Source organism: Phocoena phocoena, chromosome 14 (assembly GCF_963924675.1).
Source record: "Phocoena phocoena chromosome 14, mPhoPho1.1, whole genome shotgun sequence".
Taxonomy (NCBI): Eukaryota; Metazoa; Chordata; class Mammalia; order Artiodactyla; family Phocoenidae; genus Phocoena; species Phocoena phocoena.
In genome coordinates this window covers 30,588,335-30,660,167 of record NC_089232.1, presented here as the reverse complement: position 1 = coordinate 30,660,167, position 71,833 = coordinate 30,588,335, and the positions used below count along the sequence as shown (strand labels likewise).

Sequence of the window (71,833 nt, the reverse complement as noted above, 5' to 3'; positions counted from 1 at the left end):
CTAGCACAATTCTACCTCAAGAAACAAGAAACATCTCAAATAAACAATCTAAACTTACACCTAGAGCAATTAGAGAAAGAAAAACAAAAACAAAAAAAAAAACAAATGAAGGAAACAATAGCAAAGATCAATAAAACTAAAAGTTCTTTACTTTTTGGTTCTTTGAGAAGATATACAAAATTGATAAACCATTAGCCAGACACATCAAGAAAAAAAGGGAGAAGACTCAAATCAACAGAATTAGAAATGACAAATGAGAAGTAACAACTGACACTGCAGAAATACAAAGGATCATGAGAGATTACTACAAGGAACTATATGCCAATAAATTGGACAACCTGGAAAAAATGGACAAATTCTTAGAAAAGCACAACGTTCTGAGACTGAACCAGAAAGAAATATAAAATATAAACAGACCAATCACAAGCACTGAAATTGAGACTGTGATTAAAAATCTTCCAACAAACAAAAGCCAAGGACCAGATGGCTTCACAGGCGAATTCTATCAAACACTTAGAGAAGAGCTAACACCTATCCTTCTCAAACTCTTCCAAAATATAGCAGAGGAAGGAACACTCCCAAACTCATTCTATGAGGCCACCATCTCCCTCATACCAAAACCAGACAAAGATGTGACAAAGAAAGAAAACTATAGACCAATATCACTGATGAATATAGATGCAAAAATCCTCAACAAAATACTAGCAAACAGAATCCAACAGCACATTAAAAGGACCATACACCATGATCCAGTGGGATTTATCCCAGGAATGCAAGGATTCTTCAATATATGCAAATCAACAAATCAACCATATTAACAAATTGAAGGAGAAAAACCATATGATCATCACAATAGATGCAGAAAAATCTTTTGAAAAAATTCAACACCCACTTATGATAAAAACCCTCCACAAAGTAGGCATAGAGGGAACTTACCTGAACATAATAAAGGACATATATGACAAACCCACAGCCAACATCAGCCCCAATAGTGAAACACTGAAACCGTTTCCTCTAAGATCAGGAACAAGACAAGGTTGTCCACTCTCACCATTATTATTCAACATAGTTTTGGAAGTTTTAGCCACAGCAATCAGAGAAGAAAAAGAAATAAAAGAAATCCAAGTCGGAAAAGAAGTAAAGCTGTCACTGTCTGCAGATGACATGATACTGTACATAGAGAATCCTAAAGATGTTACCAGAAAACTACTAGAGCTAATCAATGAATTTGGTAAAGTAGCAGGATCCAAAATTAATGCACAGAAATCTTGCCTTCCTATACACTAATGATGAACATTCTGAAAGAGAAATTAAGGAAACACTCCCGTTTACCATTGCAGCAAAAAGAATAAAATACCTAGGAATAAACCTACCTAAGGGGACAAAAGACCAGCAAAAAACTATACGACATTGATGAAAGAAATTAAAGATGATACAAACAGATGTACAGATATACCATGTTCTTGGATTGGAAGAATCAACATTGTGAAAATGACTATACTACCCAAAGCAATCTACAGATTCAGTGCAATCCCTATCAAACTACCAATGGCATTTTTCACAGAACTAGAACAAAAAATTTCATAGTTTGTATGGAAACACAAAGCACCCCGAATAGCCAAAGCAATCTTGAGAAAGAAAAACAGAGCTGGAGGAATCAGGCTCCCAGACTTCAGACTATAGTACAAAGCTACAGTAATCAAGACAGTATGGTACTGGCACAAAAACAGAAGTATAGATCAATGGAACAGGATAGAAAGCCCAGAGATAAACCCACACACATATGGTCACCGTATTTTTGATAAAGGAGGCAAGAATATATAATGGAGAAAAGACAGTCTCTTCAATAAGTGGTGCTGGGAAAACTGGACAACTACATTTAAAAGAATGAAATTAGAACACTCCCTAACACCATACACAAAAATAAACTCAAAATGGATTAGAGACCTAAATGTAAGACTGGACACTATAAAACTCCTAGAGGAAAACATAGGAAGAACACTCTTTGACATAAATCACAGCAAGATCTTTTTTGATCCACCTCCTAGAGTAATGGAAATAAAACCAAAAAATAATGGGTCCTAATGAAACTTCAAAGCTTTTGCACAGCAAAGGAAACCATAAACAAGATGAAAAGACAACCCTCAGAATGGGAGAAAATATTTGCAAATGAAGCAACTGATAAAGGATTAATCTCCAAAATTTACAAGCAGCTCATGCAGCTCAATATCAAAAAAACAAACAACCCAATCCAAAAAAGGGCAGAAGACTTAAAAAGACATTTCTCCGAAGAAGATATATAGATTGCCAACAAACACATGAAAGAATGCTCAACATCATTATTCATTAGAGAAATGCAAATCAAAACTACAATGAGGCAACACCACATACCAGTCAGAATGGCCACCATCAAAAGATCTACAAACAATAAATGCTGGAGAGGGTGTGGAGAAAAGGGAACCCTCTTGCACTGTTGGTGGGAATGTAAACTGATATAGCCACTATGGAGAACAGTATGGAGGTTCCTTTAAAAACTAAAAATAGAACTACCATACGACCCAGCAATCCCACTACTGGGCATATACCCTGAGAAAAACATAATTCAAAAAGAGTCATGTACCACAATGTTCATTGCAGCTCTATTTACAATAGCCAGGACATGGAAGCAACCTAAGTGTCCATTGACAGATGAATGGATAAAGACGATGTGACACATATATAAAATGGAATATTATTCAGCCATAAAGAGAAATAAAATTCTTTGTAGTGAGGTGGATGGACCTAGAGTCTGTCTTACAGAGTGAAGTAAGTCAGAAAGAGAAAAACAAATACTGTATGCTAACACATATGTATGGAATCTAAAAACAAGGCTCTTAAGAACCTAGGCACAGGATAGGAGTAAAGATGCAGACATAGAGAATGGACTTGAGGACACAGGGAATGGGAATGTTAAGCTGGGATGAAGTGAGAGAGTGGCATAGACATATATACACTACCAAATGTAAAATAGATAGCTAGTGGGAAGCAGCTGCATAGCACAGGGAGATCAGCTTGGTGCTTTGTGACCACCTAGAGGAGTGGGTTAGGGAGGGTGGGCGGGAGATGCAAGAGGGAGGAGATATGGGGATATACATATATGTATAGCTGATTCACTTTGTTACACAGCAGAAACTAACACCCCACTGTAAAGCAATTATACTCCAATAAAGATATTTTTAAAAATAAATAAATTAATTAAATTATTCATCAGGATAAAAAAAAATATTGTATCATTATTGTTACATAATCTTGTAAAATGTATTAATCATAATTCTTATATATGTTATGTGTTACATATTATGTAGACGTGTATTATATTTTATGTATATAAACACATTCATATGTACTATATACTGTCTACTAATAAAATAGGACATAGTATATATACTATTATTATGTATTATTTAATAAATAATAACATACTATGTTATTTTATATATGATATTTAACCTTTAATATAAAATATATTATTATATATGATGATAATTAATAAAATTAAGTAGAAACACCGACACCCCTTAGCCCTCACACCACTCCAGCTGTCACTGTTCTTTTTTCTTCCCTTTCTGTTGAAGGTCTTCCCAGTGTTGTCCATCCTCCCATCTTCATTTCCTTATCTTGGACCTTCCTCCTCCTCCCATCCCATCCTGACTTCTGCCCCATCGTCCCTCCAGAGGTCACCAGCAGCCTCTGGGTTACTGAGTTTAGTGGGAGGTCTCGGTCTTCAGCTCGCCTGCCTGTCCGCGGCCTCTGCTGCTGCTGAGATGCCCTCTTTCTTGGCCCCCTCCTCGCCTGGTCTCCATGGGCCACACTCTTTCTTTCCCCCTACTTCTCTAGCTGCTCCTTCTCAGCCTCCTTTAGCAGGCTATCTCCTCTGCTGTGGCTTGGAGGTTCCTCAAAATCCCATCCAAGGCTCTTTTCTTGTTCTCTTCCTTCATCCATTTCCTTGGCCTCATCTGTACCCTAAGCTGGGCATCAGTTATTGGTGGCCTCTCCAGCCAGACATCTCCCTGGAACTCTAGATTCATCCCTCTGATTGCTGTGCTGGGATGTCAGCACCTCCAAACTAAACTCCTGACCTTCTCTAGGCCAACCCTTCTCCAGGGCTCCCTGTCTCAGGATGGGCTAAAGACCCTACTGGGTTTGTCCCGGCTGCCCCCCAGCTCTGGTAAGTGGCCCCGGAATGAGCATGGGCCTCAGCCAGGACAACTGGAGGCTTCCCCTGGGATTTTTCTAAGTGGCTCTAATGGAGAAAACTCCCTGGCCTCTTGCATACGAAAGCCGCAGGCGTGTGAGATGGGGGTCCTAGAGAAAACCTGTCTGCCACCAAGAAAATGACGAGTCCAGGCAAAATCGAGGGTCCTGGGGCTGCAAGCTCATTCCAGTCCCCCAGGCCCCTGCCTGCCTTCCTGCATTGCTGCCCTTGGTTTGTTGAGCACTTATACATCTACCCAGTAACCCCTCTTTTTTGCTTAAGCTAGTTTCAGTTAGGTTCTGGTCACTGGCCGCTAGAGGGTACTGACCACCACGGCCCCTCCCCCAAACTATCACAGCCACTGCCCATCAGGCTCCTGCCCAGCCCTCGATCCACCCACTCCTCTCCACCCTGGTGCGCTGTCACCTCTCACCAAGACTCCTGCACCAGTCGCCTTTCTGTCATCCCAGTCGCTCTCTCCCATTCCAATTTGGTCACCACACAGCAGCTCAGCCCAGATAAAGAGAAGCATGACACCTTCTTCTATGTCTAGAAGCGCAGAAGGCAAGTCACAGCAAGACTGATTTTTGTTATTTGGAGGAAACTCACTTTCCGGTGGTCCCTCCAGCCATATACATGGGGGGCAGAGTGCACCTCTTGCCCTGGGAAGAGAACACAACACAGACCCAGGGACTAGCAGTGTAGCCCATGATATGCAGAACATGTCAGGGGTGCAGAGAACCAGGGGCTGTTGGCATCAAGACCCAGGGCACCTGGAGAGTGAAGAAGCCAAGACACACCAGTTCTCCCTGCCTCTTGAAGTGAGGAAAGCACCCGTAGGGGGATTAAAGTGTGACCTAGGTCTGTTGGCTGGAAAGGACAACCAGACCCCTAATGAGAGTGTGGCTGGTGTTCCAGGCCCCATGAGAGCCCAGTGGGCTGGTGGCGGCCGAGGCTGGATGCTCCATGGATCCAGCTCCCCAGCCTGGGGTAGAGCCTTTAGGGACAAGCAGAAAGCCCTTGACCTCTGTGGGGACTGGGCCAGTGTGGGAGCATCACTGCAACTGTAGTAAAGTGACATCAGAGCCAAGTCGAGCCTCTGTGAAAGTCACAATGGCAGAAGTAGATTCATGTCTCTCCAGTTGTCTTCCTCGTGTTTCAGTGCCAGGCTTCAAACCCAGTCTGCTCTGGGCGCTAGGACAATTCTAGATAGAGGCAGCTGGTGTGGGGTTGGGTCCTGAAGAGGGCAATGCTGGCCTTTCTGCCAACACGATTATGTGTAGACTAAATAATCAATGGAAAGAAAATAAGAGACATGGTCACATCTGTGCCCCAAGCTTAGTTATGGCTCATGGGTGACATTTATAGACAATCCAGTGAGGCTTTAGGCCCAGAGCTAGAGGCCAGGGCAGCAAATGCCGCTGCCAGGAGTGGCACTAACGAGCCTCATCATACGGAAGCTGGGATTAGAGGCCTCCAGTCTCCTCCCAGAAGGAGCCTCGGTGTTAGGAGATGGCTAAAAGATAAGATGAAGGTGCCTCCCTACGCGTCACCGAGGAAGTAGCCACCCAAAAACGCCACCTGTGGATAATAGGCTGTAATCCTGGGCCGGATCGCCCCTGGCTGATCTGACAAAAGCAGTGTTCTGGCCCTACAAGGGGGAGCACCAGATGGGCAGTGAACCAACCACCAGGCCAGCGCAGTCTCCTGCCTGTATTATCATGCTTCAGTAACCAAGAACGAGAGGGAGAGAATTGAAATGCTCACCATTAAGATTTTAACGCCATGAGAGGCTTCCAAGTCTCACTGCATTTCAGTATCACCGAAAGAAACTCAGGTGGTATTTAGACCCCAGGGAAAGCAAAGGTCCCCTGGTTCCTCAACAACCCGGCAAATCCACCAGTCCTCTTAGACCAGACCTTGACAAGTGTCTGTCTTCTCTGTTACAACAAAACACTTCCCACCAAGGCCATTGTGGGCTTTTGTTTTGTTAATTAATGGAACTGAGGATACCTTACAGCCTTCTCAGGAGCTTTGCAGAGGGCAGTGCTACTTCCCAGCCCCTCCTTAGGGCTTCTGCCCTTAGACCCCAACAAGGGGTCCGCTGCCCTGGGTCCCCCCCCTACGGAGGAGGATCCTGCACTGACACTTTCTCTGGCCACGCCCTCCATGGGGGTGGAGTCAGCAGGGTCAAAGGAACATGCCCTTTGGTGAATGTTCTTGCCCCATGCTCTGGAAATCCAGCACGCCAGAATTCCATGCCCCAGCAGCCCCTGACCCACTAATGGTGTCTGCACAGTTTCTTTCCAGAGCTCATGCTCATATTCCCAAGGACTTACAGCGTGGCCAAAGGGCAGCTGTTTGTACGGAGGGTATGGACAGAGCCTGGACGTGAGGTCTAGGTGTCCACACGTATGCACACAAGGCCACCTGTGGCATGGGATGGACCCCACATTGGGAAGAAAAGGCTCAGGCTAGTAGTTAGAGACTGGGGATCAGCTCTCCCCACACTGTCATTTTTTTTGTGGGGGACTCCAGTGAGTCTGAGAAGTCTAAATCTGACCCTGGCCTTCCATCCTATTATTAACATATATTTACAAAGGCAGGAATTTAGAACCTATTTAACTTAAAATGTTTAGCTATATAGGATGTGAGCTTCTGGAGTATTCTAGCCCTGCACTCCCAAAGGTCCAGAGCAGTTATGTTGGCCAGGTGCGCCCCTTGTTGGCCCTGCCGAGATTGTTGGAGGCAAAGACCACCTCTAGAGAGGAGGGGCTCCTGTTGCATGCTCTGCAGTCAGGATCTTCTGAATGGATAAAACGATGGAAACTGAGATCATCAAGCTTATATTTATTTATACACTACCAAATGTAAAATAGATAGCTAGTGGGAAGCAGCCGCGTAGCACAGGGGGATCAGCTCAGTGCTTTGTCCAACTAGAAGGGTGGGATAGGGAAGGTGGGAGGGAGACGCAAGAGGGAGGGGATATGGGGATATATGTACAAATATAGCTGATTCACTTTGTTATACAGCAGAAACTAACACATCATTGTAAAGCAATTATACTCCAATAAAGATGTTAAAAAAAAGTTTAAATTTATTTAAAATGATGTTAACGATGCGTGTGTGTGTGTGTGTGTGTCTGTGGATGTGTGTGGTTGTGCTCATGTTTATGTGTGGGGGGTGCATGGTGGGGGGGTGTCTGCATGTGTGTGTGTATGTCCATGCATTAGTTTTAAGAATAGTAGAAGCTGTCCTTTAGAAGTCTGAAGTAGTGAAAGTTTTATGGTGTCCCTCACTGTATAATTCAAAATTAATCTTCAATTACCAAAAATTAGTCCCCCCAAATTCTGTTCCACCCCCCCGATATTGATTATTTCTTCATTTTACAGATGAGGAAACTGTAGCTTAGGGATGTTGAGTGACTTGCCCAAGGGCACAGAGCTCATGAGCACAGGACCAGGATTCAGTCCAAGCAGGGTGGCTCCAGAGCTCTGGAACACTGCTCACTATTGTGCGTGGCCTCTTGGCTGGGAGAACAGATTCCAATGAGCTGGGCCATCGTGCAGGCTGCTCAAAAGTTGGGGACTCTGGAAGCCAGGCAGTGAATACTGGATATTAGATAAGTGTTAAGGGCTACTCAGAAATCAGATAGGTTCTTAGGTCTTGGATGAGTAAGAAGGCTCTCTGATCATCCTTGATCCCTTTGCTGGTGACTAAAAGGGACTAAGGGCCATGATAGCACTGCTGGGGGTTGCCTGCCAAAACATGGAACAGTACCGTACTGCTTAGGGCTGTTTCTGCATTGGAAGTGGAGAAAGGAAATGTTGCCACCTGGTGGACATCTTTGGTAGTGTCAGTAGGAGGCCCACCAGCCTTAGCAGGTATGGGGCAAGGAAGCTTTCTTGTGTCCTAGTGGATGATCATTTTCAAGTGTCTTAAAAACCATTGTTTCATATATTTTATCCATTTCTTTTTGTTTTTTTAGGCAGGATAAATGTCTCTGGTACTCCATCTTAGCTGGATTCCTAATGACTCACTTTCTATTGTTTTTCTTTTCAATGATTTGGAAGCTATATTGCCTTTAATGAAGATTTTCTCTAAATTTTTATATATCACCTCTAAGTTCATAACTTTATATGTAATTGAACCAGTATTCCCTTAATGGTCTTAAAAATGAAAAATCTGGGGAGGAACCAAGATGGCAGAGTAGAAGGACGTGCTCTCACTCCCTCTCGCGAGAACACCAGAATCACAACTAGCTGCTGGACAATCATCGACAGGAAGACACTGGAACTCACCAAAAAAGATACCCCACATCCAAAGACAAAAGAGAAGCCACAATGAGACAGTAGGAGGGGTGCAATCAGTAAAATCAAATCCCATAACTGCTGGGTGGGTGACTCACAGAATGGAGAACACTTATACCACAGAAGTCCACCCACTGGAGTGAAGGTTCTGAGCCCCACGTCAGGCTTCCAAACCTGGGGGTCCGGCAACGGGAGGAGGAATTCCTAGAGAATCAGACTTGGAAGACTAGCAGGATTTGCTTGCAGGAGTTCGACAGGACTGGGGGAAACAAAAATTCCACTCTTGGAGGGCACACACAGAGTAGTGTGTGCATCGGGACCCAGGGGAAGGAGCAGTGACCCCATAGGAGACTGAACCAGACCTACCTGCTAGTGTTGGAGGGTCTCCTGCAGAGGCGGAGGGTGGCTGTGTGTCCCCGTGGGGACAAGGACACTGACAGCAGGAGTTCTGGGAAGTACTCCTTGGCGTGAGCCCTCCCAGAGTCTGTCATAAGCCCCACCAAAGAGCCCAGGTAGGCTCCAGTGTTGGGTTGTCTCAGGCCAAACAACCAACAGGGAGGGAACTCAGCCCCACCCATCAACAGTCAAGAGGATTAAAGTTTTACTGAGCTCTGCCCACCAGAGCAACAGTCAGCTTTACCCACCACCAGCCCCTCCCATCAAGCCTCTTAGATAGCCTCATCCACCAGAGGGCAGACAGCAGAAGCAAGAAGAACTACAATCCTGCAGCCTGTGGAACAAAAACCACATTCACAGAAAGACAGACAAGATGAAAAGGCAGGGGGCTATGTACCAGATGAAGGAACAAGATAAAACCCAGAAAAACAACTAAATGAAGTGGATATAGGCAACCTTCCAGAAAAAGAATTCAGAATAATGATAGTGAAGATGATCCAGGACCTCGGAAAAAGAATGGAGGTAAAGACCGAGAAGATGCAAGAAATGTTTAACAAAGACCTAGAAGAATTAAAGAACAAACAAGCAGAGATGAACAATACAATAACTGAAATGAAAACTACACTAGAAGGAATCAATAGCAGGATAACTGAGCCAGAAGAACGGATAAGTGACCTGCAAGACAGAATGGTGGAATTCACTGCTGCGGAACAGAATAAAGAAAAAAGAATGAAAAGAAGACAGCCTAAGAGACCTCTGGGACAACATTAAATGCAAGAACATTCACATTATACGGGTCCCAGAAGGAGAAGAGAGAGAGAAAGGACCAGAGAAAATATTTGAAGAGATTATAGTTGAAAACTTCCCTAACATGGGAAAGGAAATAGACACCCAAGTCCAGGAAGTGCAGCAAGTGCCATACAGGATAAACCCAAGGAGAAACACGCCGAGACACATAGTAATCAAATTGGCAAAAATTAAAGACAAAGAAAAATTATTGAAAGCAGCAAGGGAAAAGTGACAAATAACGTACAAGGGAGCTCTCATAAGATTAACAGCTGCTTTCTCAGCAAAAACCCTACAAGCCAGAAGGGAGTGGCATGATATACTTAAAGTGAGGAAAGGGGAGAACTTACAACCAAGACTACTCTACCTGACAAGGATCTCATTCAGATTCGATGGAGAAATCAAAAGCTTTACAGACAAGCAAAAGCTAAGAGAATTCAGCACCACCAAACCAGCTCTACAAAAAATGCTAAAGGAACTTCTCTAAGTGGAAAACAAAAAAGAAGAAAAGGACCTACAAAAACAAACCCAAAACAATTAAGAAAATGGTCATAGGAACATACATATCGATAATTACCTTAAATGTGAATGGATTAAATGCTCCAACCAAAAGACACAGGCTTGCTGAATGGATACAAAAACAAGACCCATATATATGCTGTCTACAAGAGACCCACTTCAGACATAGGGACACATACAGATTGAAAATGAGGGGATGGAAAAAGATATTCCATGCAAATGGAAATCAAAAGAAAGCTGGAGGAGCTATACTCATATCAGATAAAATAGACTTTAAAATAAAGAATGTTACAAGGGACAAGGAAGGACACTACATAATGATCAAGGGATCAATCCAAGAAGAAGATATAACAATTATAAATACATATGCACCCAACATAGGAGCACTTCAATACATAAGGCAACTGCTAACAGCTATAAAAGAGGAAATCGACAGTAACACAATAATAGTGGGGGACTTTAACAGCTCACTTACACCAATGGACAGATCATCCAAAATGAAAATAAACAAGGAAACAGAAGCTTTAAATGACACAATAGACCAGATAGATTTAATTGATATTTATAAGACATTCCATCCAAAAACAGCAGATGACACTTTCTTCTCGAGTGCGCACGGAATGTCCTCCAGGATAGATCACATCTTGGGTCACAAATCAAGCCTCAGTAAATTTAAGAAAATTGAAATCATATCAAGCATCTTTTCTAACCACAACGCTATGAGATTAGAAATGAATTACAGGGGAAAAAAACGTAAAAAACAAAAACATGGGCTTCCCTGGTGGCGCAGTGGTTGAGAGTCCGCCTGCCGATGCAGGGGACACAGTTTAGTGCCCCAGTCCGGGAAGATCTCACATGCCGCGGAGCGGCTGGGCCCATGAGCCATGGCCACTGAGCCTGTGCGTTTGGAGCCTGTGCTCCACAACGGGAGAGGCCACAACAGTGAGAGACCTGCGTACCACAAAAAAAAAATAAATAAATAAACACATGGAGGCTAAACAATACGTTACTAAATAACCAAGAGAGGGCTTCCCTGGTGGCGCAGTGGTTGGGAGTCCGCCTGCCGATGCAGGGGACGCGGGTTCATGCCCCGGTCCGGGAGGATCCCACATGCCACAGAGCAGGTGGGCCTGTGAGCCATGGCCGCTGGGCCTGTGCGTCTGGAGCCTATGCTCTGCGGGGGGAGAGGCCACAGCAGTGAGAGGCCTGTATACTGCAAAACAACAACAACAACAACAAAAAAAAAAAAAACAAGAGCTCACTGAAGAAATCAAAGAGGAAATCAAAAAATACCTAGAGAAAAACAACAATGAATACACAACGATTCAAAACCTATGGGAGGCAGCAAAAGCATTTCTAAGAGGGAAGTTTGTAGCTATACAAGCCTACCTCAAGAAACAAGAAAAATCTCAAGTAAACAAAGTAACCTTACACCCTAAAGGAACTAGAGAAAGAAGAACGAACAAAACCCAACGTTAGCAGAAGGAAAGAAATCAGAAAGATCAGAGCAGAAATAAAATGAAATAGAAACAAAGAAAACAAGAGCAAAGATCAATAAAACTAAAAGTTGGTTCTTTGAGAAGATAAACAAAATTGATAAGCCATTAGCCAGACTCATCAAGAAAAAGAGGGAGAGGACTCAAATCAATAAAATTAGAAATGAAAAAGGAGAAGTTACAACAGACACCGCAGAAATACAAAGCATCCTAAGAGACTACTACAAGCCACTCTATGCCAATAAAATGGACAACCTGGAAGAAATGGACAAATTCTTAGAAAGGTATAACCTTCCAAGACTGAACCAGGAAGAAATAGAAAATATGAACAGACCAATCCAAGTAATGAAATTGAAACTGTGATCAAAAATCTTCCAACAAACAAAACTCCAGGACCAGATGGCTTCACAGGTGAATTCTATCAAACATTTAGAGAAGAGCTAACACCTATTCTTCTCAAACTCTTCCAAAAAATTGCAGAGGAAGGAACACTCCCAAACTCATTCTATGAGACCACCATTACTGTGATACCAAAACCAGAAAAAGATACTACAAAAAAAGAAAATTACAGACCAATATCACTGGTGAATATAGATGCAAAAATCCTCAACAAAATACTAGCAAACAGAATCCAACAACACAATGAAAGGATCATACACCATGATCAAGTGGGATTTATCCCAGGGATGCAAGGATTCTTCAATATATGCAAATCAATCAATATGATACACCATATTAACAAATTGAGGAAAAAAACATATGATCATCTCAATAAACGCAGAAAAAGCTTTTGACAAAATTCAACACCCATTTATGATAAAAATTTTCCAGAAAGTGGGCATAGAAGGAACCTACCTCAACATAATAAAGGCCATATACAACAAACCCACAGCAAACATCATTCTCAATGGTGAAAAACTGAAATCATTTCCTCTAAGATCAGGAACAAGACAAGGATATCCACTCTCACCACTATTATTCAACATAGTTTTGGAAGTCCTAGCCACAGCAATCAGAGAAGAAAAAGAAATAAAAGGAATACAAATTGGAAAAGAAGAAGTAAAACTGTCATTGTTTGCAGGTGATATGATACTATATATAGAGAATCTTAAATATGTCACCAGAAAACTACTAGAGCTAATCAATGAATTTGGTAAAGTTGCAGGATACAAAATTAATGCACAGAAATCTCTTGCATTCCTATACACTAATGATGAAAAATCTGAAAGAGAAATTATGGAAACACTCCCACTTACCATTGCAACAAAAAGAATAAAATACCTAGGAATAAACCTACCTAGGGAGACAAAAGACCTGTATGCAGAAAACTATAAGACACTGATGAAAGAAATTAAAGATGATACCAACAGATGGAGAGATATACCATGTTCTTGGATTGGAAGAATCAATATTGTGAAAATAACTATACTACCCAAAGCAATCTACAGATTCAGTGCAATCCCTATTAAATTACCAATGACATTTTTTATAGAATTAGAACAAATCATCTTAAAATTTGTATGGAGACACAAAAGACCCTGAATAGCGAAAGCAGTCTTGAGGGAAGAAAACAGAGCTGGCGGAATCAGGCTCCCTGACTTCAGACTATACTACAAAGCTACAGTAATCAAGACGATATGATACTGGCACAAAAACAGAAACATAGATCAATGGAACAAGATAGAAAGCCCAGAGATAAACCCATGCACCTATGGTCAACTAATCTATGACAAAGGAGGCAAAGATATACAATGGAGAAAAGACAGTCTCTTCAATAAGCGGTGCTGGGAAAACTGGACAGCTACATGTAAAAGAATGAAATTAGAACACTCCCTAACACCATACACAAAAATAAACTCAAAATGGATTTGAGATCTAAATGTAAGACCAGACACTATAAAACTCTTAGAAAAAAACATAGGAAGAACACTCTTTGGCATAAATCACAGCAAGATCTTTTTTGATCCACCTCCTAGAGTAATGGAAATAAAACCAAAAATAAACAAATGGGACCTAATGAAACTTCAAAGCTTTTGCACAGCAAAGGAAACCATAAACAAGACGAAAAGACAACCCTCAGAATGGGAGAAAATATTTGCAAACGAATCAACGGACAAAGGATGAATCTCCAAAATATATAAACAGCTCATGCAGCTCAATATTAAAGAAACAAACAACCCAATCCAAAAATGGGCAGAAGACTTAAATAGACATTTTTCCAAAGAAGACATACAGATGGCCAAGAAGCACATGAAAAGCTGCTCAACATCACTAATTATTAGAGAAATGCAAATCAAAGCTACAATGAGGTATCACCTCACACCAGTTAGAATGGGCATCATCAGAAAATCTACAAACAACAAATGCTGGAGAGGGTGTGGAGAAAAGGGAACCCTCTTGCACTGTTGGTGGGAATGTAAATTGATACAGCCACTATGGAGAACAGTATGGAGGTTCCTTAAAAAACTAAAAATAGAATTACCATATGATCCAGCAATCCCGCTATTGGGCATATACCCAGAGAAAACCATAATTCAAAAAGAGTCATGTACCACAATGTTCACTGCAGCACTATTTACAATAGCCAGGTCATGGAAGCAACCTAAATGCCCATCGACAGACGAATGGATAAAGAAGATGTGGCACATATATACAGTGGAATATTATCCATAAAAAGAAACAAAATTGAGTCATTTGTTGAGATGTGGATGGATCTAGAGACTGTCATACAGAGCGAAGTAAGTCATAAAGAGAAAAACATATATCGTGTATTAACGCATGTATATGGAACCTAGAAAAATGGCACAGATGAACCAGTTTGCAGGGCAGAGGTTGAGACACAGATGTAGAGAACAAATGTATGGACACCAAGGGGGGAAAACCGCGGTGGGATGGGGATGATGGTGTGCTGAATTGGGCGATTGGGAATGACATGTATACACTGATGTGTATAAAATTGATGACTAATAAGAACCTGCTGTATAAAACAAACAAAACAACTAATACTAAACTTTCTTTGGGTTATTTGTATGGAAATACATTAATATAAATGTTTCAGACATGACATGAAATTTCTAAAAATCTTATATGTTCTGGTATAATGTTATAAGTCATAATTCTAGTTATTACTTTAAAATGTGTATCTCAGAAATAACTATATTTCCTTGTCAATTGCATTATTATGAACTTTCATCAAATCTTTAACGGTGGTCATTTTTAAGTCTTTTGTCATTTACAGACAGTTCTGGGTGTACTCTGATGCTTTTGCAAAAATGTTCCTATAAGAGGGTTTCATCTTCAAGGAATCCATGGAAAAGACTCTGACAAGTACAGGTTTCTGGTAACTGACTATACTGCTGAACTGAATGAATAAGTATTTTCAGAACTCTAATGGAAAACTGATGAATTCCTAAAAGTGCTAACAAAAGATCAAGATGAAAAAAAATTAATTACATGGGACTGAGTGACCTGATGAGGATGATTACAATTTTTGTGACTTTCTGTTTGAATTTTAAAAAATCCCACAAGGACTCAGAGGAAAAAAATATACAAATCAATTTTCACTGCAAAGTAAAGGAGCTGTTACAGTGGAGGATTCCTGGACTGAATGTCAATATTATGACATAGTATGAGTGTGTTTCATGTTTGGTAATTGCAATCATTGTTGCTTTTGTTGTGGTCATCCATTTACAATGCTTGGTGTCAGTTTATTTATCCTTTGTAAAAAATAAAATACAGTGTGTGTGTGTGAAAAAAAAATGAAAAATCTATTAGATCCCTCTCATCAATAATGATAAATTCAGCATATTTTACTCCTCTGCTGTTCCAAGTGTGTGTGTGTGTGTATTCCAATAACTACTTTTTAAACAATTGCTTTAAGTTTGTTAAGTTAACAATGAAAGACTAGACTTAGGTATAAACTTGTTTGATTTAATTGCTCACGACCATTTTTTAATCCCATGTCCTTCCCATTCTCATTTACTTAGATTGATTTCCCAATCAACTGGACACATGATTGGCTAATTTTTTCCGGTGCTGGGCTTGAGATCCTTACCTGTCTAAACATATCTTTATGCTCTCCTCATTCATCAACAATCGTCAACCTGCTGTTGACTGCCCATGCCTCGTTTTAAAATACAGCACTGTGGGCTTCCCTGATGGCGCAGTGGTTGAGCGTCCACCTGCCGATGCAGGGGACACGGGTTCGTGCCCCAGTCCGGGAAGATCCCACATGCCGCAAAGCGGCTGGGCCCGTGAGCCATGGCCGCTGAGCCTGCGCGTCCGGAGCCTGTGCTCCGCAACGGGAGAGGCCACAACAGTGAGAGGCCCGCACCGCAAAAAAAGATAAAATAAAATACGGCATTGTTTCTCATCATCAAAAAAAAAAATTTTTTTTTTCTTAGTTTAAAGTGCTCCCTTTTCATGACTGGCTGGTCTTTTCTGATAAGTGGATATTAATAAAGATTTTCTTAACCTTCTTGTTTTTTGCAGTAACTCAGCTACGTTGAGGAGCATGTCTCCCCATTTCTCAGACTGGCTCCTGCTTTTGAACTACTAAATCATTACCGCACTATTTTTCTCCATGCTTATTCCTGAAAGAGTTCGATCTCTATCAGATTAAAGATGGTTCCCGTCAGAGATGTGTGGCTCCCTGTCCAAAGGTCCAAAGGAAGAGAGAAGAAAAGATTTCCGTTTCTAATGGTTACCTTTTGTCAGATTAGAGGTTATCTGTGTGGCAGCAGTGGAGTCTGCAAAACTTGGCTGAAATTTTCCTTTTTCATATTTATGAGAGTAGCCGGCATTCGTGGGGGGTCCTGGCACTCTGACCCTTGTCAGGATGCTGAGGCATCCCCTCTCTCCCCTTGTTTCCTAGACCTTGCAAACAGCGTTCCAGCTGTGGGAATCCTGCACCTGGCTCTCTGCCTTGAGGCCAGGCTTGCCCTCCCCCAGCATTTCCCCAGTGTCCCAGGTGTCCCTCACTGCTATCAGCTAGCTGGCTTCCACTGCGGGTCCTTTCACCCTCCTGTCCAGGCAACCTCCCCTTTCTCACGCGATTGGTTGACCCTAAATCTTCCCTCCAGCACTATACGCTGTGAAGACATTCCTCAGCTTTTCTGGCCGGTAGAGGGCACTCTGCTCCCATGTTTGGATCCCTTCGTCCTTGCAGTAGACGTTTAGGAGGAGGAGGTGGCGGATGCGAGGGTGGGGAGTTGTTCAACCTGAGCATTTGCATCGACACCTTCGGCTGCAGCCAGCCTTATACAGCGATGTCAGCACACTGACTATGGTCCCTGGCCTGATCCGTGCACACAGCTGTGCGAAGACAGAGCTAAGACGTTGTGCTGCTTACAGGCAGTTTCCTTGGTGATTTCAGGAGAGGAGAAACTGATGGCTTTGGGGCAGGGGAGAACCTCGGCTCCTGTGGGGGAGCCTGTGGGGGCTTTGGGGCACCTGGATGCAGCAGGAGACTGCAATTTTTGGAACAGGTGGGCCTGGGAGTGATGATCAGATCTGCTTCTGTAGAGGTCTCTTTGCTCAGGACACTGGGCAATGGGCAGTAGTGGGAAAAACTTGGTTACCTAGAAGACCTCGGTTTGAATTTGGTCTTCACCACATGTTAACCTGTGGCTCATGACAGTTTTCTTTTCTTTTTTTTTTTTTTTGCGGTACGCGGGCCTCTCACTGTCGTGGCCTCTCCCGTCGCGGAGCACAGGCTCCGGACGCGCAGGCTCAGCGGCCATGGCTCACGGGCCCAGCCGCTCCGCGGCATGTGGGATCTTCCCCGACCGGGACACGAACCTGTGTCCGCTGCATCGGCAGGCGGACTCTCAACCACTGCGCCACCAGGGAAGCCCCAGTTTTCTTATTTCTGAGCCTGTTTCCTCATCTGTAAACTGGGTAATGATAATAGGATCGCCCTTCTGGTTTTATGGGGATTAAATGAGGTGCTATGTATAAGACACTTAAACAGCACCTGACTGATGTGTGTGGACCCTCCACAAACACTGAGCTCCTTATTTGAGTAAAGAAGAGTTGGAAGGGGGCAAAATGGCTCTTTCCTCCTCTTCTTCCTCTCCTCTAGTGTCTCTGTTCCCCTTTTGCCCTTTGGGGTGATATCTTAGCTCTCCCCAGCCCTCTGATCCTGGCCTGACACCTCTTTCCATTCCAGCCTGTGAACCTCTCCTGTTTGTTTCTGCAAGCCCTACCCATCCCAACCCATCAAAATTGACCTTCCTCCACAGAGCTGTTTGCAAATCCACCTGGCCTTTCCCTTCTCAGAGGACCGTAGCATTTTATTACCTCCCTCCCCAGTCAGAACTCAATGATTCATATGTCCAGGTTTCCATGCGTGAGGTTTCCAGGGTAAAAGTTTCCATACATGGAGCCCCTCTTTGGCTTCTGCTCCCCAGGGAGCTGGAAGAACTGGGTGGCTGAGAGAGATGGGTCACACACCGGGAAGCCAAGCACAGTAGATTTACTAGGGTAATATCTGCGGGTGAGAAGACAGCACGTACATACAGAAATCCATGGCCAGAGATACCGCCCAGCACCACAAACACCAAAGCAGAGGGGGGCTCAGGAAGTGGCTCTGGAAAGTTCTCTTGACAATCCGAGGGCAGCTTTGGTGCTCAGAGATTCAAACAGAAAACCGTACAAAACCAACCCATAAATATATATATATTATATATATAATGTGTGTATATATATATATAAAATTGCAAAATAAAAGCCCAAGAAACGAATCAGTCTGCACATCAGAGGCTCAAAAAGTGTTAGCGTAAAGGCAAAACCACTTGTGGGAAAGATGCACAATCCGGGGGGCTGGCATTTCAGTGGCAGAAAGAGTATTTGCATGGAACCCCTATTTGAAACTTCACAATACTAGGAAAAGCTAAACACAGACCATGTATGTACAAGGGAAGACGATTGTCAGACACAGACGTTTCACCGAAACCGTCCACAGCTCTAGAGAACACAGCACTCTACCTAGACCCCCGTGTGCTCCACCACCAGGTGAGCCAGGCTCAGGACCATTTCTGCTCCCCCCCAACCCCCGCCTCTTCCTGAGAAAGGGCGTGGGACTCAGCAGTGTAGCATAAATTACAGGAATTTAAAGGTGGAGCAGCCAGTGGAGATCAAACAATCACCCACAAAGCAGGACCGATAGGCATGGGGTGCAGTTGAAAGGTGGGGGTGAGGTCCCCAAAATATATTCCCATTTTAGGAAGCCTTTGATGTATTTAAATGTAGCCCCTCTGTCCTTGGTCCAACTGTCTTCCTCCTTCTGGTTCACTTTAACAGAGAAGATCTGGCCTTTGCGCTTCTCAAAATTATACAAGATAATTTGTTGGAGGGGAGAAGAGTTTAGGGTTTTTCTTGCTAGTCTCCTCCCACCCCCTAAGCCCTCAAAACATTTTCTTCACACAAAAGATAGGGGATTTGCCGCGTCACAGCGGGCCTCACCCTGCTGCTTGGAAACAGTGGGTGAGAAAAATCAAGGGCCGACTACACAGGGAAAGCTACTGGCTGGTACCTCCCCACAGCGAGACTCTGCTTCCAGGTCCACCTGAGTCCCTCCCTGTGCCCGTAACGGTGACCACTTCTTCTCCATCTTCAGGCCCCAATGTCTCATAGTGACAGCCCAACTTTGGGGGCAAGCTTGAAGGCAGAGGGCACCAAACATCAATTTGGCAAACCTTCATACCACGTAAGTACAAACCAACGCAAACCATAGCTTCTGTATTTTTAAGAAAATCCCCAACCAGAGGTTTTCCCTAATCTTTCCTAAAAAGAGAAGCCTCTCTACATAAAAATGACGAAAGGCGCTTTCTCCACTCAAGAGAGACACCCCGCCTGAAACCCCACACTGAGGCCTGGGTGAGAGGTGGCTTCTCACCGTGGGAGGCTAACAGGGTTGGGTGTGCACTGGCGACAGAGCTCTACATGGGCACTCTTAGTTCCGGCAAAAAGGAATCCACGTCCAAGTGGACAGGTTGCTTAGATGGGGCGTCTGGAATTCAACACTCTACTGTGTACTGTGCGTGCTTTTTCATATTGTGGGCACCAGTGGAACTGCCCACAGATAAACATCCAATGAGCATATTTCATTAGTCATTTCAGGTCTCTGACTTTTTAAAGTATCCCTCTCAGAATAGATGTGGAAAAGTGAGGATATAATGGCCCATCACGTCTTGAATTGTGGGGAGCCCTGTCCTTTCTGCGGGGGTGGAGAGCATAGATTTGCATAGATTTGTCCCCTCCTTCATTTCTTCTCAGACTCTTTGAATGTTATTGTCTTAGAGAGTTCGCTTGGGCTTGTATGGTAGAGAAGATTTTAACAGACCCGCTTCCTCTGTGCTCGGAGAGGCAAATGCAATGTGGCAGCTACCTCGAGTACCGCTGCCGACCTGCACCCGTACCCAGGGGAAGGGCTGTAGTTTTTCTCATTTGTTCAACAGTCAAAAACTGTGTATTCCTGCCTGGAGCTAGAGCATAAAATTCACACCGGTACAAAAGACGGCACAGAGGCCGAGGGTAGGCTGTGTGTCTATCTGCCCCTCGGACTACCTCCATGGAGAAATCCACACTTCCTTTTCATTTTTTAGGCTTTCAGAAGTGAATCGTGATGTTGGGTGAGTGGTTCTTTCAAATCCACGGCAACCAGAGAAGTGACCGCATAGCTCTTCTTCCCGTGCTGACAAGGGTAGTAGCCCTCTGTGATGTCAGTGCCAAATGACATCTGCATGACTGTCTTGCCACATTCCGGAGTGAGTGATACTACTGGACGGGGAGCAGAATGTAAGGCTCAGAGTACACAATCAGTGGTATAAGGGTGATGCTTTCCAGTGGGGCTCTTACTGGACCAGACTTCTCATCCAAATCCACTCAAGTTCTTTCAAAAGAATTTATCTGTCTGCAGAGGAAGAGCCCCGTTTTCCTTACAGGAGGGTTGAGGGAGGTTCTTTTTGTCTGTATAACCTGGCTGAAGTCGGACAGTGACTTGGGTCGCCTGCAGGCCAGGAGGCTCTCGTGGAGCCCAGATCTGGGCTGGTCTCTTGGCAGTGCTTTTTGCAAAGTTTGAGGAAAGGTCACGTGGTATGGATGGTCCTCACACATGACTGCTGGGCACCGGCCACCAGTACAGGGGGAGTCACTGGCACCAAGCTTGCATCTCTGTAACACCTCTGCCTCCTTACTCCCACCCCTGCCCATCTTCCCAAGGAGACAGGCTCAGAAACCTCTCCACTCCCCAGCTCAGCATCTATAACGTAGCATCTCAGTCCACACTTTCTCATCCTTTTCCACAGCATATCCAAGCTTTACTAGAAGCCATCCTGTCACCTAACACTGCTGAGCTCCTCACAGGCTGAGTATTTTTCTCCAGACAGATACTGGCCAAAGTATTCAGCCAACTTTTTTTCAGAGCCAAAGAATAAGTCCCTTCCTCTCACCCTGCGAGCCTGTGGTCTTGTCTGAATGGCACATCTGCTTCAGGAGCACTCAGCACCTGGCCTCGAGCCTGGAGCCATGCCAGCTGCATCCTATACGTTCAAGAGGACGAGAAATGGGCAGGGTGACTCGACAGCTCTCCCAGCAACTCTACACCAAGACAAAACAGAACTGGAAGCTGCGCTGAGCATTGGCTCTCTGAATAGTTCCCTCTCCTTGTTGAAAAGCTCTCTTAAGATGCCTCATCCAAAGAATGTCATGGGAATGAATTCTGTGCTCCCAGCTCACTATTTGCTATAAGGGAAAAGGCAGTGTAAGGCAGGCCACCACATCCGTTCCAGTTTCCGAAAGGCCTCCTTGTGGAGACCTCCCATGCCTCCAGTGCTGCCCCCTCCAGTCATTTCTCCGCTCAGTCACCAAAGGAATTTTTCTAAGATGCAACCTGCTCACGGTCTACCCTGACCACAAGCCCTCAGCAGCTCCAAACCCCGTTCGTGATAAAGTCCCACTCCCCCACACCTTCTACGAGTTTCTTTATGACCCCACCCCTGCCCACCTGTGAAGTGAACCCCATCACCTGACTCACGCTTTCTGTCCCAGCCGCACTGAATTACTCCACGGACGCGTCATGGCGTTTCATGCTTCCGTGCCTTTGCACGGGCTCTTCCCTCATCACCAGTGTCCTACTAATCCTCTTGTCCTCCTGGAAAATTCCTCTTTGTTTTGAAACCCTAACTCAACCGTCACTCCTTTCAGGAAGGTTTCTCTGGCCTGGAAGACAGCCAATCAACGCTTCCTTACGCCTCCTCTGCACCCTTGCCCGTCCTGTAACTTGTTTACATGCCTACTAGACTTAGAAACCTCCTTCAGGCGGGGACCATGTCCTGCCCTCAAGCTTGGTCCATGACCTAAGCTCATGCGTGGTTTTTGAACGCATAGGGAAAGAACAGATGGTTGGATGTGAGGTGGCCCCATGGCATAAACTCCTGCAAGGCCCTGGCATGTTCACCTAAATGAGGCCTCCCTGTTTTAAGGGGAATAAAGAGAACGTGATGAAAGCAAAGAGTCTGTTGACATCATCTCTGAGCGACAACCACTCAAACATAAAAAGCTGCATCAGTGGTTGGGTCCCCTCTACCTTTCTCTTAACACTGCCTGCCACTGACTGTTCCAGCCACAGCGATTGTTTTAATGTCAGCATAATGCCTGCTGCTTTGTGGATGCTTTAACAAATATTGGGATGAATGAATGAATGCGAAATCTGCTTTTTTTTTGAAAGAAGCCATCAAAGGAGTGGCTTTGAAAGGCATTTGCCATATCACAGGCTTTTCTGCTTTGGGTTGTCCATCACAAGACTTGACTCAGTCAGAAGCAGAACAGAGAGATGGGTCTGGGTAGCAGTTAGGAATCTGCTCTAGGGACACACAGTATTTGTGTCTTCCTTAGTCTTGTGTCAGTTTCCTTCCTTCTCAAGAAATAGCCCAACGGTGATGGTATTTCCTGCCCCAACCAGAAGGCTCTGGCCTCTCCTTTGTCAGAGGTCCACACTGGCCCTGTCACAGCCCACATTCACCGGGAACTTACTGTGCACTGATTGGGGGGAACACAGGTGGTTTCCTACCTTCGCTTCAAGTGCTAACATTATGCAGTGGAGACCCGTCACAGAAACGAAACGGTCCAGGACTAAAACAACCACCCTCGGAGATTAAAGTTTTCTGATCATCATAGCTCTTAAGTGCAAAGGCTCTGGACTCAGACGGACCTGGGTTCAAATCCAGCCTCTGAATCTTTCTAGCCAAGTCACTGGAACAAGTCAATTATCCTTGGGGGGCTCAGTTCTCTTACCCATAAAATGGGAATAATCTGACCCACATCACAGGGAGGGTTAAAGGATATAGTGTATGTGAAGCCTGCACAGTGTGTGTGTGTGTGTGTGTGTGTGTGTGTGTGTAGTAAGTGCTCAAAAATGGAAAACTATGATTAAGAGCTTTCAAAAATACTTTGACAATATTCAGGACAGAAAGGGAAAATATTCTTTGAAGACACTGTGCTTTAAAGAGAATGGATTGTCTGTTTTTTAGGAGTCAACGTTGCTTATAAATCAAAGCCCCGGGGAAGAGTATGAAAAGATAGTGACGGCATCTAAAAAAATAGCTGTGGCTCTTACAGGCCCCAGGATTGATGGGCAGACAGTGACGGGGCCAGGGACACGCAAGCCTTTCTCTGAGAGCTGGTCCGAGAGGACTAATCCTGAAGGGCTCACCTCATTCTCCTCTGCTGGACCTAGAGTGACTGAGTCAGAACCCAGAGGAGCCACGGTCAGGGGGCCAAGGTCAAGGGGCCAAGGATGCCAGTTCCAGGCTGTGAGCCAGGGCTTTTAGGTTTAAGGGAAGGTCAGGGGATCCCAGATGCCGGACCGGAGGGGGACAGGGTGAGCCGCGCTGCCCTGAGAGTCAGGCAAATGCTTGAAAGGCATCACGTATCCGCGCTGTCCTGATCCTCCTTGTACAACCCAAAGCCAACAGAGGATGGAAATTTCCCCAAATTTCGGCCCTGCTTATGACAGAAGTTTTTCCTAAGCTAAATTTGGTTTTAGTTTTGAAGTGCCTGAGATGCACTGTTCAAATGGGTCAAGTTCCTGGCTTCTTATATCGATCGGACCATCCTCCACGCTGTGGCTGAGCTGGCTGCCCTCACGTCTGCCCACTCTTACAACAATTCCGGCCGTCATTCCAGAGGTTCCATGAGGAAAGCTCGGGGTTAGTGGTTGGGGGAGCACAAGCTAAGCCATCAGCCCTTGGGAACAAGGATTAATTTCTGGTGGAGGGGGCGGGTCCACTTGTGTGGTTCCTGTGAGCAGCAGGGCAGTTACCCTACGGGAAAGAGAAGAGAGATTTCTAAACAAAGCGACAGCTCCACCAGCAGGAGGTTGGGTTCACGCAAGGACAAGGACCCTGCTCGGGGGAGCCTCGACCTGTCTGATTTGGGTCTGATTTGTGAGAGCTTGCGGCTGACTTTGGCCCCTTGCCCTGGGCTCAGATCAGAGGCAGCATCCTCACAAGGGCAGCCCAGCTAGGCAGTGTCGTGTAGTGGAAAGAGCATTGGACTGGGAGCCAGAAGACCTGACTTCCAGCGCAGGCTCCGCCACGAACCAGCTGTATGACCTTGGGAAAGTCACCTGATTTCTGTGGGGCAACTGTAAAATGAGGGGTTGGTGGGGTAATCTCTAAGTTTCCCATCAGAGTGTGATCCAGGGCCTATTCGACCCCTCCTTGGCCCCGTGCTTCCAGGGACAGAGATGGGAGACGGCGAGGGAGGGGAGGGAGGACGCAGATGGGAGCCCCACGGGGCTGCGAATCAGGACTCCACTTTCTCCTTCTTTTTGCTTTTCTTCAGGAAGGACGGGGTGCGGAATTTCTTCTTCTTCTTTGAGGGAGACTTGGAAGGCGAACCCTCTGGGGACATGGGACCGCTGGTGACTGACTCTGTTTTGTCCTTCGAGGTGTCGACATCCGTGTCGGCACTGGTGGTCATCTGGCTGAGGCCTTTGCTGAGGATGTCCTCTGCTGTCTGCTCGTCCTCCCTGCCGTTAACCACCACTCCTTCTGGCTGCGTCTTTTCCGGCTCTGTGGTGGCTTTGCTCGTTTCCGTCTTCTTAGCGTCTTCTGGAAAAAGATCCAAAGACGTGACCCATAAGATTTCATTCAGGCGAGAGCTTCAACCTGGGGCTAATAGAACCATTTCTAGGCAATTATATAAAGGAAGTCTAGAGCAAAGAGAGGGGCGGGCTGACACGGTAAGGAGAAAGGGGTAGGCAGGGTTCTCTCCCAAACAGGAGAGAACAGGCCCTTGGCAGGCCAGGGACTCTGGGCTCTTGCCTAAAAATGTAAACAGGTAATGATCTCTAGACATGGCAGCAGCCCAGCAGGGGCCCGGTTGGGAGCTTTCCCAGGAACAGACAGAACAAGGGAACAGACGCAGACTACAGAGAGGCTGTAGGAAGGGGAGGGCACTGCCGTGGACAACTCAGGGGATGCATCTAAGAATTGCTGTAACTGGTTCAGTTTCACTAGAAAAATATGGAAATGACATGTTTTCATACCCATTTCATTTCCTACACCTCTGAGGAACTTTTCAAAAATGGAGAGTATCTTCCCAGTAGGCAGAGAGGGGCAGGCAGAGGGAGGGTGGGATTCCCTGAGTGGCATGGACCCTACAGACTGCCACCCTATTCAAGGCCAGGAGTGAAAGCCTCCTGCTGTCCTTTCTCCTCCTTCCCACTCTCTTCCCACCCTGCTTCCACTCAAGCTTTGAAATGCCTGTATGGGGAAGGAGGAGGGAAAATTCTGAAACTGTAGACTTTGAAAAGTAGAAAGGAAGGTAAAGTTAATCTAGCTCCTCCCCATTTTACAGATAGGAAAACTGAGTAAAGCAGTAAAAGCAGGCAGACCTCAGTTTCCAGCCGTCCCAGCTTAGTGTTCTTTGCACTACGTGAAACTGAGAGGGGTGTGTGTGATTGAGAGTGCATGTGTGTGAGTGTGAGGGATATCACCCCACAAGAAAGTGGGAGTGTGGGAACTGGGGAAGGTGGGAGACTGGTGTCCCTTACAGACAGAGTGGGGCAAGATAGATGTCTTGGGAAATGGCTAGCGTTCTTGATGGGGTAATGTCTTGGAGAAATGTCTGGTTACATGGAAGATGGGACAGAGGGGGTTAAATTTGGGGACAGTTAACATGGGCTAGTTTAACTATCTCGGTAAGCAAACGTCTTCTCCAATAACTCCTGAGGACTGTCCCCTCTTAGTACTGAAGACCTTGGCCCTGGCCCCCATTCTTCCTACTGTCTGGCCCGCATCCTGCCATCATCCAGCTACCAAGTCCTCTAATGCGCTTGACTCCTATGGCCCTTACTGCCCTCCCGCCCACCATGCATTCCCATGGTCATCACTGGCCGTTCTCTTGAACGCAGAAAATCAGTCCAGACACAGCCTTCCCCCGACCACTCCCCTCTCCTCTCTTCATCTGCTTTTGGCCTCATCAACCCTCTGATCCCTGGACCCCTCCCTGCCATTGCAGTCTGTTTCCCTCTGTCTGGACCACCCTTCTCTCTCTTCTCTGTGTCCCCAACCTTCACCCACACAATCAATCAGCTTGAGTGTTACCCTCCCCTTAAAGTCTTTCCTGGTCCCATCCCTGCTTCCAGGTAGAATTTGTCACTCCTTCCTTTCGGCCCCTACTAGATAAATTTCCATCACAGTGACTGTAAAACAATCGCTTCTTTTTTATGCCTATCTCTCCCCTCAAAACTGAAATAAATCAGACAAGACTGTGTTTAATTATCTACGTGACTAGCTTATAGGAGGTATTCAAAGAATGGTTGTGGAATCCATGAATGGTTGAATGTATAAGCAAACGAACGTGTGAATGGTTTTATTCTAACCAAGCCAACACCATACCTCATCTTCTTTCTTGTCTGTCCCAGCCTGAGCCTTCTACGCTGAACTGGACCCAACCTTGTAAACAAACAGCAGCCCTGCATGCTGGCCTTTGTCTCCTGTACCTATTCCCCTGTTCCCACTCTTGGCCTCCTGGGCTCTTGTACCTCCAATGGCCCCTCACTTGGATGACCCATGAGGATGTGTTTCTCAAGTCACACCGTCTCAGGTGATTTTGTTACCTGCCTTCTAGCTCCACGAACACAACTATGGATCAGAGGACCCCACATTCTGTCCAGGTACCATTTCCCGCCCTGTGGTGATAGGCATCCCCATCCCAGCAGTGGCCTTCACCCACGCCCGCCCCTTCAGCTGCATATGCAAACACAGCCCCTGCTGGCTTGCTCTAGGAGACCACAGCAAGATTCTTCTCCCCAGCCAGAAAACAAGTCCACACCGGGCATGTCACCAGCATCTCACAGAGCTTCCGCACCATGAATCGTCTGGAGAGCACCGGCAAACAGAACATGGGGCTGGGAGGCGCCATGGGCCTTGGAGGAGTCGGGTTCCAGATCGAGGTCATCACTCCCTCAGCTGAGGGGGCGGGGGGGACAGAGACCCCTGGAGGGTGCAGTTGGCCAAGAAAAGGGGCAGCAGTCAAGGCTCTAGAAATAAATACTTATTGGGCCCCAGTAAGGAAAGTATCAAGGACCAGCTCTGAGAGTCCAGATCCCTCCTTTGTTAACAGCCCACGACAGTTAAGGTCAGAACTAGCTGGGTCTTCAGCTATTTGAAGGGCTCCAGGAGCTACGGCAGATGCGAACTCACCTTCTAGCATCTCCTAAGACGAACCACTGGCTTTCTCTCCTAGATGGGGCAATTTGAGCTCTGGGAGTAGGAGACAGGTGTAGGGTGGGTGGAATGGGGTAGAGGCTGGGAAATCGGGGGATCTATCCAAGGATGGTGGCCAGGAAGCAGAGGGGAATAGGGAGAGTGGATTTGGAACAAGACTGGACTTGGCAGCCTAGGTCCATAGCCACACCATTGTGGCTTGGGAAGAGCTGAAAGGCTTGAAGAGGCTGGAGGAGGAAGGGAGGTGCTTTGGTAGGGAGATGCCGAGCTTGTTTGGGTACCTACCGCTCAGACTGGATTTCTCACTATCCCTCAGCATCCAAACACTTGTCTCTCAGTCCTCCGATGTCCCCTTCCAGAAATGCCCACTCCCTGGACAGCCCACTCTACTCCTATCTGCCAATCCAAGCATATATCTCCCCAAGGTCTGGTTCCAGCCTCCCTTGACATTTGACAATGATCTTGCCCTTCTCTAAACCTACCACCAATATATGAATTTTACACTTGAGTGTGGTCCCTTCCCACACTGAATCTGGGCTGGCCCTGTGGCTTGGAGAAACCAACAGAATGCAGAGGAAGTGCCACTGAGCCAGCCTCGGGCCGAAGGATTAAGAAGACCCAGCAGCTTCTGCTTCTATAGTTTGGGGAGCCTTGAGGCACCATGTGTAAAGTCCAACTACCTTGATGGAAACACAGATGGAGAGGCCACATGGAGAGGACCTACAGTTATATGGAGAGACAGACAGACAGACAGAGAGACAGAGAAAGAGGCCCAGCCATTCCACTGTCCCAGCTGAGCCCAGCCTTCCAGCTGCCCCTGACAAGGCACCTGACATGTGAGTGCACCATGTTGGAAGTTCTAGCTTAGTCAGGCAACCAGATGACTGCAGCCCCAGCTGACATCAGTGGAGCAGAAGAACCACCCGCTGAGCCTTGTCAACCCACAGAAGAACTAATTTCCATAAACCAGTTCTCATTAGGCACTATGACTTAATAGTTATCTACTGCTGCATAACAAACCACACCAGAACTTAGTGGCTTAAAACAGCAAGCAGTGTAGTATCTCTCACAATCCTGAGAACACAGTACATAAGGAGAACTCATTTATGAAAGCGCATTACAAGGTCCTTTTATATTTATGAGCTCATTTTATCCTGATAACAATGCTGTAAGTTAGGAAAGGCAAGGATTCATGTTAGTCCCCCATCCTGCAGTGTTTTTATGCAACTTATTTGAGATGGCTAAATTAGTAAGTGACACAGCTGACTATTTCTTTGCAGGCATAGCCAATGCTCCTGAGGGGTCCATGAGGGGATTGACTCAGCAGGGGCAGGGACAGTCAGGAGCCAGTCAACAGAGAAGGTGATGACAGAGATGGCCAGATGTGAAGGAACAGGACTGGAAGGACTACTTCAGAGAGGCTGAGGGGGTAGGAGTCAGGGAGACAGATGAGGAGTGACATTGAGGTGAATTAGCACAAGAGGATTTGAGAGCATGGGGACCAATGGTGTAAAAGTCATTCCGGATCTGATGGGTAAGCTACATGTGAAAGTGCAGATGCTACTCGGGGGGTCAGCCCTGTTGTTCTGAGGAGCTGGCCAAGGCCACCCAGCCCCACTTCACACCGTCACCCCAGACAGCTCCAACTGGTGCCTCTTCATGCGGGGAAGGCACCAAGGAGGTCCACGCTCCCCAGCTCTGCCTGTGTTACAGTAAGATTCTTTTCTAACAACTCAACTAGAATGTGCCTCTCCATGGAGCATAGATTTGGGCCAGAGAGAAGCAGGAATCCTGCTTCAGTGGGAACGACGTCAGGCAGTGGGAAAGCAGTGATCCCACCCCTCACACCCCTCTCCTCCCCACCTCTGTCCCACTGAGTAGCAGAGGTCACTCCAAGGGGCTCCCAAGAGCCGAAATGGAATTGCCACCCCTTGTCCCACTCCTGCCACCAGCCTCCTCTCCAGTGGGCTCGCCTTCCTGCAGTTGGTGCAGGGATGCTGCAGACTGCAGTCAGGCCGGGTGCTCTCTGCATGCAGATAAGGCAGTTGGTCCCCAAGGCCATTCAGGCTCTGCCTAGAAGAGGTCATGGGCTCCTTAGAGGGGCCCAAGCACTAGGAAGGGGGGGTGCAGATGTGTTCCCGAGGGCCACAAGCCCTCTGCCAAAGGGGGCGTCCAGCAGCTGGCCCAAGGCCCATTCACTGTGGGTGGCATGTCCCATGCAAGTACAGGAGTGTGTTAGTGCACGGGTATGACCTATGTGTGTCTGTCCTAGAGGGATGCCTAAACCATGCACAGCACATGTGGAATTGGTGATGACTTTTATGGTCAGGAAACCTCCCGAAGGCAGGGTTGTGAGCAGCAAAAGAAAAAACTGAGGAGGAACATATTTCCTTTGTAAACGTCCTCCCTCCCCCATTGCACGTATTGGAGTGAGTTAGTAAACAGCCTCTCTACACTTACTACAGAGACAAGTATTCAGAATCGGAGGAAACTCCTTTGATGAAGGCACCAACAGGAAGAGAAAGGAAGACGTTGTGGAGGCAGGTTGACAACACCACGATGAACACAGTCATGGGACATCCACTTGGGGCTCTGGCCTCAAGCAGATGGGTTTCCCCTGCCAATGCTGGGCCTGTGCTCAAGGCAGCAGTTCACTTACGGAGGGAGCTCAGGGTTGGGGATTCGAGCTGCATTTATACGTGTGGCCATTCTACCCAGGAGGGGGAAAGTTCTATCAGGACACCCAGCTGCTACTGTCTGCCTGGGGTTCAGCCCTCCCTGGTAAGGGCTCACAGTTGGGGTGGCGTGCCCCAAAGGTGCAGCGTTCATGCCCCGGAACGATTCTAGGAGCTCATTAAAGACACTTGCATGATCTAGGAGGTTTGGACTCTCATATTATTATCCATCCTATGTATATTATTAATCATAACCATAATTAGATCTTATATTTACATCAGGCTTTCACTCTTTCCAAGTATGTCTTCACCTACACCTTCCCTTATATATATAAGAACCTTAAAAGGGGAAAATATTAGTAGCCCCATCTCCTAGACAAGGAAACTGAGGCACAGAGCTTATCTGATTTTCTAAAATCAACAGTTGAGTTGGGCCTAGAATTCAGTTCTCTAAACTAGTATCTAATAAAGTGGTTTTCAACCTGGGCTACACATTAGATTCACCTGGAGAGATCTTACAACTCCAGGCTGCACTCCCCCATGCCCACTCCTAGACCACTGAACTCAGAAACCTGGGGTGGGACCCCGGCAGGCGTCAGGGATTGTAAAGCTCCCCAGGTGATCCCGACATGCAGCCAAGGTTGAGAATGACACCATCAGCCTCACCTGGGGGATTGCCAGAAATGCAGGGTCTCAGGTCCCACCCCAGACCTACTGTGTCTTCATTTTAACATTTTAATCTTCATTTTAACCAGATCCCTAGGCGATCCCTGTGCACATTAAAGTCTGAGCACTGGGCTGGTGCATCTAGAAAGGCCCATCAGCCATCCTGGTCTGAGTAAGAGATGAGAAGGCTGTGGGTCAATCATTAACTTACCCAGCATTGCTTAGACCCGGCTTAACCTGTAAGGTGTATTGTCACAGCTTGTGAACGGAACAAGCTTAAAGTTGGTAACCCCTGTCTCAGGTTCCCTAGAAACAGCAGAGGGGAGAGTCTCCCGTAGGAGGGCAGCACCTGTTGAAAGTCAGGTGCCCTGCAGTGAATACCTGCCCACCCTCTATGCAGACCCCCTTCTAGGCCTGTGGAGGCGCCTCCTCTCTCCCAGATGCTCAGCTCCACTCACCGTCCACAGACTTGGAGGGAGAGCCCACGGGGCTCTTCGTCTCTGACTTGGCTGGGCTCTGAGCTGGAGAAGCAGGTGCAGACTTTACAGGTGAGCCAGGCTCCTCAGGGGCAGGTTCTTTCTCTCCTGAAAATACAGAAAGCCAGCTCAGGGTAGAGGTCAAGGAGAGGAGAGGTGGGCAGACCGAGAGTGCTTTGAAACAACTGCTTTCTTCGGCTTGGTCCTCATTTCTCCTGGCTGGAGTTAGCTGCTTCCTCTAACTTTAAAAAAAAAATTCTGCTACATCCTAGGGGAGGTAAGTGGGAGGAGTCGGAGTCCGTTTCCTCCATCACAGGACATCTTTGGATGGACTTTGTTACCCCTGATGTGGACGGCAAGACTGCAGGGGGAACTCCCGCCCACGATTTGTTTGCATGTAGCTTATTGATTATTTGTCTAATTTACATGTCCGGTCCAAACAATCTCTAGAGACAAAGAGCACCATATTTTTCTATCTACTTTTTCGATTGGCACCGAGAACTCCAAGCAAGCTAACTCCAAGAAAGCCAGCAAGGATTATTCTAGTGCCTTTGTTCCTAGGAAGATGGCTGACTCTGGGTGGGGACGGGGGCTGTGGAAGGGGGCCCTGCCCTGAGGGAATGAAAGCCTTGCCTGGTGGACAAAACCAAGAGCTGAATTCTGTGTCTCAGACCCCAAGTGCACTTGAAGCAAAGAGAAGGGACAGCTCCATGTGGGGCACAGAGAGGGCTTCCTGGCTGGAGGGGGTCTGCCACAGAGGCCGAAGTGTAGATAATACTGAATCAGGTTAGCCAAGAAGAGAAATTCTGTCAGGAAGGGACAAAGGCATGAACAAGCTATCAAGAGTATGACTACTTAGGAGTCAGCATGGAGAGATGGGCTCGACTGAGATTCTGACATAAAGGACTCAGCTCTGATTGCCCGGCTAAGCGGTTTATACCCCATCTGATAGATCATCAGTAATTATGATCAGTATTATAATGAACATATTATTACAGCTAACATTTGTCTGGTGTCTACTGACCTAGGCCATATTCATAGGCACTCCTCACGGATTAACTCCTTATTCCCAGGTGAGAGGGTCGGTGGGGTCATGGCGGCAGCACCGTGTAACTGTCAGGCACGAGCCATGAGGGGCATTGTTGTGATTAACAAAATCATGCTGATAAGAATATTATTTGCTGGGCTTCCCTGGTGACGCAGTGGTTGAGAGTCCACCTGCCGACGCAGGGGACGCGGGTTCGTGCCCCGGTCCAGGAAGATCCCACATGCCGCGGAGCGGCTGGGCCCGTGAGCCATGGCCGCTGAGCCTGCGCGTCCGGAGCCTGTGCTCCGCAATGGGAGAGGCCACAACAGTGAGAGGCCCACGTACCGCAAAAAAAAAAAAAAAAAAAAGGATATTATTTGCTGATGGAGCAGGAAGGTCAAAGTGAGGACGTGACAGAGAAGAGACAGAGAGAAGCAAATGAAGATTGAAAAGGAAAGCGAGACAAGGCTGGATTGAGCCCTGGGGGCCCTGACAGGCAGCCAGGAAGGGGGTCCAGGGCTGCTGGCGGGGAGTGAGGGCCATGGTTTGCTCTGCTGCCTCTCTGGGTGCCCCGAGCTCTCCCCTCCGCCTGGGAGGTCCTGAAGCACCAGCTGCCGGGGGTTATTTACCATCGAGTTCTAGCTTCTTCCTCTCCACCTCCTTCTTGTACTCTTCCAGCTCCTGATCCGTGAGTTGGCTAAAGGGGTTGGGCGCTACCTCCTCGGCCTCGTCTTTGGTGTCCGCCTGGCCCCGGGACATCAGCTGGCTCTCTGTGGACTGAAAGTTAACCACAGAGAGTGTCGCTCTCTGAACGCCGCAGTCAGGGCCCAGGCCCGAGCTTCCTTTCAGACTCATGGGGCTGCCAGTGGTCTTGCTAGCGACAGCGTGGCATGCAGCTCCATGGCAACAGCTCGGGGCCTCGGGGTAGGGGTTGTTCACTCCGTCCCACGGCTACACCTCAACCCCCAGACCCGACTTCTTTGTAACTGCCTGGATGAACGCAGGGGGTCCTCCCTCTGTCCCAGAAATAAAATCAAAGAATGCTCCCAAGCAGAAGGAAGACACACCTTTATTGCGATCTCTACTGTGGATGCTTGCAAGCCGTCACTGTGCAAATACAGCTGGCGGCCCACAGTCAGTCAGCCAAAACCCAGCATGCAAAGCGTTGGCTCAACCAGTGTCACGCCAGCCGCTCCCCGCCATGCACCCCACCATCCCGCACCAGCAGCGCAAGCCACAGCACCCAGCAGTAAGTCATATGCAAAACACACAGTGGCTTTGGCGTTCTCAGTCCAAACTGTTAGTCCTGTTTTGCACACAGTCATAAATAACAAGGGGGCCAAGGTCCTGAACCTTGGATATTCAACCCGCCTGTACTGCAGGTCCCTGAAGGGACATTGGCAAAATCACTGTGTTTCACCCCCTCTGGGGAGCCCTTGGCTCTGGGGAGCTCACCAGCTGGGCCTTGTGTAAGCTTCGGGAATCCTTTGATCCCTCTAGCTCGGGACAGCTCAGACTCCATAGTCCTTTATCCTAACTCAGCAACCTCATCTCAGCCTTTGGGAATTCAGTGGTCTGGAGCCAAGGAGTCAAAGAAAGTGAGGGGGGTGGGGATGTGAGCCTGGGCAGCTGGCCCACACCACACACTCCAGGCCATCTGTCTCTGGCTCATCAAGTCTTCTGATGATGGGCCCATGGGCTCCTTCCAAAAGAAGGCAGCACTGGGCCTATCTTAAGGAACCATGGGGTTCAAAAAAGTCCAAGACCAGGATCCCAAGAAGAGGGACTCCAAGGAGAGCACTCGGTACAAATGGCAGAGTTTTTAACAATGTTGATCACAGTATTGAACTGCCACCTCCCCCCATTATCGTGGGGTATTTCTATCCTTGACCCTGTAGCACATTTGATGTTTCTCCTCTTGGCTCAGCTGAGGTGGGGTGGAGGTGATGACATAACCTTCACACTTCCCCTGCCAAGGGCCACCCACCTGGTGGGTTGCAGCCTGATCTGCAATCATGACATCACCTCAGTTTGCTCTACAGAGAGGAATGGTCCCTGTATCCCCCGCCCCTGCCCTTACTGCTAAGGAAGATGCCACTGCTACTTTGCAATGAGCAGCAACGATTTCCAACACAAGCCGGAAGTCTGACGTTCACCCCTTTTGCTAAGCGCTAAACAAAAACTGTTCTATCTCAAGCAGGGGAACAACTTTATATTTTCTAACTCTACGTGTGTTTGTGTGGGCAACTCACTGCCCCTTCCCATCCTGTAGGAGTACCGGTCCTTATATACATGTCTGCCCTCTGAGAGCCTGTGAGCGTCTTCCCAGAGCTACGGCCTGATGGTGCTGTTTCCACGCACAGAGGCCAGAGCCGCTCAGGGCAGCCAGGCCTAGAGCCGCTGGGAGAGGCCAGCCGCGCTCCTGAGAGGTCACTCTGCGGGACACTGACAGAGGGCAGAGGGGAGTTCCAGGGGGAGGCATAGAAGCCGCATCACTCCCGTGGGCTGGCTGGGCTACTCCTCCCCTGCCTGGCGCCCACGGGAGGCGATGAGATACTGTCCCCAGTCCTCACAGCATCCATTTTGCAGCAAGAGCACCAGTGCCCAAGATCACAGGGGAAGGTGGGCCTATAAGGACTCAGGGGTCCTGCTGCCCGGCCCCAGGCACTGCAGACCCAGAAGGCAAACACGTTTCCCCTCCAGACAAGGGCAGCGTCTGCTGTACCGGGCTTCGGCTCTTCTCAGCGATGACACTCGCCAGCAGCTGAGACTGAGGCCCCGCCGACTTCACATCCTGTCGGTTTTGTTCTCGAATCTGTGTAGAAAGGGATGGGGAGGGTGAGGTAGCTGTCCAGCAGCAGGGTGTGGAGTTGGCAGGGAGCATCCCCAGGGCACACTAGAAAGGTCGCCCAGGGGTGCAGATGTAACGCATCACATCCACTCTGAGACAGTCTGTCTCCACGTCTGCTCCAGAATGAATGAGAAGTTTATGTAGAACACCAGATTCTCATTAACGATGAGCAGGTCATTGAGATGAAGAGGGAAATGAGGCATAGTAGATCCTTGAGGAAGCTTCTCAATTTTTAATATTCCTATGAAGTCCCTGAGGAATTGGTTTAAACTACAGATTCCTGGGGGGCCACCCCGTGCATATTGAATCTCAGTCCCATGGGAGGAGGAGTGGGAGTGACCCAGGAATCTGCCCTTCAGAGGACCACACACTGAAACACTGTTCTGGGAACACACCCGACCTATTGAAGGCGGTCTGTTACAAGTTAAGTTTTTAAAGTAACATTAGAAATATAAGTGAGTGAACTGTAAAGCAAAGGTAGAGAAATAAACACAAAGGATTTTGCAATCTTGAAAATGAGCCAAAGGGAAATAGCATAAAATTTGTAAAAATTCGTTTTGCGGGTTGGTCTCTTAGACACATCTAATGTCTAAAGCTAGCACCTCTCTATTTGAGGGTTACACAGGACTACAAAAGCACAGCGCTTAGCACTGTGCCTGGAATATGGCCAATAAATGGTAGTTTCTTTTCCACAAGAGGCATCTGGGATGTTGGTAAGTCAGGCGCATCCTGGGGATTCCCCCCCACGCCCTTGAGGAAGAAAAGATGGGAGGTAATTAGCTATCCCCTTACCTTGTTGCGCATGTCCAGCACTTCTTGGGGGTCAGTATACAGAGGCACAAATTGGTTTGGGTTTTCGATCCGTATGGGCATGCCACTGCTGGATTTCTCCACCTCGTCAGCCTTCATCCACTGAACACACACAAGGCCCGGTGGGTAAGGCAAGGCATATGGCTCACCGTCCACCCTAGTGGTCCACCCCATGAGATCTGGGCCGACCAGCCTACATGCAAGTCAGCAAGCCTAGACAAACACTTTCCCTCGTCTTGGGCCTCTTTGATGTGTGTCTCCCAGAGCAGAGATGGGCAGCAAATGACCCAGCAACCGAAGAAAGGCCCCAGATCAATGGCCATAAAGAACACTTAAGAGGAGGGACAGAGCCGTGGTGCCAGCTTTGACAGACAGGCAGCCACTGGTGTTGTAGTATTAGATGACTCATGGATGTTAATTAGCAGGGCTTTTTTGTTTTTGTTTTTTTAAACGAAGAGCTATTCTATTTGGCTGCCAGCTACTTTGTTAGTGAAAATCAAATTAAGAGCCAGGGTGTGTGATGAGGGAGAGAGAGGAAAAGAGCATACAATTTGTAAAAACTCAGTCTGTGGGCAGGTCTCACACATCTAATGTCTAAAGCAAGCACCTCTCTACAGAAGAGGGTTATAAAGGGAGTGGACAATGTAATAGAAGCAAGTACCCCATGCACCTTCTGGTTTTGCATCAGATGGTCAGTTCAAATGTTGGGTACCCCTCCCTTGAATTTCCCAGAAGCCCCTTCCAGATATGGGAGCAAAAAGCTTTCATGCTGCTGGGAGTGACCTGGTCCAGCCACCCTCTGGACCAAAAACTCAGCATAGGGGTGCAAGAAACAGGTGATCTGCTCCGTAGGCATGAGAAGCTGCTCCCAGATGCCCAATAGGAAGACTTAGGGGGAGACAGGACTAGTGCAGGCCCAGGGGAGGTTTGCTGTTTCCCTTTTAAAGTTGCTTAGCCCACACAGGTAGCTGGGCACTCTCCTTCCACCCCAATCTCCCCAGCGGAGCCCCTCTGCCCTCCTTACCGTGGTCTTCGGCCGGGGGCTACCCATGCTCCTCTGGACCTCGTCGGCCACATTGACCCGCAGGTAGGTGTTGGGCGTGTTGAGCCAGCGGGTCTTCTCCTTCTGCTGCTTCTGGGCGTGTTGCCTCAGGGCGGGCACCGGGGTGCCGTCCTCCTCAAACACGAAGGCTGTGACCGTGGCTGGAATCTCCACCTCACTTTTGTGTTTGGTTTTCTCTTGAACAAAGGGGTAGCGGTAGGTGTAGCCTGTTCTGTAACCCTAAAAAGGACAAAAATAGAACCACATGTGGTGGGGAATATGGTCAGGTACATGCCTGCTCGTCCGCTCACACGCTTTACCCCCTTCCATCTAAAGGCCTCAGTTTAACCCAAAGTCTCTGTAATACAACCCAGGCCTTGCCGCACCTCTGGTGTATTTCAGAATTGTTCCCTGTCTTGGTCCCCCAACCCCTCCCCTCCTCCACCCCAACAAGCCCTCTGATCAGGATGAGAAAGTTCCCAGAATCCTGTGGACCAGACAGAGCTCCAGCTTTTGGTCTGGTCCAGTAGTTCTCAACAAAACAGAATCATGCGGAAGCTTTAAAAGTGTGTATGCCCGGGCTCAACTCAGAGTTCCCCATTTCACTGGACAGGGGTGCAATCTGGGCTACAGGATTTTAAAAAGTTTCACAGCTGATTCTAACAGTAGCCCTCCCTTCCTCGACTCTAAGGCTTCTTAACTATTTTTCTCTTGGGAGCCCTAACTCTGACTCAAGAACATCCCTGTCTCCTAAGCAAGACCATGTCCCCCAAAGGTGGACTGTTACTCAGAATGAACACTCGGGAATCTTAACAGCTGCTGGAGCAATTCTCGGCTCTACCTGTCATCCTTTTTAAAATTAAAGTGGCATTAAAAAGAAAGTGGACTGGGGCTTCCCTGGTGACGCAGTGGTTGAGAGTCCGCCTGCCGATGCAGGGGACACGGGTTCGTGCCCCGGTCCGGGAAGGTCCCACATGCTGCGGAGCGGCTGGGCCCGTGAGCCATGGCCGCTGAGCCTGCGCGTCCGGAGCCTGTGCTCCGCAATGGGAGAGGCCACGACAGTGAGAGGCCCGCGTACCGCAAAAAAAAAAAAGAAAGTGGATTACAAGAAAAGTACAGAGCCGTGTAGAAAAATTAAGCAATATAAAAAACATAAGGAAAAAGTGGGTTTTATGCAAAATCTCATCCCCAGAGACAACCACTAAAAGTCATTTCAGTCATCTCTCTAAGCACACACATACAAATGCATGTATGTAAATATACAGACTATATAATTAATGCATCATATAATATATATAAAACAGTATATAAATGGACTGTACCACATAAGCAGCTTTTTAAAAAATTGAGATATAATTGACATGTAACTTTACATTAGTTTCAGTTGTACAACATAGTGATTCAATATCTGTACGTATTATATGTGTAACTGAATCACTTTGCTGTACACCTGAAATTAACACATTGTAAATCAACTATACCACAATGAAAAAAACATTGTGTGTATTGTGAAATGATTACCACGAGTCTAATTAACATCCAGTACCTCTCATAGTTACCATTCTTTTTCTTGTGATGAGAACTTTTAAGATCTACTCTTTCAGCAACTTTCAAATATATAATACAGTATTAATAACTATTGTCACCATGCTGTACATTACATCCCCAGGATTACTTATTTTATACATGGAAGTTTGCACCTTTTGACCCCTGTACCCATTTCTCTCTGCCTCCCACCTGGCAGCTACCAATCTGTTCTCTGTATCTATGAGTATGAATTTTTTGATTTTTGGTTTTTGAGGGTGTTTTTTCAATTCCACATATAAATGAGATCATACGGTATTTGTCTTTCTCTGTCTGACTTATTTCACTTAGCATAATCCCCTCAAGGTCCATCCATATTGTTGCAAATGGTAAGACTTCCATCTTTTTTATGGCTGAATAATATCCTATCATATATAAGTACCACATTTTCTTTATCCATTCTTCCATCAGTGGACACTTAGGTTGCTTCCATACCTTGGCTATTGTAAATAATAATGCTACATAATCAGCTTTATAAGATGCTTTTAGCTCATCAATGTGTCTTGGAGTTTTTTTCATGTTATTGAACCTACAAATACACAGCAACCTTTAAACAACTACATAATATGCCAGTGAACGGACATATCATAATTTATCTAACCAATACCAGTGGACACTGTTATTTTCAAAATATTATAAACAACCCTGAAATGAGTATCTTTACACATTTTTCTTTAGGCAATTAACATAAGTGCCTAGTAATGAAAATGACTGAGTCAAAGGGAGCACAGTATAAGTTTTAATATATTTATCATGTCCGTCTTCCCAAAACACTGAGCCAATTTACACTTCTGCCAATTGTGCTGGAGTTCCCAGTTCTCGTCTCCTTTCCCCCGCACTGAATATTGCCCCACTCTTCTTTTTATAGGATTTTCTGAGCCATTCTGAATTTCAACTGAAATTTAAAGGATTTTTTAAAAATTAAAAAAAAAATCCTTGGCAATCAGATGGGTTAAAAGTAATATCTTCTTCTTTTGTTTTGTTCTTTTTGGATTACTAGTAAGACTGGATATTTTTAATTACACTTAATGGCTTCTTGAATATCTTCCTTTGTAAACTGGGTTCTCAGTTCATTTTTCTATTGTGATGGTCATCTTTTTCATATTGATTTGTAATACCTCCTTTTACAGTAAAGATATGAATCTGTTTGTTTTTGTTTTTGTTTTTTTGCGGTACGCGGGCCTCTCACTGTTGTGGTCTCTCCCATTGCAGAGCACAGGCTCTGGACGCGCAGGCTCAGCGGCCATGGCTCACGGGCCCAGCCGCTCTTTTAGCTTTGTTTATACGGTGGGTGGGGTGGTTTATAAAAATACAAATTTTGAATTTTAATGTAATCATATCTGTTAATATTTGGCATCACGATTTCAGACTTTCCTGCCATGCTTGACAAGGTCTTTCCCAACACAAGAGCATTAAAACTATTAATCTATGTTTTTAAATACCTATATCAATTTCCTTTCCATGTTTAAATTTTTGACAAATCAAGGATTTATCTTGTTGAAAGGACAAGGTAGTAATCCACCTTAGTTTTATTTCCCAGATGGCTAACAGTCTATCTTTTTCCCCCAGATTTATAAGATGGCTGTTTATCCTGTGTTAAATTTTCATGCCTTTGGGATCTATTTCTGGATTCTCTAAGCTGTAGCATTGATTGGCCTGTGCATTCTGGACTAGTGTTCCACCCTTTAGTGACTCAAGCCTTATCACACTGTACCATGTGGTGGTAATCACTCTTTTTTTTTTTTTTTGCGGTACGCGGGCCTCTCACTGTTGTGGCCTCTCCCGTTGCGGAGCACAGGCTCCGGACGCGCAGGCTCAGCGGCCATGGCTCACGGGCCCAGCCGCTCCGCGGCATGTGGGATCTTCCCAGACCGGGGCACGAACCCGTGTCCCCTGCATCGGCAGGCGGACTCTCAACCACTGCGCCACCAGGGAAACCCCACTCTTCTTTTTATAGGATTTTCCTAGCCATTCTGAGTTTCACCTGAAAGAACATTTTGCTCAGTCCTTATACATTCCCCCACTTTTGAGGAAATTACATTGAGTTTATTGATTAATTTGGAAAAGTTACCCTACTGAAGCTTTTAACCAAGAATAAATTATAGCTCTTCACTGATTTCAGGTTTTCTCTGAGGTCTATCGGTAAAATTTTACAGTTGTCTTTAAAGGGGTTCTGCTTAAAGTTTGATTTTGCTGCATTTGCAAATAGGATTATTTTCTCATTATATTTTCATTGTTTTGTTTCAAAATTTAATGGAAATTCTTCTAGTGTTTCACCATGATACTGGTGTGTGTTTTGAGAAAAAAATCATTTTAATCATGCTAAATAAATGGCTTCCTATCCTACTTAACAGCTATTATTTTTATAAATCAATATTAAATTTTTATCAAATAACTTTTGATCTCAAAGTGATCAGAAGGTTTATATTTTTGACTCATTGATATCATGAAATATATTTAAAAGATTTATAATATTAAACCATCCTTCAATACTAGGAATGAGCCCTCACTTGGTTATTGTGTATTATTATTCTAATGTTATGCTGGATACTATTTGCTAGTTTTCATGCAGCCTTTTTCATCAACTCAAAGTGAGATTGGTCTGAATGTGTTATAATTGTTATGGTTTGGTTTCCTTCTTTCACTCTTATCTGTAACAGCTTAAATAGCATAAGAATAGCCTGTCTCTTAAAGGTCTGAAAGAATTTCTGCATGAAACCACTTGGTCCTGGTGCTTTATTCAGCCACAGTTACACAAATGTTAACAGGAGTTGTATTTTCATTGTGGAGTGTACCTTTCACCATTATAAAGTGACCCTCATGCTCAGCCTGGTAATAAAGTGGAAGTGATTTGGAGGAACTGGGGGCAGAAGGAAAGGATTGATTATTGCAATGACCCAGACACAACAAAGAGAGGGTCCAAAGTAGTAGCGGTGAGGGGGAGGGGAGGTAAATGATACAGAAATGTCACAGAGGTAGGTTTCATCTTCGCTTTTTCGAGCAATCTAAGAAGTCAGAGTCTCTTCCTGCAATTAGCTCCCCACTGTATATGCTTTCTTCTTATTCTTGAATTGTCTCATAGTTACGTCATATATCATCAATCAAATTGTTAGCTCCAGAAGGAAGGATGTCTTATAATTCTTTGGATCCTTTAAAGCCCACTCCTGGACATATACCAGTTAACGCCCTACCTGATTGATTGATTCATGCGTTACAATAGGATATTATTTTAATGCTGCTCACCAGGAACAGGGAAATTAATGGCATTATGTGTTTTCCGCGTTAAAGTCATGAGACTAGAAAGAAAGGCAGAACTAACTGCAAAAGAGGAGTGAACAAAGCTACAAAATGAGAGAGGCTCTGTGGTGCTGATTTTTGCTGGATTACCACCTCTCATACCAACCAAGGGCTTCCTACCCCTTCTCTAAAGAGCACCGTGCAGGTATGATAACAACCACAGCCCTTGGAAAAGGGGTGGCAAAGGCCACCACTTGAGAAAACTCAACTACTATGAGAATGACCACAAACTCTAAGTCAAGTGGCCGATCAAGGGGCTTTAACAAATTAACTGTGATGTTGGCAGTTCTCACGCCCACCGAATGCTTCATATGGACTGGTTTTGGGGGAGCTAAGCCACAAAGGACTGGCCTGGAAGGACAACGGCAGGAGACTCACCAGATTGTCCAGCATCCTCATGAGGGCCTCGAACTCATGCTCCCCCAGCCGGCTCTTCTGCATGGGCCCGAAGGTGCTCCCCGCCCACTGCACGGAGCCCACCTCGTGAGGCCGGTGCTTCTCCTGCTCCAGGAGGATGAGGTTCTCCACGCCCCCCGCACTGGACAGAGCAGACACCTGCGCAAAGGGCAGAGAACGCTCAGCTCACACACACGGGTGTGCGCGTGTACACACACATCCCTGCGCGTGTACCTGTGCTCCTCTGTGTAACAGAGAATGGAGATCGGGGAAGATTAGAAACAGAAATGTCTGGAAAACTGAGCTGTAGTTGGTTTTTTCCTCCCAGAGGAAAGCCCCTCCAAACTTGTAGGGCCTGTGCCCATTTCCAGGGAAAGAGGTATTAGTATTTCTTTCCTAATGTCAGTTCTTAGGGGGACATAGCAAGTGTTAAACCTTAAGAATAAAGCAATGCAGAGTACTGAAAAATCACCTGGGACACAGACCAACCACAAATTGTGATTCTTTCTGGGGAAGGAGGGAAGATGAGAAAAGGGGACTTCAATTCTTGTCTGTAACATTTTACTTCTTCCAGAGGAAAAGGCCATTGATCTTTGTTAAATCTGGTTGGTAGCAGGTGTCGATTATATGACTCTCTGCACTTTTCTGTATGTCTGAAATATTTCCCCTTAAAAAAAAAAAAAGTCACTTGAAAGAAATAAGCTGCCTTCTAGGCCAGTGAAATATCAGTGTAGCTGCATGTTGGGCTGAATTAACAGGTCTAAATGCAGAAGACCCTCCATGATGGCGTTATCCAGTCAAGGAAGCCCAGAGAGAGGAGACACATGAAATGCTGACAGTCACAGCCGGGCACTGTGTAGGCCTTAGGAAGCTTTTACCAGAAGACTTAGAGCGTTTGTCCCACTGTCAAGGCTCCATGGGGAGGGGACAATCCAGGTGGCTACAGGCACATCAAGACCCCAGCATTCTGATTAATATTTGATATCCCATGTAAACCTGCTTGTTATGGGGGAACGGCTCTGATCATATAAACTTTCAGTGTTCCAGTTTTTGTGCCAGTTATTGTTTCACTGAAAATGAAAAGAATGCAGTGTAGCTTGCTGACAAACACAGGTCTATGAACACACGAGGATCCTGGACACACTCCAGAGTGTGTTAAATTCACCAGTGTAACACGTGGCCCCTGTGAGACTTCCTAGAGGTCAGCCAGGCAGCGTTTCCAAGGTGACCCCCGTCACTCTGTGAAGAGGAAGAAGCAACAACGAGCATTTCCATGCTCTCTTCATCCGAGGCATGTGTCCTATGGAAGCCTCCATTTTTATCTTAAAAGGATGACTCCACACCCTACAAATATAGAGACTTCGAGGCCTTTTATTCCATTCTCTCACCCAAAATGAGTCCTTGTCTAGCATCCCTAGAAGTGGTCAGCTCCGTGCCTGGGAAGGCAGCCTATTATACTGTTGTCCAAATGTTAGAAGGGTTACAGTGAGTTGATATAGATTACCCTGAGTTGAAATCTACCTTTTTATTATGTTCATTCACTGGTCCCAGTTCTGCCCTCTGCTGACCCCTGTTTTCTAATTCTGAAGTCCCTCACACCTGGCACCTGGAAGGCTGAGCACCTGGAAACGCACTCTCAAAGCTAGTGAATCCCAGCTGGTTGATCAATTACCAAGTTCATCCTGGACCCCTACCTGGCCAAGGCAGGGCTCGAGCTCTGGGACCCTGAAACCCTGACTTGAAGCGCCAACTCCCTGAAGAGAGGTCCCAACCTGACAGCTGACCTCTCCCACCGACGCTTGCCTTCCTGAGAGGCAGTGCAATGTAGTGTTTAGGACATAGGACCTGGGTACCAGGCTGTCTGGGTTTGGATCCTGGCTCTGCCACCTACTTGCTGTGTGACTTTCAGCAGCTATTTACCCTCCCTGTGCCTCAGCTTTCTCATCTGTAAAATGAAAATAGTATCTACCTCGTGAGGATTATTTAAGGTAATATTTGTAAAGCACTTAGAATAGCACCTGGTGCATACGGAGTGCCATAGAAACATTTTGATAAATAAATTCTGAGGTTTTACCATGAAAGGCTGAGAAGCAATAGCCCCTGGAGACTGGTCATTCACAGAGGAGGAGAAAACTGCCCACACCCTTGCAAGAGCTGCCTCCTCTCACCTCCCCCTTCCCCCATCCGTTTCCATGGCGATGGGTAGCAGATGGAGAATCGCCTGAGCTTCTCATCTGCCTGTGAACAGAGCAGGGAGCTGCCTCTCTCAGCAGAGGATGACCCAGTTTCCTGGAACCCCAAACTGATGGGGAGCAAAGAGAACACTGTCCCCAGGAGAATGGAATAGGCTCTTAGCCTTGAACCGCTGAAATGACCACGGACGCATTTGCTTGTTTGCCAAGGCCACTGAGGGAGAACACTAGTCATGATGGAAACAGAATTTCGGTGCTGGGCATTTGACCAGAAATGACCCTTCCAGGGACTGCAGTCCCAACAGCATCTGCAGGCTGCCGTACCTGGGCTCTTCCGAGCCTTAATGCACCCACACTCTTGGTCCAATCTCTCCCGTTTTTTCCCCACAACTTCCAGTTTCATTTCACCCTCTAGAAGCCTTCCTGCTCCACCTGCTGAAAAAAAATCCACTGGCGCTTTCCTGGGGTTATCTGTCCCCATCGCCTGATGCGCTTTTAAAAGGTTACATCAAACCAGTCCTGACTGAAAAGAAAGTGACAGCAGACAGGGCCAAGAGAAGCAGCTGGGGCCGTCCAGGAAAGTGGCTGGCAGCTCTGCCCTTCATCTCCCCGGCTGCTAGATGGCCATCCTCCCTTTGCTTAAATTTCACAGTGGCCATTTCTGGGGATCTGGAGCCTGGGGAAGGCATCCTTCACCGTGTGGTGGAGGGGGGACACCCGGGAACCTCTCTCCATTCGTTCTTTTTCATGAGATATTTTCTCCTGGAAGCCTCTTCTTCAGAAGAAAGATGGGCAACTCTTCAGATGTGGAGAAGGGAAAGTAGGCATATCAGAGGCTCTGCCAGGTTCTAACAACACTCAGGGGTCAGAGTTCAGGGCCAGCATTATTGGATGGGGAGTCAGGAGGGTCTCACACCACCTCCTCTAACATTTCTTCATCACTGTCCTCTCAACATATCCTTCAAAGACCATTGAGAAAGATCCCACTTGTAGAGCCTCCACTAGTGCTGCTTCTGGGATTATGCCATTCTTCCCCCATAACGCCCAAGAGAGGGGCAGGCCGTCTTCCTCGGGGCACTGCTCTGCCCAGACCAGCCAGGAGAGGGCAGATGGGACACCAGAAGGGCCCTGCAAAGAGCCGACTCACCCTGGAGCAGCTAGCCTCTCCCTCTGTCAACCGAGTCCTAAAAATACCATCGGCAACACCTCTCCTTGTCTGAAAGGCCATCCTCACAAGGTCTCTCTAGACCCAGGTCTGAGGTTGAGGAAATGGAGGCTTGCAGAGGGCGAGTCCCTGACCCAAGAGCACAGAGCGCAGGCTGGGAAGGATGGAGCCCAGTCAGTTGTGACAGACCCTCCTACTCACCTGACGGCTTGCCACACCGGAAGGAGCATATGCTTGGCTTATCCAACACTACCTGGTAATTTGATAAAACTACAGGATGTGTGTTTTCCTATTGCTTCTCCATCAAGTCTTCTAGGGGTCCCACGACTACTGACACTCCCCACCCACGCTCTATCTCATCCTTTACCAGTTAGGAGAACTTCACCATGGGCTCCCTGGACATCACCCTGGGGCTTCCCTGGGGTCAGGCCTGCCATGTCAACACTCTACTTGGGCCTTTCCACTTCTCTTTCTGGACTTGACCACATTCATGGTCTTTGCAAACTACCCTTCTCCGAACAAAGAAAGGAAAGAAGACTTACCTGTGTGGTGTCTCGGGGCACAGCTAGAGGTAACAGGTACACGCGCCAGGTTATACAGGAGCATGGGAAGTACAGTTCCTTCCACTGTCCTATGATGAACCCAGGCAGCTCCCCCTCCTGAGCACTGATCCCCAAGAGTTGGGTGCTGGTTGTTAGACAATGGCGGTGGAAAATTTTAAAGCTACAAAACTGATTCCAAACGTGAAACTTTAGAAGAATCAGGTGTTGCCAAGGCAGAGAAATAGGGTGAGGCTTTCAGAGGGCCCCACTCAAAGGTCTCCCTAAATCACGGCCCATGGGGCTGCCACCTTTGCCCCCAGGCTCCTGTCAGGGTCCCTCCTGGGCCCACACCCCAGAGGAACTTGCTCACCTGTATCTCGCACGCAGCCTGCAGGTGGAAGATCTTATAAAACGCCTCCTCTACGGTGTCACCCAGAGCAACCACTCCATGGTTTCTTAGCACCAGGATCTGCACAGGAGCAGACAGCCAATTAAAACTTTAAGCCTTCCAAACTTGAGTTAAGAGGGAGAGAGTTTTCATTTTATTCAGATCAACTTCATATCCAGTCCTGGAGCACACGCCCCTCCCCCCCCCCCAATTCCTTACTCATTCTCCCTGTACAAACACCGAATGCTACCCACCCACCCCATGAGTTTTAATATCCACCCAAACGAACGTTTAAAGCATCCACTCTAAAAAATTGAAGATGCTTTTGAAAACTGAGACTGAATAGCTTGGTGGATTTCTTTGGGCAAGGCCTGGGTTTTTAGGCCCTGAAGAGCTTAAAGTCTGAAAAACGAATGTTTGTGTTAAAGTGAGTGAAATTACTTGCTGTTGAATACAAGGGTCCAACCTCAAAAGCACTTGCCCACCTGTAACTCAGTGGACTTGTGAGTCAAACCCAAGCGGGTGGTCCTCTGAGAGGTGTCTCTGCAGACACAGGTGAGTTGGGTCCCCTGTTTTCTGGCCCTCAGGCTTCCTCTCCACGAATTCCGTGAGGCCCTGGCAGATCTAAGATCTTACAGTTCCATGAAAGAGGCCACAGCGACCTTCTAATCTAACTCACTAGTTTTACTAATGAGGAAAGAGAAGCCTAAAGAAATTGAAAGTCTCCCAGCTAATTAGGGGCAGAGTCGGAACCAGAACCCAGGCTGTCCCTGATGGAGCGATGTTTGTAGCTCAGCCAGGGGCAGGCAGATCTAAAAGGGGGAAAAAAACAGAAATGAATTTATACCAAGGTCCAGGTGCACCCTCCCTGTTGGAAACTCTTCTTGGTTGGCTTTATCCTTGAGAACTCTCTGAAAGATACCTAGGTGACACCCACCTGGGAGTCGGGCCACAGACCCACGTATCAGATCTGTCCTTGCAGCACCTGGGCTGAGGCCCAGTGGCCTACTCTTCACATCCACTCTTGCTGAAAACAGCTGGAGTTTTTTCGTCTCAAGAGCCCAGAGAGATGGAAAGAGACCGTGACTTTTGCTCACAAGAGTTTGCAGATCTTTTGTGAATGCCCCATCTCTTAAATTTTTGTACCGTTTCACAACTGTGAACATCACCCCTCTCCTGGCACTGCTAATGAGGCTTCAGAGAATGGCAGGAGAGGGTGGCAGGGATTTCTGCTCTATGTGAGAGATGGGAAGACAGGGACTCTCAGATGGAAAATGACTCCGGGAGTGAGTGCCTTTCAAGGAAGGGGGCAAGCGTGCATCCACCCAGGCTTGGCTATGAAACTCCCCATCCTAAGCTAACAGCCCTAATTACATGCTGTTATGAAAGAGGCCTTCAGACTTAAATCAAGCAGTAATAATGAGATTCTGTTTATCTCTATCAAGTTAGCAAAAACATAAAAAGTGATAACAGTCAAGTTTGGGGAGACTGTAGGGAAATGGCATTCTCACGTACTAGTCATGGCCGGAGGAGAGGACAATTTGGTACTATGAAGTAAGAGTTTTAAAATGTGCATCCTTAGGAGTTTATCCTAAGGAAATCATCCCAAGCAAATACAAAGATGTAGGTGAAAGAATTTTCATCACAGAGTTGTTTATATTAAGAGAATATTTGGGGGAAAACTTTTCAATGTCCAACCATAGAGGACTGTGTAGGTAAATAGTGGCACAGCCATTCATACAATGAAGTACAATTTAAACTAGTGATTAGAAAGTATTTAGTAACATACAAGGGTGTTTACTGTATATCACTAAGGGGAAAAGGGAGAATGTATTTTATAATCCTAGTTTTGTAAATCTATATGAACAGTTATGGGGGTGTGCACCCAAATCGCAGGGTAGGGTGAAAGAGTTTTATGTCATTTGTTGTTATTGCTGTTTATCTGCAACTTATAAACATTTTCCAAAGAACATTTGTCGCTCTTGTGATGTCGGTTTTTGACAATCCCACCCGGAGCATCTTCCCAGAACAGCTGAGCCGAACCTTGCAGGTGGGTCCAAGGCACTTCTGCAGGTTGATCCGATCGGCTTCCTGCTCCATCTCGCCATTGAAGTCATAATAGGCCATGTCCCCCACCAGCAGGGCGTTGTGGGACACAGGCAGGAGGCCCCACTTCATGGCTGACACCTGTAGTGAGACGACGGAATGAATGTTTAGCGCAGCAGCTCCACCCCCCTCCTCGCCCCTCTGTCACAGTCGCCCTGGCCTCAGAGCAGCACAGACAAGTTCTGTCTGGGGACATGGCAGGGGAGGGAGCGAGCGCACGAGAAAGGCACCCCCCCACCTCCCCCAACCCCGCCTTGGCGAGGCTCTTGCTTTCTCACTGCTTCCTCTAAAGCCTTTTCGTCACACTTTTCCCAGCTGCCACGTCAAGACATCACCTTTTAAAACTGCTGCAAAGCATACGCTCGAGGGGTGGCGTGCTGCTGCCCACCCCTGCTTGGCTCTTTTCCTAGGACCCGGGAAGAGGCAAGGCTGGTGGAGTTGGCACCAGGCTGGGCTGAAGCAGGGTCCAGGGTCCCTGGGGTGGGTTGCGTGAGACCCTCAGCCTTGGGTCAGTGCATCAACAGCCACGACTCTTCACTAACAGGGAGGCCCATTGAGAAGCCCCCATTTTACCGGCAATGGAGCAATGCAAGTGCCAGAGAACAGGGTTAAAACACAGGCTGAAACGGCCATGCCCCAAACCCCGCCTTTTATTAAAAGCAAGGAGCGTGAAGAGGTTAGGAGAGCCGCTCGCCCCCCTTCACTCATCTTGCCCCTCGTGGAAGCCCCGGCTCTGCAGAAATGGATACTTGGCACGAATACAACATGCAGTCTTAGTCCGAATTCTGGAAGGTCTGAGTGCTTATAACCGGAGTGATTTGCGGAGAAAAACACAGGCCAGTGACAGGTCTTTTTTGCCCCTGTAGGCATGTGGCCTGGGGGTGAGGGTTGAGGGAACACCCAGACTGGTAGTCTGCTGTCTTTCCAGGTGCACCGCAGCGTCTCAGGTAGACATGGAGGAATGCCCAGAGACCCTTGGGGGACAGCTTGCTCCTTGAGGGTCTTCCCTCTGCTCTCTCCCAGTTCCCAGACACTCGGAAGGTGCCGTCACCCGGGCCTGCGGCACCGGTTTGTGTATGTAGCAGGTGCGGGGTGCAGCAGGGAAGACTTTACACATCTTCACCTTGTCTCCCCTCACCTAGACTTCCATAGTTAGAAAATGCAGAGGAGGAGGTTCCCATGTTGGGTGTCCCCTCCTGACCTTGCTCTGAGTTCCAGGGAATCTTTCCAGAACTGTTTTATATGGCGAGTTTGCTCCTAGCTTGGGGGCTTATGTCTTTCTTCAGGGAGACCCTCAGAGAGACAGGTGCCATGGGTCTGCCGCCAGCCTCGGGGACTGAAATGCTGGCTGAAGAGCTGACACTCACCGCCGCTGTGGCCGGAGTATGCAGGTGGATGACACAGCGCACGTCGGGTCTGGCGGCGTAGATGGCCGAGTGCAGGCAGAAGCCCGTGGTGTCCACTGGGAAGCAGCTGCTGCCCTTCTCCACCACCTCTCCCAGGATGTTCACCTTGATCTGGGCCGGGGGGGAAGAGAGACTTCCGGCCACCAGCAGGCAGAGACCCCTCATTCCCCTCCCCGCAGGTGGGCCAGGCACACGCCCACCCACCTGTGTCCACTCTCCACCATACCACGGGCAATGGATGTGCTTTATGTGGGGGGCAAGAGACCCCAATCCTGCCTGCAGGGTGAGCACACAGGCTACTGGGAAACAAAGGCGATTATAATTCAGCATTGAAAAACGCTAGAGCAGAGTTTCTCAAACTTTAATCACCTGGATGCAACTAGAGATTATCATACTAAGTGAAGTAAGTCAGAAAGAGAAAGACAAATACCATGTGATATCACTTATCTGTGGAATCTAAAATATGACACAAATGAACCTATCTGTGAAACAGAAACAGAATCAGTGACATAGAGAAGAGACTGGCGGTTGCCAAGGGGGGAGGGGTTGGGGGAGGGATGGAGTGGGAGGCTGGGGTTAGCAGATGTAAGCTTTTATATATAGAATGGATAAACAACAAGGTCCTACTGTATAGCACAGAGAACTATATTCAATATCCTATGATAAACCATAATGGAAAAAATATATAAAAAAGAATGCATATACACGTATCACTGAATCATTTTGCTGTACAGCAGAAATTAATGCAACATTGTAAATCGACTGTACTCCAATTTAAAAACATTTGATTTAAAAAAAGAATCACCTGGAGATCCTGTCAAAATGCAGATTCGGATTCCGTAGGCCAAGAACTCGGCCTGAGAGTCTGCATTTCTAACAAGATCCCAGTGATAGCCCTGCTGCTGGTCCACGGACCACACTTTGAGTAGCAAGGTGCAAGAGGAGAACCATTCACAGAATTCTCTAGAAGCAGATGGGAGGAGTCTTAATTCCTCCTATTAAAGGGAAGAACATCTAAACTGAGCCTTTTTCCTTTTTGTCCCACTTTTTATTTTGAAAAATTTTTAATCACACACAGAGGTAAAGAGGATCATATAATGAACACCCATTTACCAGCCACCCGAAAGCTAGGTCTTAAAGGACACATGGAGAGCAGTCACTGGTCTTACAATCTGCTTTTGACTCCAAGGGGTTGTGGGTGTCATGGTGAAAACACACGCGCACGCGCACGGGCGGGCGCGTGCGCGTGCACACACACACACACACACACACACACACACACACTCAACTGCTGGTCGCTGCGGCTGACCTGGCACATACCTAAGCCATGGCACTGCCTAACATTAACAATCTCATAGAACATCATCCCCAGAGACTTTTGCCACTTTTGACTGTGACACAGAAGACAAAAGCCACTCCTTAATCGCGTCTAAGCACAGACAAAAACAACTTTGTGTCAATGTAAAAATGCACCTGAACTCGACTTCTTCTGCTTCTAAGCCAGTCCCTAGACTGCTCTCCTCTCCCCCCACCCCCGCACCCAGAAATCTTTCCTGATCGAAACCGATTCTGGAAGTTTCTTCCTACCACGCCTAAAAGGGGCAGGAGGACAGCAAGGGGGCCCAGAAGCTCTCTCTCAGGGCACCGGCACTAGAAGAGTCTTGCACTGCTTTGGGACAAAGCACTGGCTGTCGTTCTAATGTATCCCCTCAGCTGGAAGGCTTCCCGACTCCCAGCCTTTGTCCAATCCCAGGCTCAGAGCCCTCCAGGCTCATCTCTTCTCCCTTCACCCTCCCACTGCACTTGCAGCCTGCACCTCCCATTTCGTCTCTTGATCACATCATGCTCTGTGCTCTCAGTTTGTTTTGGTGTCCATGTGACTTCTCTGTCCCACTAGATTGCGAACTGCAAGGAGGACAGGATGGCAGGGGCTACCTTGGAGATGACTTCTCACCGTAGGAGCAGAGAGAGTACTGTCATTTCAGCAAGAAATGGGTGGTGACAGGCTGGACTGTACTCACCAGGCTGGATGCTGTGACTTCGCTGCATGAAACTCCCTTAGGGCTGATCAGGAAGTGGTCCTGCTCCTTGCTGACCCTCAACTGAAGGAAAGACACGTGTTCTCAGAGGCAAGGAGGGAGAGGGGTCATTTTCAATGCCATACTGCTTGAATCCCCTCTTTCCCTAAATCCACTGCACCCAAATCTTCCCCCCAAGAACCTTTACTTCTCCCTGACCCATAAGAGATGAAGAGGACTCAGCTTTATTTGGAGCTGGGGAAATGGAATTACAGGAGGAATCTCCCAATGGTCAAGGGTAGCCCTAGAAATAGGATCCAGAAATTCCTGGCTCCTCATCCAGAGAAGTGCCCACTGGGCAAGTTATCTGTCTCAGGAAACCACAGTGGTTAGAAACCTTGGAAGGGCTCATTGAATTTTGGCCAAAGGCCACCAGCAGTGCCATGGCCATGCCAAAGATCAGGAGTTCTCCCTTTGGATTTGGTGGGGGTCACACACATTGCCCCACCTCACCCCCAAATGCTCTCCTTACCGTGACGTAGGTGTCGCTCAGCTGGGCCCAGCCGTACAGGTCCAGGAGGCGGTAGACACTGCTGATCTTACACCGCATGAGCCGCTCCCCCTTGGCCAGGTTCAAGGAATCGGCTGTGTGGAGGTCATTGATGGGTGTCATCATGGAGAAGTCTGCAGGGGCACAGGGCATCTTTCGGGTCAGGGGCTCCCGTCTGCCCTCCCCTGCCCTGCCCCTGTCCTCTCAAATTCTCACTGGCACTACAACCACACACAAGACTTCAGGGAGTTCAACATTCTTTGACCCTGACTCCAGAGGAGAAAATCCACAGAATGGACAGCTGTGCCCAATAAGGTCCTCTGCTCCTTCGGGGAAGAATGGCATTGCTTTCGGTCAAAAATCATGGCCAGACTCAAGGCCACAGAACGGAAGTTTCTCAGAAGGCCAAGCTGACCACAAACCCTAGAGATGGACATTGAATAAAAGCATAAATAAATTTCTGAGTGGAAATATGAGTATATTTTATCAGTTTTAATGAAGAAGTTACTAATCATTATCGTATTGTTTTAACTATGCCATGTAATATAACTTTTTCTCTAATTTGGAAACAGGGCAGACAGAAAGCCAAGTCAACCAGGAAGTAAATTCGTCAAGTTTTTCTGACAAGTCATGAACTTCCAGAAGTCAGTGTAGCTGTGCTGGCTGAGGGGCTGGAGGCCTCGGGGGGCCACATCTGCTCCCCTCTGGATATGCAGTCCCTTGGTTAGTTATGGCTCTTTTGGGGAACTCAGAGGGATGCGGGAGTAATAGGGAAATGAGCCTAGAGCATCTGATAGTCAGGGCACCCAGAGGGTCTAGGAGTTGACGCTCAGTCTGTCCAATTAACCACGATGACCGCTGCCTGCGTGCCTCAGGAAGGCAGAAGAGGGCATCTGAGCCCCAGAACTCCAATTAATCAGGGTCTAGGAGACAATAAAAGAATCAATAGGAAAGGGTTCCGGCTTAAGGTGATGTCTGGCTGGCAGCCTCCTGATGCTGTCTCTCCCAGCTTCCCACTAAAACCGTTAATGGCTTAAAATGCTCTTTGGAAGCTTCCACCAGCTCTATAAACCTCACTGTCACACCGTGTGATGTATGTCCTCTATCAGGTTTGCCATTAGTTGAAATGATGAGACGGTCTGCAAATATGAGGGTGGACTGGGGGCATAAAGCAAGCAGAGCAAGCCTTGAACACCCCATGTCAGGAAGATGCCCCCAAAGGGCCTGTGCCCACCAACGGTGGTACGCCTCCAGTGCATGTGTCTAGTACACGAAGTTGACAGGGACAGACAGAAGTGGTCCAAAGGCCCAGCTAAACTGGCAAGAAGAGCAACAACGAAACCCAAGAATCAAGGGTTTCTAATTCAAACTGACCAACCTGGGATGCCTGCCTCCTCTCTAGTTCCCCAGATAAGTATTTACCTCTTTGCCTCACCCCCTGCAGCAAGCTGGGAGGCATATCCAAAGCATAAGGTCCCCAGACAAAGCTGGAAGGGAGGGAGGCTGTTGTTGGGAGAGCCTTCAGACCCAGAGTCCTTTGAATCCTTCTCTTAGAAATAACTATGGAGCCCCAGAGATGGCAGGAGGCCAGAATAGGACTGAAAATACTCACTCTGTCATGTCCTCTGTGTTCTGTATCAAAGAGTCCCCTCCCCAGCCCTGTGGAGCTTCCCCATGAGGACTACCCACCCACAGGCCCAGAATAGACCAGAGGGATCCACAGGAGTCCCCAGTCCTCTGTGCTCAGGGTCTTCATAGAAAGAACGCTTATTGTGACCAGCCTCACGAAAGTGAAAATCTAACTGGGCCATTATTTCAAAGTACCTAAGAAAACACAGAAAAAGATGAAAATCCACCAAACCCCCTGAAAGCTAAGCCTGAAGGACACACTATTTAGAAAAAAACAACAAAAACAAAACAACCAAAAAAACCCAAAACCAACCAGGCAAAGAAAAGTCTAAGGCAAATGGACAAAGAACACCCTCTCCGGGCTTGAACTCCGGACACGTGAAAGGTTCCGTCTCCACATTCCCTGACTCAGATACCCTGGTGTACACCAACAAGATTTTCAGGCATCCAACTGTTTTCCTGGCAGCTGCTGATCAGTGAGGTGATGGGAATGCTGGTCAGCCCTATTTCTCTCTCAAAAGAAAGAGTATAAGGTCAGAGATATGAAAGTGATGAGAAAGAATATGATAGATATGGGAGACAAAGACCAGAGGACCTGGCGTATAAGTTATAAGTACTGATATAATAGAAGAAAAAAATTCAGAATTGAAAAAAAGACATATATATAAAAACTGAAAGAACTTACTGCATTTCAGGGGAGAAAAGTCCATTAAAAGAAAAGCCTACAATTATATGATATGCTTCCTGACACAGTCTTGAAATACAAGGGTAAGGGGGAAAATCCACAAGCACCTAGAAAAAAAATTGGTTACCTACAAAGGAACCAATAATAGACTGTTTCAGACTTCTCTGCTACAGCAACAGATGCCAAAGACAGTACTATAGGAGATTTACAAAAACTAACAAATACTACAATAAAGTGACACAAAACAGGTAAAAATAAAGGGACCATCAAAAGTATGCCAAGGCAAAAATAAACAAAAAGATAAATAGAGCCATAACATGATCAAAGTAGAAGCCAAGGAAAAGGATATTCTTTTGGACAAAAAGGATCATTTTGTAGGTCATTTTACATGGATTAAAGGCATAATCCATAATGAAGACATAGCTATAGAAACATGTATACTTTGAAAAGCGTTTCAAGATATTCAAAGCAAAAGCTATCAGAAACAGAGAGAAATGAACAGAAATCAAATACAGTGGGAGACATTAATTCTTTATAAAATCAAAAACAATAAATGAGGATGAAGATTAAATACTATGTCCCAGAGATATATCATTTAAGTATGATATTACTAGGGCACAAAGAAAATCTCAATAAATCCCCAACACAGACATTAAGTAGGCTACATTGTCTAAACATAGTGCAATAAAACTAGACATTATCAACAAATCTTTAAAAGAATACAAATTCCAACACTTAGAAATGAGAAAACACACCCTCGGAGTGTGTTTATTTTATTTTAGAATAAAAATAAAACCAAAACAGCAACTGCAAACTACCTAGAAATTAACAATAAAGGAAATACTACATGTCAGAATGTATGGGATAAGACCAAATTTATACTCAGAGAAAAAAATTCATAGTCTTAAATGCCTTTATTATTGAATTAAATATGAAAATAATCAAACCCATTTTATTCTATTGTAGAAAAACATAAAGAACAAAATAAACCAAAGAAGAGTTATGGAAAAGAATTAATGAGTATAAAAACAAAATCAGTAAATCAGAAAACAAGAAAGTTAGTAGAACCAATATGTAAATCCAAGAACTGGCTTATGTGAGAAGATCTATGAGGAAACCAACATCTGGATTGGCCAATAAAGAGGAAGTGGGAATACACAGCACCAGGAATGAGAATGGGATGTCATATCCACAGTAGAAGGTTTAAGTAATAAAAATAATATTGTAAATCAGGCTAATAATTTTTTAAAGGCACATGAAATGGATTATTTTATATAAAATACGACCAAAATTTACTCAAGAAGCAGCAAAATAAAATTTTAAAGAACTTTAAATGAAACAGAAAAAAAATGTTATCCAAATATTCCATATCTGGATAGCTTTACAAGTGAATAATAAATCTTAAAAGAGCAGAGACTTCCTATCTAATTTAAATTCCATTAGGGCAAAGAAATGGGTGGGGATCACCCTGATTCATCTTAGGAAATTATAGTCTTAATGCCAATACTAAACAAAGGCTGCCCAAAAAGTGAACTGCTTTTTATCATGTGTGACTATGGATGCAAAAATTAATAAAATTCCAGCAAATCAAACCCAGAAGAGTATTTTTAAAAGAATGCATCAAAACCATGAATGATTTATTTCAGGAATGAAAAAAAGAGTTCAATATTCAGAAATCTATTAATATAATTCACCACATCAGGGAAAGAAAAATCAATAAATGCCCAAAATGCATTTTATAAAATTCAATATCCATTTCTGAGAAAAACCCATATTGAACTAGAATACAAAGATATGTTCTTAACATGATAAAGAATAACTATCTCAAACTCCTGTGGTAAAAAAATTTCCATTGAAGTCAGAAACAAGACAAGGATGATTACTCTCTAATCTATTATTAAACATTGTTCAGAGAGTTCTAACGGATGCCATGAGAAAACTGGAAAAATAAACCAAAGGGTAAATGTTGGATTGAAGGTTGCAAAATGACCATTATTTGCAGATTATGTGATTTTTCTATATACAAAGCCCCAAAGAATTGAGAACATACTAGAATTTAAGAGTCCAGTAAGTGGCTAGTTTAAATAATATATAAATACATATATCTCCAACGATTTCCCTAGATGACAGCTATAACCAGAAAAAACGTTGATTGAAGAATCACTTAAAATGACAAAGTTACATAAAATTTCCAGGATAAACTTAACAAGAAATTAGTAAGGACTATAAGAAAATAACTACTAGCTTTTCTGATGGACATTTTAAAAGATTTAAATAAATAGAAGACACACATCATTTCTGAAAAGATTTAAAATTCATATATGCACATATTTTTTAAGCACCTGTTATATGCCAGGTGCTACTTTTCTAAGTCCAGGAAACTACTCTAACGGTGAACAAAACATATATATATCCTCCCCGCCATGGAGTTTACATTCTAATATAAAGTTGTACATTTATAAATTCTCCACCAAATTAATCTATTCATTTAATGTAATCCCAATTAAAATCCCAAAAGGAATTTTTTGAGGTGGATGGAGAGACGTGACAAAATACTTCTAAAGTAATTTTAAAGAATCAACTTAAACAATGGTGGAGAAAAATTGGCAAATGAATAATTAAGGGTATTTTATTGGACGATAAAACATAGGGAAGGTGTTTCTAAGTATGCAATCAAAAGCAGAAAACACAAAGGAAAATAATAATGGATTCAATTACATGGAAATTAAAGAATTCTGCAACACAAAAATATCATGAACAAAATTAAAAGGCAAAGGAGACACTGGAAAAAAATCTGCAATGTATTTGACAGATAGTAGGGAACTAGCCTTACTTTATGATTTTTAAATCTGTAAGAAAAGAATATGCAAGTAGAAAAATTGGCAAAGGATGTGACAGGCAATTTAGTACAAAAAGAAAATCATGCCCAATATGTATATGAAAATATATTCAATCTCTATAGCAATCAAATGCAGATTAAAACACAAAGTACTATTCATCACCCATCATATCATGAAGATGAAACAAATGGTAACACAGACTACAGATCAGGGTGGAGGAAATGGGTACTCTTGCATTTCTGGTAGGAATGTAAATTCATCCCATCTTTCTCCAGGGTAATTTGGCATTATGCATTGCTGCCTTTAAAACATGCGTATAATTCAGTCTAGCAATTCTACTTCTAGTAATTATCTTAAGAAAATAGTCATGGATATACTCGCAGATTTATTTACAAGGATGTTTATTGCATTGTCATTCATAATAGCAAAAAGCTGGAAACCACCTAAAAGTCCAAAAATGGGAAACTGATTAAATAAACTGTGGCATATTCAGCCATGTACAGAAGAGTATACATCCACCAAAAATTATGCTATAGAACCATATTTTATTATGAGAAAAATTAGTCAAGATATGCTAAGGCTATTAAATTTGTATGTATAATGCGATTCCACTTTTTTTGGCATAGTCTGTATATGTTAAGAGAAAAAGGCTGGAAGGATATACGCCAAAATATTGATAATAGTAATTTCTTGGTTGTAAGAACACAGTACAGTAATTTTTATTACCCTTTCTCAACTATTTTCCTAATTTTCAACTATAATCCTATATTCATCTTGCTGAGGGGAAGTATTTTTCGATGTCTGTTTCTTAAAGGTTGTGGGCAGAGCTTCAGAGCCAAGGAAGATGTGTTCGTGCCTAGCCCTGGCTGCTCTTGGCCCTTGTCTACGGAGTCAGTTGGCCTGTCCAGTGGGGTGAGGAGACAATGGCTCCAATGGCCTCCCATCTGCCCCCCCCCCCCCCCCCCCCCCGGCCAACTCCATCTCCAAGGGAGTGACGCCAGGGGACTGAGGGAAGATCAGCCTTAGGGCTGGATGCTGTGAGGACACAAGGATTTTCTTAGGTTCTGTGCCCATTGCTCGAGTAACAGAGAGCAGAATCCTAACTCTCCACTGTCCACTCCTGGGCCTCAAGCAGCGGCCGTGCAAGGTACCTTGAGTTGCAAATCTCTTCCCTCCATGCTAATCCGCTTACGAGGGATCATACATAGGCCGCCCTGCCTCTCATTGCAGTGACATGGTGTCATCCTCCGCCCGCCCCCAGCAGAACCCGAACTAGGTTCTCCCTTAAGTCTCCACCACCCCCTGCCCTCCGATTTCTGGGCATCAGGGGTAATCCTCCTGGGGTCTTTAAATCGCAGCAGCATCAGAAGCAGAGGCAGGTATCTCTCTGGCTGCGGCCCAGCTCCCCCAGGTCTGTTAATGCAGCTGCAGCGCTCACTGCGTAGGCCGGCGGCAACCAAGCCGCTTCTGACTGCGCCTTTCCCTCCCCCACTTCCTCTACCTCTGCTCCTGGCAGCTCCCCAGCTCCCCACGTACTCATGGAAGGTGTTGGGAAGACTGCGTGGGAGGTGCTGGCCATGAAGTCCGCGATCTGCCGCAGGGCCCAGATGTTGGAGGAGTTGTTCCCCTTCTTCATCTGCTCCTGGATGAGGCCTTCCAGCTCCTCCCTGAAAGACTGAAGCAGGCCCCCGAGTCGCTGGTCCTCCCAGTGTGCCTCATGTGGGAGACAGAGGGCCCCTCTCCCAAGTGCCCACCCCTAGCCCTTGGGTCAGCTAGGCCAGGACCACATGTGGGATATCTAGGTCCCAGGGGGTACCGGGCAATCCCACTGGGACCTCAGGAGCCTCCCCAGACTGCTGTGTGGGGAGCAGTAAGGAGACGCTGGGAATGAATCCTGTTCCTTTGCCTCATGGGCAATACTCCAGACTCCTGGTCCTTCCTGTATCTCAGGGATAGCCTCGACTCCCTCCCCTGCCCACCCATCAGACATGGCAGGACTTCACTTCAGTAATTAAAAGACTTTTTAAAAAGCAGAATTGAATGAAAAAGTATGCCATCTTTCCTGTCCGCTAGCCAGGCCGATGGCTCTTCTGGGCCTCAGTTTCTTCATATTCAGGATTTGATGACCTCAGAGGTCACTTCCACTTCTGATGTCCTGCTACTCTAAGCCTGGCTTTTCAGACCATCAGGCCACAAATAGGGCATGCCTGTCCACCAGGTGGCAGCAGGGAACACTCAGGAGGAAATGGGGAGCCACTTAGGTGTTGGGGAATCTACAAAAGGACAGAAGAAGCATGACCTCCTCCTGTCCCCATCTCCTGCCTGAGAATAGAGTCCCCATCCTTCAGGCCCCCAAACCTGGGTTGGTACTAACTCTGCCACTTCTCCTAACCACACCCGCCATCCCTTCTAGTCTCCCTCAGAGTTTCTGTCATCCCAACGTTTTTAGCAGCTGCCATTTTCCTCCAGACTTCCCAACATGGTGTCACCTGTCACCAAGACCTCGGGCCCATCCCCCTTAGCACTCCTCTGTGAGGCCAGAGCATTCACAGTGTGCTCTCAACCAGGGTCTCAGAAAAGCCGGGGAGTGGCTGAGGCAGATCTCATCCTGGCAGGTACCTGGAGATGCCAGCTCCGCCCCTGAGCTTCCCAACACTTAGGATCATGCACTGTTGCCTGCGGAGCCCCCAGCTTTACTGCCCTGAGACTCCCCCTTGCCTCGGTCCACACTGCTCTTCCTCGCCCTCCGAGGGCCTGCACCACCCTCCTGCTTCGCTGGTCCAGTAGGCCCACCCTCCACCCTCCATCCTCAACGCACCACCTGCCTCAAGGAAGAGCTCTGTGTCCACGCCAGGCAGGTGCCAGCTGACCTCCAGACTCCAGCCACGGCTGGGTGATCCGGTCTCGCCCGCTGTGCCCTCCACTCCCCCACCTCCTGGGGTCTTAAATCCTTATTTACCAGGACGGAGCTCTTTGTGGCGTTCAGAAAAGGGAGCCCCAACCCTCCCACGTGGCGCCCCCCGGTGGCCGCTGGTTTACTCGAATTGTCACAGCTTTCGGTGAAGAGGGAAAGGAAGACTGGAAAATGAGGCTCAAGAAGGGGCACAAGAAACTGAGGTGGGGCTCCCGCCTGTCAGACCCACCTCCTCCCGGCACCGAGCCAAACCACTGCATGTAAACCAGGTTTTGCCCTCCGCCAGTGACTAGGGAGAGACACACACCCATGTTGCCAGAGCATCTTGCTCAGAGAGCTGAAAATTCCTCCGACCCTGAGCCAGCGGAAGCGGAGTTATTTATCTTTCAGGTTCACCGGCTGAATCAGCGTCCCCCTCATCTCCCCTCGCCACACCCCCTGCGGCCTCCTTTCTCCTCCCCCGCCCCGCCGGGGCAGACCCCGCTCACCGGGCTCTGCAGGATCATGGTGACACGCTTCTTCTTCTCCATCAGGTTGAAGTCCTGCCGCAGGTCCGCTGCACGGTTGCGAAGGCGCAGGTACTCGGGGTCGTCCTCGGAGAAACGATCGAAGTACTGCTGCCCCTGCGCGGACGGCGGGGAGGCGGCCTCGGGGACAGGCTCTTCACTCATTGTCCTGGTGGGTTTACAATCCACTCCTGGAATCCTGCAGAGAAAGAAGGAGGGTACTCCCAGTCGGGGTACGCGCCTCCTAAGGCAGAGGGCTTGGATTCGGGGAGATTCGCGGTGGGAGGCGGCTCTTCCATGGAGGGTGTGAGCGGGGCCGCGGGTTGGAGGGCTGGGCACCGCGGCTGCCGGCCTGTAGGGCGTCCAACGAAGTGAAAATGTGTCACCGGCTCGGGGTCCCCCGCCCTTCCCTGCCTGACCCTCCCGGCTTCGGCGGCCACACTCGGGTTCAAGTAGACGGGTCCTCCGGTGCGAGTGCGACCTGCAAACCTCTGAGGGCATCTTGTGATGCTTATCTACACAGTGTAAAGCTATTCACTGGGAATTCGTACTTGATCTAAAATGTAAACCCTCTAAGAAGCCTCCTAAAAACATTCTGTGGGAAATCCACAAAACTGAAAAGAGAACGGGTAACTTCTAAAAGGCGGGAAACGCTTTGAGCAGTGCTTTTCTTCACAACTTTGACTTTGCTCTTGTCTCTGGAAAAGAATTACTGCTGAATCGGTTTCTGTAAAACATGTCTCACCGGAGAATCAGATTCTTATTCTAAGTGTAAAAGAGGTGTGCAATTTTTATTAATGGAAAATAAGTTTCTCCTAAACCCCAGTAAATAAATATTGAGAAACAGTAAAAGAATAAACACCGGGCTTCCCTGGTGGCGCAGTGGTTGAGAGTCCGCCTGCCGATGCAGGGGACACGGGTTTGTGCCCCGGTCCGGGAGGATCCCACATGCCGCGGAGCGGCTGGGCCCGTGAGCCATGGCCGCTGGGCCTGCGCGTCCGGAGCCTGTGCTCCGCAACGGGAGAGGCCGCGGCAGTGAGAGGCCTGCATACTGCAAAAAAAAAAAAAAGAAGGCAAGTGCCTTGACTGAACAATAATTCGTTTTTGAACACAAGTACGGAGATACCAGCGAAAGAGCTTTACCTGGGGTCAGGGCACCTGGCTTTCATCCTTAACCTGACCCTCCCTCACTTTGCCTCCGGGGTCCCTCATTCCAGGAGATGGAGCCTCTCTTGTTCTCTCAGGGCAGCTGCTGCCCTCCCCAGATCCGATCTGCTCCGACCCCTCAGCTGATCCTGCTAGCCCAAGCCTTAGCCTTCATTCCAGCCAACAGCTCATTACGAAAGAGGCCTTGCTGACAACCAGGAAAGCACATTCTTGTTGTCCATGAGCTGTCTGTGATCTCTTCTTCCAGCTTCTGTCAGCACTTTACCCTCCACCTTATAGCTCCTCCGAGTGGGGTGGGCATGAGAAGTGGGAGTCCATCCCATCAGCCCAGAACACTCAGGTGATTGATTGATTGATTGATTTTATTATTATTATTTGCATTCTCCTTTGGAGAAGGCAAGTAACAAGTTCAAGGGAAGACACATGGACAAGGTCCTTCGAGGGTCAGCTGAAGCTCTGAACCCTCGGCCTGGAGCAGGGATCTCAATCTTGGGTGCACGTTGGAATCACCCGGAGAACTTTGAAAAATACTGATATCAGAGATTCTAATATTATTAGTCCAGGGTGTGACCTGATCATCAGGAATTTTTAAAGTTCTCTGGGTGATTCTAATGGGCAGCCGGGTTGAAATACCACTGGCTAGATGTCAGTTGCTGTATCATTGCAACAGAAGGCATCCATTCCAGGTGCTGGTCATTTCTAGCAAGACCGCCAAGGTGGCACTGCCTCTCATGGCCGTCCAGGCCTCCTCCTCCCACTGTATTCACCAGCTGCCACCACACACCTGACCTGGGGCAGCAAGAGGGCTCCAAGTGCCACCACCACCTGCTTTTACAAGTTTACAAAACCATGACGTCTGATCTTAATTCCGTCACTAATTAGTCAGCTCCTTGTGAAAGCCCTCACCAGATCTCCCCCAGTTAGCACCACCCTTACCAGCCATGTCGATGGGATGGAGGATGGAGAAGGGAAGAAGGAGTCACCTTGCAGTGGCAGCCCAAAACAAACAAACAAACCAACGGTCTCTAAGGATATATTTTGAGACGTATTTGGCAGGTTGCTAAGATGTTTGAGGTTGTACTTAGTGACATGTAAAGGCAGATTCTTCATCTAAGTGAAGAGTGATCGAGTCCATCAGGGATGTTTCTGGTTGAATTAGCTCTGGACTAAAGTCAGCATCTGCAATGTTGCCCCAGTTCTGACATTCTCTAGTTCATGGACTTGGGCGAGTAATTTCCCTCTTTGGGTGTCACTTTGTCCATTCCTAAATCGGGGAGTGGACAGAATGGACCTCTGGGGCCCCTTCCAGTTCTGACACTATATGGAGAGAGACAGACTCATGTAGAAAAGGCAGAAGGATGGAGGATCTGGGTTTCCTGGAGCAAGAGACCTTCCTCCTGCATCTCCCCAGTTCCTCTTCCTCAAGCCAAATGCTGAAAGAGAAACATCTGCAAAGAGCACATATGACCTACTGACTGTTACCTTGTGGTTTCGTCAATCCCATGCATATGGGATGAGTTAAGAATACTTCACCCCCATCATGCTCCCAAACAGCTTCATCTCTGGAACTTGGGAAGAGAGAAGAGACCGCAAGGTCAAACATAATGGGAATGCAACGGAGCCATGCAGACGTGGGGTCACCACCCAGGTTCTTCTGGGAAGACACCGCTGCAGACCAAAATTCTTCCAGAGGCATCGCCCCCCTGCATCTGTCCCCTTTAATTCTCTTGGGCACCTTCACACCCCCGAATCTTTGATGTTATTTTTAAAATAGCAACAAGCAACCCCCCAATGGATACACTGGATGTGGGCGTGGAGATCCCTGTGCCCCTCACAACGCCAAATCCCACTAGCTCCAGAACCACCTGAGCTGTCAGCTTCTCTGGGACCAGCACAGCCTGGTACTGAACCCTCCTGGACTAAATCCTTTTCATCCAGGCAGGAAAAAGCTGGTCCTCTCTCTTCCCTTTGGAGTGGCTGCACTTCCCGGGAATCAGGCTGTGAAGTCTCTGAAGTAGCTCTGGCCCACGAAGCATGAGGAACGAAGACCTTCCAGGCCCGATGGACAGGAACCTCCAGGCCTGCCTCCACTCGTTAGAGCCCAGCCCCACAGGGCTGCTCCAGACGTGCTCCGATGGGGGAGGGGGCAGAAAATGGAAGCCCTGACTCCCTCACCACGACAGCTGGGGCCTGGGCAAACTCTTCGGTTTTGTGAACCAAAGGCATTCTTCTGTGCTCCTTCTTTCCCTTCCCGAAATGTTGGGAGGTGGTCAAAGTTGGGTGCAGCACAGCTTAGTGGTTAAAATCAAGGACTCTGGAACCAGACCATGAGTTCAGATCCTAGCTATGCCCCTTATTAGCTGTGTGACCTTGGGCAAGTTACCTAACCTCTCTGTGCCTCAGTTTCCCCATATATTAAACAGGGATTGCAACTATTTAACTTCTCTCTAGGTTGTTGTGAGGATTGGGCGAGTTAATGTATGTGAAGTAGTCCGAAAAGCTCCAAGTGCTATTAGCACCTGCTCTTATTATGTGTCATTTAGGGGCTAGAATCATCGTAGCACGAGGAACTCAAGTAATGAGAGGCTTATGATTCAATTGTAAACAGGTACACACCAAATAACTGTAATTATATGTTTTAGTCCCCAAACTAATTCAATCTTGAACTATATTAACAAAAAGGAAATCCAGAAAGAGACTGACGAGAATGCCTCGTTCTCTGACCGGATAGCGGGAACATGTCAACTGGGAGATCACAAAGGAAAAGGGGTGAGCAGGGTGCTAAAGATCACGGGATGCCGGCGCTTGTGAGGCCAGGTGCGGCGTCATAAAGAATAGAAGGGGCCTCTGGCCCCAGTTCCCGGCACAGAGCTTCAAAAACACATGGGATTTCGAAAACGTCCAAAAGACATTAGGAGTGTCTTTTCTCAGTCATCGTGAGCCCCTTTCACCAAGTCTGAGTTTTTATGCAAATGTGGTGACTTATGGTGGGCACTTAGACATTTCAAGGGAGGGACTGGCCACTGAGAAAGACCAAGCACATGATTAGAGGGTTGGAACTTCACCCTCATCCCAACCACAGAGGGAGGAGGGGAGAGGGGCTGGGGATTGCATTCAATCAAGTGGCAAATGATTGAATCAGTTGTGCCTGGTAATAATGCACACCGCCTTTAAAGAACCCTGGAGAGTAAGGCCAGGGGGAGCTTCCTGGTTGGTCAGTACATTGCTGGGCTGGATAGGGGCGTGGAAGCTCTGCACCACGCCCTCAACCCCCAGACCCTACCCTGCTTTTGTCTGGCTATTCCTGAGTTGGATCTTTTATAATAAAACTGCAATTGCAGTTATAGCGCTTTTGGTGAGTTCGGCGAGTTATTCTAGGGAACTATAGAAACTGAAAGGGAGGTTGTGGGAACCCCCAAATTTACAGTCAAGTTGGTCGGAAGTGCAGATGGCCTGGGGTTCACACCTGTAGCTGGCCTCTGAAGAGGGCGGAGCCTTGTTCATGACTTTGCCTTTTCTTACGTGCTCTTTTAACTCAGGGTAGTGTCAGAACTGGGTTGAATTGTAGGACATTCAGAGAATTGGTGACGGAATAACACCAAGCAACTTCTATTTGTGATTTATTTTCATTCCCAGGACCACTCTGTGAGGCAGACATTATTGTCCCAGCTTTACAGATTAAAAAAAAACTGAATCAGAGAGGTTAACTAACTTGCTGAAGATCACACAGATTAACAGTGGAGTCAGGATTTCAACCAGGCCTGTCTCTGGCCCCAGATCCTGCATTCCTCCACTCCAATTGTTCCTAAATATCTGCTGGACTGCCAAGTGGAAGAGGGATTAGGCTGATTCCTTAGAGCCTTGGGGGCCAGAACCAGGAATCAAGTGGTTACTGCAGGCAGGCAGGCAGATTCTAGCCAAGGGTGCGAGGGTGAGCCTTCCACCAGCAGGAGCTGCTCAGTAACAAGAAGATGGGACAGGCTGCCTCGTTAGGTGGTGAGCTCTCTCCTTGGAGTCAGGGTGACTACAGGATGCTATAGTGGGGCTTCTGCCCTGCTCGGGGTTGGACCAGTGACCTCTAAGGTCCTTCTGATTCCACGGTAGCTCTTTTTCTTATTGAAGTGTGGTTGATTTGCAATGTTATGCCAATCTCTGCTGTACAGCAAAATGACTCCGTTTTAGACATATATACAATTCTTTTTTAATATTCTTTTCCATTATGATTTATCCCAGGAGATTGGATATAGTTCCCTGTGCTATACATTAGGACCTTGTTGTTTATCCGTTCTAAATGTAATAGTTTGCATCTGCTCACCCCAAACTCCCAGTCCACTCCTCTCCCTCCCTCCTCCCCCTTGGTAACCACAAGTCTGATCTCTACATGTCTGTGAGTCTGTTTCTGTTTTGTAGATGGGTTCATTTGTACCATATTTTAGATTCCGTATATAAATGATAGCATATGGTGTTTGTCTTTCTCTTTCTGACTTACTTCACTTAGCATGTTAATCTCTAGTTGCACATGGTAGCTCTTGAGTCAGCAGGATCGAGGCAGTTCATGGCGATGACCTGAGTGTCTGGAAGCTCATCCTGGTGAGATGGACCCAATCAAAAAGTGTGTCTCACCCCCCCCCCCCCCATCACCACTGAAAACTACCGACTAATTACCAGGAGGCTGGAGCAGCCTTGCCCCAGGCTGCCTCTTCTCAGCGCTCAGCCTGTACGCTCCGTTCCACTCCTGGGGTCGCCGATTGCATCTACAGGATCTCAAGCATCCGGGTAGAAACTGGAAGGCACAAAACACGACAGATATCAGGGTATTGTCTGCACCACCATGACTCTTCACCCTGTTTCTGCAGCACCATTAGCTGCTGATTTATTTTAAGGACTGCTGGGAAATTCTTGAAAATGAACTGAAGCTGAATTTTTTATTTTAAAAGCAAATTGTGTCTACAAAAAGGTAAAGAAAGCTTCATTACCTTTACAATCAGGATCAAAATTCCTTTCAAAGAGAGGAATTGGGAAATCCCTTTGCTGAGCGTTGGCCAAGGGAGCACAGAGGAGGGCGGCTGCTCTGTCCGGTGCAGGGAGCAGTATGTGGAACTCCACGCAAGCCCAGAAAGCACACGCTGCTGGGCTAGAAGGGATTGGCCCCTTCCTGACACCCCCCAGAATACTTCACTAACAGCTACCAAACTCACAGATGCTGGTGTGACTGATTTTTGGATGCAGCCCAAAGAGGCAGAAGAAGCCCAAAGAATCTCAAACCCCAGGAAAGTGGGAGGGTTTCGAAGTTACACAGACCATGAATTGGTGGATTCAAGACAATGTCACCTACTGTTCAAGGAGAAGAAAGGCCCCAGCTAATACCTGGGTAACAGGACATAAAGTACTACTGAAGGAGGAATGTAAAGTTGTTAATGTCTTATTAACAAGGGCGAGTTACTAGTCCAAAACTCCTGGGGACCAAGGTCATCAAAGAGTTAATCATCAAAATGCTTTAGAATAAAAGACAAGTGACAGGTTTTTTTTTTTTTTTTTCACTTGGGTGCCTGTTGTTTAGACCCAGGGATGCTTGTCTCACCCAGAGCCAGTGTTCCATCCCCACTCCCATACCCACCCACTCCGTGGCTCTGAGGGCCTGGCCCTGCCTGTCCTACAGCTCAGCTCCACCCCAGACCCCATACCGCCCAGAAAGCAGCACTTGGGAAGACTAGTCTCACCCAGGAGGGGCAAGGAGAATTCGTCTCAGCAGGTCCAGTGTGTGTGAGGGAAACCAAGATGCTGCGTGGCCCCTGAGGCACAGCTGCCTTCTCAGCCCTGCTGGGCACTCGGGGCTCATCATTCCAGTGCTGAGAGGGCCCCTGAGCTCAGTCCCAATGGTCATGCCTCTAGTTAGGGACCTGGCAGTCGCTTTCAAAAGCTCTTCTCTATGCTCTATGTGTACAGCTGCCAGCTGGGGCTCTCCTCCCATGGGCCTCATTTTTAGCTAGAACAGGGTCACTGCCACCACTTAACGCTGCTTCTGTCCACTGCCTACCAATATGGGAGCCCTCCCTGGGGGGTTTGCTGACATACCTCTGGATGCCCTGCTTTCTATGGGTGGCCACTGACCCGCCTTAAAGACCAATCCTGCAGCCAGATAAGTTGTCTTACATGAAGCTCCAGCTCCCTCCCCTTCACCAACAGCCCCTGCCACAGAGATGTGAGGTTGTCCTGTCCCTGTTAAGGCTTGGATTTTCAGAGTCTGAGCTATTTCTTTTGTCCACTGAGAGAATTAAACTTTTGTCCCCAGAAGGAACCTATGCCCTTCAGGTAAGAAGAGAGACATCTGTCCCACAGAGAAGTATACACTGAATGCTGAATAATTCCCTCCTGATCTCCATCAGTGTTGAAATTCCACCATTAGTGTTCCATTCCTTGGGTTATAGCATTAACCCCTGATTACAATGAAAAAATAGCCCTGAGAGGTATTGTAGGCAAAGGCATTATTTTAAACACTCTCCAAATCGGTCAGATCTCTGATTGCAGTCAGGCTGGGCAGGGCCAGGAAAGGTACCAGATCAGCAAAAGAGGTCTGATGCCAGCGTCACTCAGGAGGGTCCAGCACCTGGGGCAGACCTGCGGTCCTGGGTGGGCCTCGGGGGATCCTGGCCTGACAGAACCCTCTGAGCTGTGCCTGCTGTGGTTTTGAGGCCAGGATCATGATACACGGAGTCTTCGGTTTCCCCAGCATGTGCTTCAAGGGGCGAGCTCACCCAAGCTTCCAGCCACCTAGGCCCCGTGGGCAGAGCTGAGAAGCAAGGGGTGCCCCGTGTAGTGAGAATGCCAGACCCCCTCCACCCCGGGGCTACCTGCTCACTACTCTCAGTGTGCAACCAAGCCGGCTGGAAGGCAGGAGCTGGGACACGAGATTTCAGCCCTAGCCAGCTGCTCACTAGACTGTGGCCTTTGCCCACCTGTATGTCCCACAGCCACCTCAAAAATGACCCGTCGGAGCAAACCATCACTCTGGCCAACCCTGCACCACAGCCTCCTTCCTCCAGCCAGCGTCTCCTTCCTGCCCCCCACCCAGCTGGCCACCCACCAAGGGCCCCAGAAGGCAGCCTTGTCCCCTCCCTCTTCATGCCCGGTGTACATACTCTGTCACCAAATTCTCTGGTTTTGTGTCCTAAATATCTCCCCACCCAGAGTACCACGCCCCAAATCAAGCCAGTGTCATCCCCATCCCTTTCATGGTCTCTGCCTAGCCTTTCCTCTCTCATACCCTCCAGCCAATCAGTAGCCAGAGTCACTATAATGCAAATCTGGCTCATGTCCATCATTGCCCTGTATCCGCCCCCACAACCCAACTCATCCATGGCTCCCCACCACCTGAGGCAGCGTTCCTGCACCTTTTTTTTCTAATTTCTGCTCCTCTATCCAAAATTTAGTCAAAGTTAGACTGTATTACAAGAGTGACAGCTATCCTTTTTATATTTATCAAATAAAATGTTAACTCTGATTTTGCTCTTTTAAACCAAATGCGTGGCCCATGTTGGAAATTCAAACCAGCCCATTCCCGACCAGGGGACCGGGGATCATGTCTTTCTTTCTCTGGCCACTCCCTTCCTCTTGAGGACTGCACCCTGCAGAATGAAGGCCCTCTCAGCTGGTACACAAAGCCCCATGGGCCTCCCAGTGCCTGCCCCCACCCTCCCTGCCTAGCTCTGGGGGCTATTCCCGGGACCCAGAAGGCACCAGGCTGGTCCCCGTCTCTGTCCTTGCTGGTCTCTTCCTGGAGCACTCTTTCTTCTTTGCCTTCATCTCCCTTCGGCTCAGGTTGTCCTCTCCTCCCAGAAGCCTTCCCTCCACAGCCCTGTCCCTTACGCTCTCCTATCACCGTTACCCTCCTCTTTCATTCCACTTATAATCCGACAGCAACAATCTATTACCATGAGCTCCTAGCAGGCAGGGCCTGTGTCTTTGCCGTTTCTCGATTCCTTGTGTTGCTATAGGGCCTGGTGCCCCGTAGGTGCTGATTAAATGTTATTTGAACTGAAACTCAACTAGCGGTGAATTGGGAGGAGTTAGGATGGTTCAGTGGAGCAGCACCGTCCAGGCCCTGGGGTCCCAGAGGTGAGTAAGGCCCTAGGGGAGTCCAGGGAACAGCTTGGGAGACAGACCCCTGAGCAGCCCATTTCAGAGTAAGCTGCTAATGGGGCGTGCGTGGCAGGCACCCTAGAGCCTAAATCACCTCCTCTAAAACAACATGTTCTTTTGTTACGTAACCCAAATGGCTGGGCCTGCTCTGGCAGCCGTTCTTCTTGCCTATTTTGAGACAGAATTCCAGTAATTGATTGGAACTCTGACAAAGCCAACTCCACAGTATAGCACCGATCGTGGCCACACGGAGGAGAAGGTAATAGACAACCTTGGCTCAGCCCCGCCCCCTTATCCATCCCTCTCACCTCGTCCCTCCAGTAGCTCCTCCTCTGCCCCACCCCCCCACCCCAGGACCCTCAGCTCCCTGCTCAGGGGAGCCCTGGAACTCCCTCTGGGCATCTCCAGTTTGCACCCTCACACTCTTGAGACTACTCAGCAAAGACTCTGCTGGGATTCACCCTCCTAGGAGAGCAGCCGGGGATCACAAATCATGAAAGATGCTCCCTGTCACAGGTCATTTTCTTCCCTGTCCTACTGAAGACCACGTATATGTCACCAGTGGAGTATGAAATCACTTTTCTGCGGGTCGTTCCTTGTAGCTATAAAAGGAACAGAAGGTCTCGAAGAGGATGCTCAAGTTGTCTGACTTTTGGTTAAAGTCTGTTTCAGCCCCGTGAGCCCACAACGGAGCCGAGTGCCCGTCTCCTGCCACTTCAGTGGGAGGTGTCCAGACAGGAGCCGACAGTCTGTATCACACGCACCCCAAGCCCGAAGCAGAAAGACATGGCAAGTGGTCCTTCCGCAGATGCTCCCACTGCTGCCATGGGCATGGCCACCCCCTGGGTGGTGCCAGCCTCTAAAGCCCCAGGCCCCGAGCCCCACAGGTCAGCTCCAGACAAGGACAGCACGTCATTTGCTTCAAGCCCGAGACTTAAAGTCAGAGCCCAAACTCACCGATCCCTGAGTGAAACTTCCAGAAGTGAGGGAGGAGCTGGCCAAGGCCCGGCTGCTGTTACTTTGCAGAGTAAATGGAGACCGTTGAACAAGGGACCGGACCACACCCTGCCTGGTCTGTTCAGATAAAGAGTAAGCTCATGCCCCTGGGTGGTGGGATTACGGCTGGAGCTTATCATCAGCTTCTTCTGAATTTTCCACAGTTCTGCATAAGGCATTAACTGCTGTGACCACTTAGGATGAAAATTGTTTCAAAGAAGAAAGGGCAAAGGAGGAAGGAGAGAGTCTCCCTCTGTCCATCTCCAGAAACCCCCTTGGCTGGAAGAA

General features: G+C 47.2%; 1 protein-coding gene across 2 annotated transcripts; it reads right to left on the bottom strand.

Annotated features, from left to right (window-relative positions):
* Positions 1-23,201: 23,201 nt before the first annotated feature.
* Positions 23,202-67,140, bottom strand: ADD2 (adducin 2). Of its 2 annotated transcripts, XM_065891367.1 has the most exons (15): positions 67,076-67,140; positions 61,226-61,442; positions 59,360-59,498; positions 52,652-52,803; positions 52,123-52,203; positions 50,063-50,212; positions 48,633-48,776; positions 46,572-46,670; positions 42,285-42,461; positions 37,008-37,265; positions 35,966-36,085; positions 35,048-35,137; positions 32,952-33,099; positions 31,278-31,403; positions 23,202-24,856 (listed from the first exon to the last, which is right to left on the bottom strand). In XM_065891367.1, exons 2-15 carry the CDS (start codon positions 61,406-61,408, stop codon positions 24,549-24,551), a joined length of 2,175 nt encoding a protein of 724 aa, XP_065747439.1. In that variant the 5' UTR covers positions 61,409-61,442; positions 67,076-67,140; the 3' UTR covers positions 23,202-24,548. The 2 variants fall into 2 exon arrangements, with proteins under 2 accessions (XP_065747439.1, XP_065747440.1); XM_065891368.1 differs by lacking the exon at positions 67,076-67,140 and having other exon boundaries at positions 24,549-24,853; positions 61,226-61,408.
* Between the last annotated feature and the right edge of the window lie 4,693 nt (positions 67,141-71,833).

Coding starts and splice junctions, on each gene's coding strand:
- ADD2 (XM_065891367.1), bottom strand. CDS start 61,408: ATGAGTGAAGAGCCTGTCCCCGAGGCCGCCTCCCCGCCGTCCGCGCAG. Junction 37,266..42,284: donor TGAGGATGCTGGACAATCTG/GTGAGTCTCCTG, acceptor TGTCCTTTTTAG/GGTTACAGAACAGGCTACAC. Junction 36,086..37,007: donor GCCCCCGGCCGAAGACCACG/GTAAGGAGGGCA, acceptor GTGTGTGTTCAG/TGGATGAAGGCTGACGAGGT.